We start from the raw sequence: 60948 nt of genomic DNA, 5'->3' as shown, positions 1-60948 counted from the left end.
TGAGTCTGTGTAGCCATTGACTCCTCTCCCTTGAGCTCCCATCATAAGCCCATTAATTATATATATGTTAAGAGGAGAGAGAGAGAGAGAGAGAAAGAAGAGCCATCTTTGAAGAAGGAGTGTTTCCAAGCTTTGGATGCTTTCAAGATATGAAATCTTTTATATGTGAAATGTCAACCTTGTGAAATCTAAAAGTCAATTGCTTTTCTTACCATTATCTCTCTCTTTTTTCTCTCTCTTGGATTCTTCTGAGCCAAGGGATGGAGGTGGGAAACACTCTCAATTGTCACCAAAAGGGGTGGTTGGTGCTGGTCGACCTTAACCAAAAAAGGTGAATTTTAAGGCCAGATTCTAGCTTTGAGGTTTAAAAGCTTGGTAGAATTTAAATATAAAGAAAATATAGATTCTACATAGTGAGGCAAGTAGTGCTTTAACAAAGAAAACATATTCTTAATCCAGTAAGACTGAACCCTAATATATCTTTTTTGCCACTTGGCACATAGAAAACGAAAAGCATGGGCAAGTTGAATTCATGATGACACTGCACATGAAATTATAGCATAATAGAGATTACTCTACTTTTAATTTGACCTATACAACTAATAAAAGTACTAGGTATTCATAAATGATCTATCAATGGTCAATCTTTCTTCCTCATCCATTAAGCCTTGCCACTTCCTGTTATTTTAATAGCCGTTTCTCAAAAGCCTATCTATAGGGGGTCAGGCCATGCCTCAACGATATGAGGAGCGAGATTGAGCGAATCATCGGATCCCTTATTTAGAAAGAAACGCCCTCATAGAGAATAATAGTTATCTCCATATTTATTGTATCTAACAACCTCCCATTGCATTTAATGTGATGGGATTGCTCCCCCCTCTTTGAAGTAGGTTAGAAAATTCAGCCGCCTAATTATACCTTGGATGTCACCAAATCGGGTGACATGCATCAAACTAACTAGAGAAATGAGGGCTTTGAGGCTTAATTCGGGAGAAAAAAGAGAGATGGCTATAAAAGATATATACCAACATGAAGAAGAAGGTGTGATTTTTATGTAATTTTAATAGTCCATTAGGATTGAGAGGAAAAGAAGGGGGTAGAAAAGAGTAAAGTAAAATTAGATAAAAATAGGCTAATTTTAGCCCAAATCTATTTTACTCTACGCTACTCCTCATCCCTCTTCTCAATCCAAACAGACAGTACTATTTCACAAATCTCAAACTCACTTTATCATTCAAGTGTCACCGATGAATCAGATAAACCAATTTTACAATGTTCATGTTTGAGAAGATAGTTGCTGACGATACATCTTGACTTTCATCAATTCCCAATTCCTAGAATCCCAACTCTCGCGTTGACTTCTTAGGTACATACTTGTCTCCTAAAAGGCTTTTGTGGTTGTCAAGGATGCATTAAATATTTAAAACTAAGGAGTCACAAAAAAATTTTACTTTTAATTTCTCCTGCTTGAAAGAAGAGGGAAATTGAAAATTAGAAATTGAAAATCATTAAAAATAATATTTTAATTATTAAGTGGCTTTAAATAGCTTAAAATTTTGTAATTATCCTAAAACAAATAAGAAATTCAAGCAAAACCCACCAAAAGTCAAGACACAAGTGTAGATTTGCACCTTGTCCAAAGACATGGGTGCCAATCGGCACCTATGCTATGATTGTCGCCAAATTTGAGTTTTGGTACACCTTTTCAGCTCAAACATAGTTTAAACATGCGTTAAGAAAAAAAAAGTTTAAAAACACTTAGAGGGACGGAAATAAAAGAAATTTGAACCCTCTAATCCATTCCCCTCTATAAAGAGAACCTCTCATCACTAAATTGGGAGATTCCAACTTTTTGTAGCTATGAAGCTTATTAAAATTTGAGAATAATTAGATGCTGCAGATATTTTGAGGGAACTAACTAAAATGAGGCATTACATATATCCAAACACTTAGTGAGCGTTTGGGCTCCGCGTTCGCTGCGTCTGCGTTTTCCAGTTCGCGTTTTCTCTTTTTTTTTTTTTTTTTTTTTTTTTTGGCCCGCTTTTGTTGACTTTGGGAGACAAATTTCACTATTATGAACAGTAAATGTACTGTTCACGTACTGTGCTGTTACTGTTCACATATAAAAAATATTAAAAATGGGTCCCACGGTACTATTTACACATTTAAAAATTATTTTGCTACAGTGTTTTCAGCAACAATTTTCAGTTTCAGCAACAATAAGCTGTATCCAAACGGACCCTTAAATTGTCTAAGTCAAGCAAGCTACAACATGCATCACAACATATTGCATTCATCAACACACACAACTCCCTCCATCAGTGACGAGGAAAATATGTGGATTAAGAGATCCAACAATTCAAAGAGACACATTTAGTTTTAAATCTACCATTAAGCCATTAGAAGGAGATAGAGCATGCAGGTATAAAATTTATAACCCGTTAATAACATATTGGGGAAATTAAATTTTTTGTCCCCATATTTTGGTCATACTTTCAATTTGGTCCTCATGTTGTATTTATGTTTACACATATGTTCAACATAATATTTGAATGAGTCATCTTCTTATTCAAAGGTAAAATATGTTATATTTGTACTCGTTATTGTTGCTAATACGTGTGAAATGTTTAAGATGGTACTTTTTTTTTTTTTGAGAAGAGTTTAAGATGGTACTTTAAATGGAATAATCCAATTTCAACAATAAATTCCTTTTTCTAAATTTCATTCCTTATAAATTTTGTATTTACTATATGAAAAAGGTAGATGTTTAAGAAACGAAATAAGGTATGGAAATAAAGTCTGCCTAAAATAATTGTTGTAGTTTATATGTTTATGAGCACATATGTGATTTTATATGTTTATAAATCTAACTTTAAGGTTTTTTCCCTTGTAAAATATTGGCATTACCTAATTATTCAACTTTTTCTTATAACGTAATAAATAATATAACATTACAAAACTCCAACAACTTGCATGGAATTTATATTTTACATAACATACTTCTTAACATCCACTAGAATATTATCTTGCCAATGATCTTTCGATTCTTACTGTTCTTGTTTAGTTTAACCCAACAAGTGATTTATAATCCACGTTATCATGAGCTATTAATGGTAATTAGAGAATATAAACTCTCTATAACACCATTATCATTGGTTCAAATAAAGCTCGAGTATATTGGACTTGAAGTTTCTCTTCCACCTTGCCCCAATAGTTGATGAAGATATTCCAGAATTATTGACTATTATATCTCTAGTTGGTTCATTGATTAGTATTGGGTTAATCTACAAGATTAGACGATTTGTAATCCTTATTTAGTCATTGACACTCCTCACTACACAGTTGACGATTTGTAATCCTTAATATAAAATTTATTATGATCAACATTATTATTGAATTTAGATTATCAATATTTGCAATATTTTCTATTTAGATTTCAATATTAAATATAACATAACAAATTATTTTATTTGTTTGATATAATAAATCACACCAAAACTAGTAATTTAAATAAATTAAAATAAATGTAAATATAAACATAAACATAAACATATATACAAACAACTATTGCTTGTATATTGTTTAAGATGGTACTTTAAATGGAATAATCCAATTTCAACTACAAATTCTTTTTTCTAAATTTCATTCCTTATAAATTTTTTATCTACCAAATAAGAAAGGGTGATGTTTATGAAACAAAATTAGGTATGGAAATAAAGTTTTCCTAAAATAATTGTTGTAGTTTATATGTTTATGAGCACGTTTATGATTTTATATGTTTATAAATCCAACTTTAAGGTTTTTTCCTTGTAAAATATTGGAATTACCTAATTATTAAACCTTTTCTTATAACATAATAAATAAGACAACATTTCAAAACTCCAACAACTTGCATGGAATTAATATTTTTCATAACATACTTCTTAACATCCACTATCATGTTTCTAAATCTTTTTTTTCCTTTCTTGTTAACCTTAAAATACATAAAAAAAAATTTGCTTAAATGTTTTTTTTTTTCAAGCGTAACTTAAGTATGCATCATGTGCAACAAATTTCTATTTAAGAATATAAGATAATTTAATAAACAAACCAAATTATATAATGTTGCGACATGAAAGTAATGTTGCAACTTCTAAATTATTGGCATTGCAATTGTAGCCCTGATGACTCTAAAATTGGACTGCATGATAGAACTTAGTGCTTTGAGAGGTTAAATGACTATCAAAGATACTTTTATCTTGTACCAAAAAATGTATCTTTGATAGCCATTTAACCTCTCAAAGCACTAAGTTCTATCATGCAGTCCAATTTTAGAGTCATCAGGGCTACAATTGCTATGCCAATAATTTAGAAGTTGCAACATTACTTTCATGTGGCAACATTACTAATAGTTAACACTTTTATAATAATTAAAGTGTTGTAAGTGCTGATTTTGCAACCACTTGCAAAAGTTGTTTAATTAAAATCAAGAGTTTAATTTCAATTAAAATAATGAAGTTTCATTTCAAATGAAAACGTTAAAATAATTTCTATCGTAGTTATATTTTCATTATTCTAATTGTATTTATGTCTAAATATATGTTCAATATAAGATTTGAAGAATGATCTTCTTATTTGAAAAGAAGTTTTATGATTTAGGAGATCTATAGGAAATTGAAAGCAAATTTTATTGTGTTTGTACTTGTTACTGTTGCATATATGTGTAAAAATATTTTCAAGATAGATAATACTTGAAGTGGAAAAGTCCAATTCAAATTCAGTTTTCTCAGCACCACTCATTATAATGTTGGATCGAACATTTAAAAAATTGTGATGTTTAAGAACCAAAATTTGGTATGGAAATAAAGTTTGCCAAAAATAAATATTGTTGCTTATATGTTATGAATATGTTTAGGATTCTATATATTTATAAATATTTTGTCCTTTTCAAATAACCATAGGACACTAAAAAATTTAGCCAAAGAATATTATTTGGCAAGCATAATCGATGTATGCCATATGTTTGACAAACTTTCTATCCAAAGATATAAGATAGTTTAATACTCAATTCTTATTTTTCTGTACAACTTCAGAAAATACATCTTACATAAACTAAACAAGTCAATTCTTCTATCCTAGTACAAATTTTCAAAGAGTTATCAACATAAGATGTTACTTTTTTGCCAGTCCATTAGCATCTTGTGAGGAACAATGAAAGCATTATTACCTAAATCCACATAAAATATAAACACAACATTGATAGGATGTACGAAGTATTTGAAGCAAAATTGTAAGACATGGATATGGCCTGAGCAATATCAGATGCATGTTCTGAAAAATCTAGGTTATCTCCCATCTCAATAGGTAAATTTTGAAAGAGTAATTTCAATGGTTGGTTTGAAATTGGCACATGAAACTTTGTATGTCAACCATTTTTAACGATAGAAAAATATGTTAAATCAACATGCCAGTTAGAGACTGAGCTGCATTTCATGGTTTCTAGTGAACTAACTTGCATGCGAGTTAAAACCTTTCTAGAAATAAATTTCATGTTTCAATGCAGAATTCTCATTGATGATCAAGAGGAAAATTAGATATCTAATCCTACCTAATTTTGATTGAACACCATTAATGAAGAAATCCCCAAAAATCCAATGTTATATGACACAAAAGGAGAATAATCAAATCCAAAAAAAAGCAAAATGGATAGAATAGAAGAAGGAAAATGATAAAGGTACTACAACTTTTATTACATAAAACTTACAAACTTATGTGGCAATGAGTCTAATTGGTGGGTTTCAACATCCTCATAATTGAATATTTGAATTGTCTCTTTATGATTTGTGACACATCCATTTGTAAGCTTAATGTAATAAAACAAGATAATTATAGCATTACTTTTATATAAACAAAGAACAACATAATAGGTTGGTAAAATATACGAGGCAAAGAAAGAGAATGAAACGATTCCTCAAAACTAGAAACGGAAAATTTGAATACTTAAGTTTACATGGACAAAAAACAAAGTGGAGAAAAATATAATAATAAATGAGTAAATGACATACCAATGATGATTACAACAGGTAATAATAATAAATTAATAAACATATAGTTGATACATGAATTGAATTAGAAAAAAGAAGCCACATAAAAAAAGAAAAAGAAAAAATCAAAGCCACAGGGGAAGAAAAAACCACAAAGGAAAGGGAAAACAGTCCAACACAACGGAAAAAAAAAAAACATAGAAAAAAAAAACCAAAACAAAACAAGATCCTTACATGCAATATGCACAAAAGGGACTAAAACCTTGAATGAGAGGGCTAGAGGAATTGCATGCTTTACAAGACAAAAACCAAATCAACCTATTTCTCTAAGTTCTAGCTCAGTCTATATATTTTTGGAACAACTTTACTACTTAAAGGGTAATATTGAAAAAAATAAAAATATACTATATACATCTTTTGTGTACCGGAGTTGTGCAACATTGAGTTCTTAGTCATAGCCCGAAGATATATTGCTCTTGATAGTTGTTATGCTACCCTAGGTCGATGTAGTTGGTTTTAATTTTGTAGCTCCAATAGAAGTGGTTAATTAAATCAATCACTTAGTTTCAGTTAAAAGAACAAAAGTTTTCATCAATATAGAATGTTAAAATTTGAATTTTAGAGTCTATTTAGGATCCTAAAAACTTTTTACTAAAAGTTCTATAAATAAAAGTATAAGTTAGCTAAAATAGTACATTGGGACCTATGAATAGTATTAAAAAGTACAGTGGGATCCATGAATAATAGTAAAAATAAATTGAATAGTAAAATAAACTGGCTTTTTAAGCTGAATAGTATTGTGGAAATTGCTACTAAAAAAGATCTATCATCATATTTTTTTTCAAATGATATAAGAACATGAACAATCATAATCTAAAAACCTTAGATTTAATGCATGTAGAGTATTAAGAATTTATGAAAATGAAGAGATGACTTTTTTTTTTTTTTTTTTTTTTGATGAACAATGAAGAGATGACTTTCCAATCATAAAGATGAAGAATTTTGATGAATTAAAATACCTCAAGGGCAATCTTGAACAACTGAGCAAAAAGTGTCAAGAGAGAATCAAAAGATGTGAAAGAAAAAAAAAATGCATAAAATGACTGGGAAACTAATGTAGTTTACTTAAATTTCTTGACTATCGAATGGTTGAACATCAGTCAAATTGAGTTTGACCAATCAATGATTGATCAAGAACATTGAGAGTTCAAAGAAATTCCCATAATTGTTTGATTGATTGAGAGAGAGTCAAAGATCCTGGGAGAAAGGGTGTTTGGTAAAGTATTTTAAATAATGGTTTTTATTGTTTAAACAACATTACACCTATTTTCACGCACTTTTCACCCACATGTATTTTTAAAAAAATACAAACAATGTTACTAGAACAACATTACAAAACGCCTCCTTACTTGAAAATAGCTTCTCAGTGTAGGGCCACGATTCTTTAGGCAGTATTTTATCATCTTTTTGGCATTTTAGTGAAGGCACTTAGTATAGGGGTGACCATATATTCATGTTCGCGTGTTGGATTCGTGTCGTGTCAATTCATAAGTATTCGACTATATGAGTTGACACTAACTATGTTTATTAAATGGGTCAAAATTCTTCAACTCTAATACCACATCTTTATTAAATAGGTCAGTCATGTTAACATGCTTATCTTATTTTATCAAAGTGAAAAAAAAAATTATATATATATATATATATAGTTTTAATTCAATTGATCTAAATTATGAAAAATCAAGCAATAGATTTTTTTAATAAAAAATTCAAAACTAATATAGTAACTACATAACAAATAATCATTAAAAAATAAAGCATATCTCAATATTACAAATAATTAATCAAAACTTGTCAAACAAATTAAATCTCAATAGCTAATGCTAAATCCTAGCAATCAATTTAAGGAAAATAGATAAAGGACAACAACAATGATGCGATGGTGGCAAAAATTTTAGAGATGAAAGTAAAGGACGACGTCAACTAAGGTTTTAAGTGATAGTGAGAATTGACAAACGAGGGCAAAGGTAGCTTGGAATTGTAGTGGCATAAGGGTAATGGTGGCTAAGAAAATAAAGTGAGGTTAGGTGAGTTTGAGGTATGAGTGCGAGAGGTGACCATGGGGCTTGAAAAAAATGAAATTTAGTCAAACAAGTCAAATGGGATCTGTGGTTGGACACGAACATGACATGTTTATTAAACAAGTTAGTTGTGTCAACCCAAATATGACACGAATTCATTAAACTTCAACCCATAACTTACTAACTTCTTATCATGTTGTGTTCACGAATCGCGTCAGATTTTGCCACACCTTAGTCAATATTGAGACGTAGTCGCATTCAGATTAGGTTACGTGTTGACCAAATTTGGTGAAGAGCATCCGTTAGCTATGATAAGTCACTATTGGATTGTAGAAACTTTGTTCTTAGTAATTCAACGAGCAAAAGGGCTAATCAACATTGACGAGAGCATTCGATTAAAACAAATCATTTCAAGCGCTCCTATAAAGAATCAGTCATGGCAGTTGACCATTTATCTATAAAATTAAGGCTCAAGGCATGGTCGAAGATTGTTTTAATTCATTGTTCGAGAATTGATCAAGTGATCATAGGAACGAGTTTAATCAACTGAAGGAATGTCAAAAGTCGATAAAATAATGCAGAAATATAATTCATTCAAGCAGAACTTGCAGAATTGATGCACAAAGCCTATTAAGAATAACAGTGGCAGTTCTAGGAATTTTGTTTAAGGGGGTTATTAAAAAACTTAAATTAATTTTTTTTAATAAAAATAGAACTTGAATATATCAAGTTATTGACAAAAAAAAAAAAAATGAAATTTTAAAATTTCCTTCTACAAGTTTTCAAATTTTGAATTGTTACATGATAGTTCATTATTAGTATTTATTACCAATGTGGGTAACTATGACCGTTTTATTTTGTTAAATTTGTCTAACATTTTTTATTTTTATGCAGTTGTTAATTATATATTAATTTGTCATTGTTTTTATAAAAATATTTTAAACTAAATGAATAAACTTAACTCATTGGCTCTGTATTAATTATTGGCGCACACAACCACACTCATTCATACATAAAATAATACACTACGTGTCTACTTAACCAATTAAATGCTTGAACAATTACTAACTATACAATTTTTCTTCTTAAATTTTTCTGACTTTATAACAAAAAGTTATTATAACATGATAACAATACACACACATGTAATAAACCCTCTCTATTTCCTTAAATTATGTAAAGTTATATTACATTTATACTGTACACACAAATATCCAAACACATCATTATTCACACAAATAACATTACAACAAAAAGTAATGCACATAATTAATATTAGACACATTCACACACATATAATATAAATTTATAATAAAGAGTGACACTTACAGTTTACAAACACTTACTCGTACTTTTAGAGTTGGAAATACTTGTAGTAAGGGTGCATAAGATTTAAGTTAGGGTGTGTAAAAATATTTTTAAGAATAAATTAAAATAGTAAACTAACAAAAAAAATATTATAAATATATATAAAATTTTTTTTTTTTTGGTAAGTCATGGGGTTGATTTGGACCCCTGAACAAAGGGTAGAGCCGCCCCTGAAGAATAAAGATGCCATGCAACCAATAGTTTATCAAAGTCACATTAGCTGTGCAATGTACCATATGTGATAAAACTTGCATGTCGTGTGTGAAAAAAGCCAGTGAAAAAGTTATAAAAAAAATTAAAAAAAAAAAGGTTTCAGAGGTGGCTATGGCTATACAAGAAATCAGGCATATGAACCTCACATCCTAGATCAATACGGCTTGACAAGCACTATCACTTGACTAGGTACATCCTTTAGCTCCCCCTTACTATATGCTTATTATTATTTTTTTTTCAAAAGTGTATCATGTTCACACCTTATCTTTTTTAAAATGGGCAAAATTTACATAGTTTTACCCATTTGTATGTGGTGCTTTTACCTATTTTATAAACACTAGTTCTTTTTTATTTTTGTTTTGTGATGAACACTAGTTCTTTCTATAAGTATGAGTGTAATTACAAAGTATAGAAACTAGCATATTGAGATCCTTATTTATGCATTTCTCATCAAAATTTGTTAATGTTTTGTCAAAACGACAGATCTGGACACAAAGGTCACATGACTGATTGCCTGCCAACACTCACACATGTCCACCAAACTTGACTCAAGTCACTCAACTAACTAGGTGTGTGTGTTTGGGTTTTGTTTAAATAATTTTGCCTTTTGTTTTAGTGTTTTTTTTTTTTTTTTTTTTTTTTGTGCAAATAATGTAACTTTTAGTTTTTTTTTAGTTTTTTATTTTATTTTATTTTTTATAAAATAAAGTAGCTTTTAGTTTTTGGGTAATGTTAACTGTGGGTGCCTGAGGATCGATGATGGATCTAAAGAGTTGCAGTATAATTGTGGGGATGTCACAGTCCATGAGCCCGAGGAGGAAAGCCGCCGGAGGAAAGGAATAGATGAGTCAAGGTACTCTAAGGCATTCCGAGAGAGAGAGAGTTAGTAGTCATAGGGGAAATTTATATTTTGGAGTAGCCTGTCACCTCTGCATTAAATGGTGGGTAACAGCTTTATTAGCTACATTGATAAGAAAGTGACTTGAACAGTGTAAGTCACAACTAAGTAAACTCGTTCCACCACCTTCTTCAGAGGTAGAAAGAGACAAGTGTCAATAGAGAAAGCTAGTTAGGTAGGGATGAATGGTTGAGATGAGAAGAAAGGAGAAGTATATAAGAAAGGAAGGGTTTACAGAAAAAGGGATGGAGAGAAGTGTCAAAAAGAAATAAGAAGAGTATTAAGAGAAGAGAGTGAACAGTGCAACTTTTTGTATAATTTTAGCCTCCTCGGCATGGATGTCAATACCGTACCGTACCGGCCGTACCGGCCGGAATATACCATACCGGCCAGCAATCCGATACACTCGACCCCCCTGTTTCGTACCGGAAAAAATACCGGCCGTACCGGCCTCGTACCGAGCGTACCGGCCAATTTCGGGCAATACCGGCCGGTACAGAAAAAAGTTTTTTTTTTTTTTTTTTTTTTTTTTTTTTTTTAAGTTTTGTAATTTTTGAATTTTTGTTAGGACAAAATGGTAACTTATTTGTATTAACTTATTAGTATTATTTGTTTTCTTAGTATGCAATGGTAACTTTTAAGCTTTCTATTTTATTTTTTTATTTTTTTTCCCTTTTAATTGATACTAAAGTCTAAAACCATGAATAACTAGTTCTAAATTGAGGAAATGTTTTATGGTAAACTTTTATATTTATTATAATATATATATACACAAACACATACATACATACATATATATATATATATATATATATTTATATTTATAAATATAAAAAATAGCGGTAAACCCGAAACGGTACACCGGTATTGACCGGAATCCGAAATATATCGTACCGGTAGCCAAACCGGTACGGCCTCCGGTACGGTATTGACATCCTTGCTCCTCGGGCAAGCTTGTGGAGGGATATATGCCCATCTATTCTATAACATTAGCTTTTTCTTCTTTATTTTCATCCTCGAGCAGTGTCCTCTCTTGTTGTTCGTTCCTCTTTCTTACAAATTTTATTGATTTGGGCTAAGGTTGAACTGTACAACTCACTATCATCCTAAGTGGGCTTGAGCCGCTAGATTTTTTGATCCTTACATTAAAGCTAACAGGTATCTTTAAGACAATTATTAATAAACTATTTTAGGAAAGTTTTTATAGCAATTTTAAGAGAAATTGAAAAAGCTGTTAAAATATTAATTGTTTTTCTTCTTTTCCTATAAAAATTTTCCTAAAATGGTTCATTAACAAATGCCCTTAGGGCATTCGTTAATTTTTCCCCTTAGTTTTTTGTTACACAATTAACATAAAAATTATATTTAATACAATTACCTAGTTATAACTAAAAGTAATTTGAAATCATTTTGAGAAAAATGAATACAATCTCTTGGAAAATCTAATACAATCTGACAATCATTCCTAAGCTCTCTTAGAGCATTCACATCCGGAATCTACAAAAAAATCTATTTTACCATCTCAAAAACTACTTTATCATTTATACCATACCATACCATTTTACAACACACCTAACATCCAAACTTTCATTTTACCATACTATACATTAAAATAATATAAAGTAAAATAAAAATAATATAAAAATATTCTCACTTCTCTCTCTTACAGAAAGCATGCTCATTCAACTACGACTTAGCAAACCCATAGATCAACCACAACTAACAGCAACTCACCGATCTCCACCACTGCAAGAATCTCATCAGACCACCACGTATGACCTCGCCACAACCCACGTCAATCTCCACAGCTACACGAATCCCATCGAAACGCATAACCACCAATCCCAAAACCTATTAAACCTGAAACCCATCAAACCTGAAACCTAGCTAAACCCATAAACAACCCATAACCAAACCCATCAACCACCGTGAGAGAGAGACCCATCAACCACGCCGATTGTTGATGTAGAAAAACCTCCACGCCACGCTATGCCATGCCACCATCAGACCCACGCCAAAAAAACCATCATCATGAGAGAGAGAGAGAGAGAGAGAGAGAGAGAGAGAGAGATATTTAAAGGTATGGAATAAAAAATATTAAATTGATTTGCAATTGTGCTACAATATCGTTGCGAATTTGCAAGGTACTGTAACACAATTGCAAATTTTTTTTACCATTACAATACTGGGTAACGTGCAATTTTGATGCTTAGATGCTAAATAATTGCAACATATACCATTTACATCACCGAGTGTGAATGTTCTTAGAAAACCAATTCAATCTGGTAGACTTTTCTATGCTCTCCAAGAAGAACGTTACAACTTGACCCATTCTAAAGACACCAAAACTAGATACAGAAGAGAAATCCTACCACATTGTAAAGACAATGGGGTTTAGCGCAAGAGGAAACCATTTATAGCTAGAGAATCCATGGAAATGTTTGAAGGTTTGGTGCTAAGGAACTCAAATCTAAATTGGTTCGAGTTATACATATACTAGAGACTCCCTCCAAGGGCTTTAGAAGGTGGCTTGATCGTCACCAGTAAAGGAGACCTAGTTGATTTAGGCCAGTTGGATACTCGCAATAAAGACAACAAAAAGTGATACTGAGTGCAGCAAGAGACCCATTAGTGGGCCCTATGTAAGGATTGAGGAGGGCTCACGTTGAGAATGACACTCACAACGAAGTCATTGAGGACTCATGATGCAGGGAGCATAAGCAACAAAAAGTAAAACATGTCTACCTTTAGAAAATAAGAAACAAAACAAGTTTTTTTTCTAAAAAATAATCTTGAATTCACGAGGCTACCTTGATTCCACAAGGAGGGATAATATGGAATCCACTAGAAAATAGAGAGACTAAAGTCTGAATTTTTATTGATTGAATATTTATTAAAAAAAGGTTTACAGATTTAGAGGTCCATTTAAAAGCTTTGTAAAACTTGATATACGAAATTGGGTCAGAGGTTATGCAAGGGCCCACGGAAACACCAGCAGCTCCTTAGCTGAGCTATGGGCTCTTCGAGATGGCCTTGAAATCGCCAAAGAGCTTGGGCTTGACAACTTGATTGTTGAGATGGATGCCTTGAGCATTGTCATGTTTATGAATAATAATAAGGCTAATCTTTTAATGGGACCTTTACTCTCTGATTGGAGGAGACTGTTAGCTACTATTCCCAACAAGAGGGTTGTGCACACATTTCGCGAAGCCAATCAATGCGCGGACACGCTGGCAAGATTTGGGGGAAGCGCCATTTCTAATTTTGTTATTTTTTTATGCCCACCGCCTGTGGTGGTTGACCTCCTTTTTGCTAATAAGGAGGCTTCTTTTTGTAATAGACTTGTTCCTGCTTAGTTTTAATGTTATGATCTTGATTTACCAAAAAAAAAAAAAAAAACTTGATATAAAAAAATATATTTTAAAATAAATCATAATTAATATCTAACCATTTTAGGAACCAAATTTGACTTAAAAATTAAAAGCACATAAATACAAGGAAATAAATACTCTAAACCTAAAATAATGAAAACTACATAAAAATACCAAAATGAATGAATTACAAAATTAAATTGTAAATTTTGTCCTATGTCAACTTAGGTGCACTTTAACCATGAAATAAATAAATAAAACCTTAGGTGCACTTTCGTACAGAGGTGTGAAGATGCCTTTGAGAGCCATTCTCTTTGTCTCTCTTTTTTGAGAGAGACTTCCAAAAATTCTTTATGGTAGTAAGTTTCAAAACTTTAGTTAATAAAAATAACTTGACCCAAACAATTTTTCAATTCAATTAAACATTGTTAATGTCATATTTTGTGTAATTAGCTAATTTTTTTGATAAAATACACTTTACTTCTAATTGGGTAGATGTAAGATGAGTTTAGTACTTCAAGAAACATATTATTCAAGTCAAGAATTAAAGATATGAAGATTGGTCCAAGAAACGAGTGAAGAAAAATTGTTCATTAAGTCTCGACAGATATCTCAACAAATGCGTGATATCGAAACTTAATGTGAAACTCAATAGATAGCTCGACAGCAGCTTGATCTATCGAGAATTACGATTTCAGAATGTAAGGTTGAATTTAATCAACCATTTTGTTGGTTTTATTCCGTGCCAAATTTGCTTGTATTTCAGTATTTAGTAACCCTGTATTTAGGTGGGTTTGTTGTAAGGGTAGTGAGTGAGATAGAGTGATTGAATGCTCAAGAGTGTGCAAGAAAACAGAGTTTTGCGGCTTGATCTCGCAGGTGACTCGCGGCTGCAAGCCGCCAGAAGCAGCACACGTGCCAAGCATGCCAGAAGTTGAAGCGTCATGCTAGCTGGAGCACTACAAGACAAAATAGGACAACTGGCCGTTCTGTTATCGCGCGGCTGGAACTTGCGACTCAGTTAAGCCGCGAACCATCTCTGTTTTGAAAAACCTAACGTTTCACATTCTTTTCTCACCCCAGTATAAATACCCCTTATACCCACAAAAGAAAAAGAGTTTCCAGAGAGAATTTTGAGAGAGAACCCCTAGAGTAAAATAAGATTGATTCATCTACAATCTTTACATAAGAGTCTCTTCAAATTCCTCAACTCTCTTCCTCTCCATTGTTAAACCCTTGAGAGGCATTCTACCAAAACCTGTTCTCACCATATCCATTACTGTGAGAAGGCTGTTTGGTGTTTTGGGAAGCAGTTAGGAAGGAACCAATTTACATTGGTTGATGCTATGGTCAAGTAGCAGAATCCGGGAAGTTAGAAAAGAAATAGGTTTGGCGCAACCTCGTTGGAGTAAGAAGTTTGGAGGACTTAGGTGCACTAGGTAGATTAGGCTTGGAGGGTCTATTACTGTCCATGTATCCCAACTACATTTTCTAGTGGATTGTTTACCGCTTGGAGGGCGGCGGAGAGGTTTTACGCCGAGGGCTTTGGTTTCCTCTTTGATAACACATCGCGTGTTGTCCTTATGTTTGCATCTTCCTTCCCTTTTATCTTTCCCTTTTATTATCTGTTGTGGGTTGTGATTTTAAATTGGCTTAGATTGTTTTCCAATTCTGTTTTATAGCTTTTGTTCATTTTCCGCACACTAGTTGTTTGACATAAATCTTAAATTGGTTAATTTGTAAATTGGGGGTCTAAACGTTCAAGGGTGTTTTTACACTATTTGAACTTTCACAGAATTTTCAGATTTAAAATTCAACTTAGCCTTGCATATTTGTTTGGAATTTCTTTTCTCACAACTCTAGACATATATAAGGCTTATTTTAAAGGCCGTCACACGTTAATACAAAGACTAAGAGACTTATCTTTTCTGTGTGAAGTTATTGCGTTTGTACGTCATAGAATTTTGTAACCAAGTGCTTTTAAATCTTCATCGTTGAGCCAACAACCTCTGTTCAAGTTACTGGAGTTAGTCACGTTCTTGGGATTCTTGCAAAAGGGTTAGTTACAAATTGAAGGTTTGCGCATTAAGGGAAAGAAGGTTGCTACAAGATCAAATCCAATTGGGTATTGGAGCAAAGGTTCAACTGTAGGTTGGTATTTTGAGAAAGGCTAGGGGTAGTTGATAATATTCCTTATATTTGTAACCGCTTGATTATTAATTAGTAGATTTTTAGGAATGGTGACCTTAAAGTTACCCGATAGGGTTTTATCTTGCGAGGTTTTTTTCATTTGTCAACAAATCACTATGTCAAATTTATTTTCCGTTACACTTAGTATTTTTGGTGATTTGTTGGTGCCTTTACAATTTGCATGCAATTAAACTTAATTAATCAATTTAAGTAATTGATTTAATTAACCGGGTCAAATTATCTTAACCTAACAAACATCATCCTAGAATTGTGAAGGTCCTCGTCTCATGTAAGGAAAAATAAGAAGTAACACTCTAGCATCCATTATGGACCATTTTCCAACCCTTCAACTCGGTTATTTGTAAAGCGTTAAGGATCCAGTTTCATTGAAGTTGTGTCATTGTTCTCTTAAAAAAAAAAATAGAAAAAAAAAGTTGTGTTATTGTGTTTGTGTACCATACATACAGGCATACAGCAAAGCAATTCTTGTCTATTTATACTAGTGATTTATGTTATGTTTTTTTGTTTTTCTTTTCCTCTAAAGAAAATTTCCTTTTACCGAGGTGTGGTCCATTGTCTCTGCGTTCACGCCTTCCATACATGCCCACAAGTCTGTCTCACATACCACAACATACATGCCCACCGTTTTGCACATATCATGCCTAACCATCCCCATAAGTATGATACATAATGTCCATGCATGTATAATCATCAAGAAAATGTTACTGTTTGCCTAAAGAGAGAGAAAGAGTGTAGCAATGGCAGGCTGTACTGTAGCTTTTTACTTTTTCCTAGACAGAGAAAGAGAGAGAGATACAATACATTACAAGCCAACCGCATTTGTCAAAAAACGTCTCTCTGAGGGTCTGGCAGTCCAAAATCAGCTCTCTGCATTTCTACTGTCCTCTCATTTATTCCTTTCCCTTCTCTTTCTTTCTCTCTTTTTATTTATTTATTTGTTTTTGTACTTTTCAATTTTCACATCACACAGTTACAGAGAAGTCAGAGGAAAATTAAAAAAAATAAAAAAGCCAATACTACCAATAGTTATAGCCATATAGCCAGGTGGGCTTTTTATTTGCCATTGGCTATATTTGTTTTTTCTGTTTACTTTCTCAGTCACATACACACAAAAACAAACACAGACAAAACACATTACACACACTCTCTCTTTCTGTGGGTTGGTTTTTTCAATCTCTCCCTTTCAAAAATTCTCGAGATTGGTGTCTAAGATAAAGACCACAGTCCCTTCTTCCCTGTTCAAGTTCAAGCTCTTTGCTTTCACAGAAAGAGAGAGAAAAACAAAAAAAAACCAAAGCCCACCAGCTGATGAAGGAGAAAGTAGGCTCTCTTGGAGGAGAGAGCCTGCCTGAGAACGCTTCCAGCACCACCAATAACAACAACAACAACAACAACAATAACAAAGAAGCTGATCAAGAAGCAGAACCAAAGCTACCACCTTTCTAAAATCCCATTTTCACAAGTGTGCTCAACAAGGCCTTAGAGACCCCAAAAACATCTTCTGGGTCTGTGTTAGTTTTGGCTTTTTATCTTTTTTATTGTTCATTTGGGTGGTTTTTTACTTTAAGCTTTTGGTGTTTATAGTATTGTATTGTTGTATGTATGGCGCTTTCTATGCACAAAGATTCAGTGAATAAGCAAATGGATTCAAGCAAGTACGTGAGGTATACGCCAGAGCAAGTGGAGGCGTTGGAGAGAGTGTACACAGAATGTCCAAAGCCTAGCTCTTTGAGAAGGCAGCAGCTCATTAGGGAGTGTCCTATACTTTCCAACATTGAGCCTAAACAGATCAAAGTCTGGTTTCAGAACCGCAGGTATAGAGAGGGAGTTGAATATTTGTACAAGATGAAAATTTTCTACTTTGTTGCTATTTAATTACTAATCTTGACTTCAATAAAAAAATGAAAGGTCTTTTTTTTTTCTTCTCTTTGTGGCTTGCACTTTATTTCTTTGGTTTGTTTGGGGAAAATGGGGAATGCAAAATGGTTTTTCTTTTTCATGTAATGTTAGATGTGGTATATGCCTTGCAAATAGGGGTGGGGTTTCCATTAAGTTTATGTTTGTGCTTTTTTAGTGAAGAAGTTAGAAGTGGTATAGGCTTTTGCTAATAGGGGTGGGGATTTCATCTAGTTCATGTTTTTGTGTTTTTTGGTCGCAATCAGTTCATTGTTGTGTCCAAATGGACTTATCTCTTTGATGATCCTCCATTTCTGTTTCATTTTTAGTTTTTTCTGTTTCTTTCTGTATGGACTAGGAAAAATAATGAGAAAGAATAGTTTTTTTATTTTTTTATTTTTAAATTTTTGGTGTGGGAGGGGGGTGGGGAGCAAGTGTGCTTTTGTTTAGTCTGCAATTAATGGATCTTTCTTGAAGAGAAAATGTGGTTTTATTTTGGATGATTTTTCACTAGTTCTCTTAGAAGTTGCAGAAGTTCTTAGAAAAAAGCTGTTTTCTTTTTCCATTTTTCCCCATGATTTTGTTTTGATTCTCTGTGGATTTGTTTTTTTGCTAACTCCTTTCTCACTCTTAAACCCTTTTCTTAAAATAGTGATATGATCTAATGCAAGTTTTGGCAGAGAATACAATCTTTTCTGGTTTGCATATTTAAAGCATATACCTCTCGTATTGTATTGGTAAAGAACTTGTCTTCTTGTAATGCATCAAATGGCTGTTTTCTGGGGATCCTGTTTGTTTCTCTCCTTCTGTCATTGGGGAGTTGAAAGAAAAACATTACGCATTTTGTTTTCTTTCCAAAACTTGTGAGAAAAGGGAAAAAATTAAATGGAAGATAATGACAGCTAATCAGTTTGCTTTTTTTATTTATGAAATATACTTTCTTTATTCCTCTCGTATTCTCTCTGCCTCATCATTTTGGATATTTTTAATTCAATATACAGCAGAAGAGGTTAAAAGTGGAACTTTTATATGATTCTTTTTTATTTTAGAAAATTTAGTAGTAGACAATAATGACATATGTTCTCCAAAAATGTGTTTTTGTTTGTTATGTTCTGCTTTTGGGTGTTCAAATTAAAAGAATGATATTGACAGTTAATCAATCTGCTTCTTGAAAACATTCTTTTGTTTTGTTTATTTATTGATTGTTTCTGTGTTCTCATCATTTCTGGGTATTATGATTTTCTCTTTCCCCTGCAGAAATTTTAAATAAATGAATATTTTTATTCTTCCTGTTGCTGAACCAGTTTAAGCATATAATTTAAAATATAATAATTTGAGATAAGATAAATTCTACTTTAAATTTGATGTCTTGTGACTTTAGTGTATATTTTGGCCTGGTAAACTAATGTCTGCACATCTGATATTACCAAGATTGGTCTTTAGACTGACCGCAATAATTGTGGAAGTTTATGATTCAAAAAAGAAATTGAGGAAGTTTAGGAAAAGTTATTTTTGGGGTTTTAGGTATTGTTTTGGTGTTTCCTGGGCTAAAATAATTACTTATACAAATTTGGAAATCTTACAGCAATAAAATATAATCATTCATAAAAATGTTATTCATTGATAGTCTCAAGGGAAAACTGAGGATTTAAATTGATTTCCATCCTTTTCCACGTGTCATATTTTTTTGTTCTTTTGACTTTTGCCTCTGCTTGTACCAAAATAAAAAAACAATAAACCAATTTGCTTTGTCTCCCTCATACTTCCACATGGGCATCTCTTTGTTACATTCATATTTGCTAATGTTGAGTTCTCTATCATTTTAGACTAAGTAAGCTTAAGTAAATTCGGGGAACTTAGTTGATATGGAATTCAATTGTTCTTTGTAGATGCCGTGAAAAACAAAGGAAGGAAGCTTCTCGTCTCCAGACAGTGAATAGAAAGCTGACCGCCATGAACAAGTTGTTGATGGAAGAGAATGACCGCTTACAGAAGCAGGTATCACACCTGGTCTATGAGAATGGATACATGCGACAGCAACTGCAGAGTGTAAGTTGCCTTGGCCTTTATCCACTAGCTGTTCTACTTTGTAAATAATCTCTAGCCAATTATTTTGAATTGCTTGAAGCTTCTTGTGCAGTGGCCATGGTTCTTGAATTCTTGTGTTGATGTGCTGTAATACATACTCAATGAAAGTGTAGTTTCCTTGTTAGATTAGCTATGCATGATTTGGTCTCTACATTGTGTCTCTTACATTCTTATCGGAACTCTTAATTATTATTGCATCATTTTTAATCTTAAAATCATTCTTTGGCGGATTCTAACCAGGCATCTGGAACGACCACAGACAACAGCTGTGAGTCTGTGGTCATGAGTGGTCAGCAACAACAACAGCAAAACCCAACACCTCAGCATCCCCAAAGGGATGCTAACAACCCAGCTGGGTAAGTAATGTCTCTTAAGTCCAATTTATTTTAAAACCCGCTAATTTGTTTTGGTTTAACCTTTTTTATTTGTGCCTTAGTCTTCTCGCAATTGCTGAGGAGACCCTGGCAGAGTTCCTTTCCAAGGCTACTGGAACTGCTGTCGACTGGGTCCAGATGATTGGGATGAAGGTAAGCCTCTTAAATCTTTCTTCAGAGATATGTAGCGAGTTTATGTGCATGTATGCATTGCTCTGCATAAATGTTACTCCTATTCAAAAATATAACATTTCTAGTGATAATATGTAGCCTGGTCCGGATTCTATTGGAATCGTTGCTGTTTCCCGCAACTGTAGTGGGGTAGCAGCACGAGCCTGCGGTCTTGTGAGTCTAGAGCCCACAAAGGTACTTTTTCTTCCTGCACTACTGGTTCCCTTCCACCCCCCCCCCCCCCCCCTCCCCTTTTTTTCCCTCAGGATGATCTCTCAATAATCATTTGCTGCTTTACTTGTATACAATGTATGATAAAATTCATTACAGGTCGCTGAAATCCTTAAAGAACGTCCATCGTGGTTTCGTGATTGTCGAAGCATTGATGTTTTGAGTGCAATCCCTACAGGAAATGGAGGAACAATTGAGCTGATATACATGCAGGTTGGTTTTCTATATAAGCTGGGTTTGACTTCTCAGTTTTTATCTTGCTTAGTTTTAAATCTTTCAATCTTGTTCTTTATTAGACTTATGCACCTACAACATTGGCTGCGGCACGCGACTTCTGGACGTTGAGATATACTACAAGTTTGGAAGATGGAAGTCTTGTGGTAATTCAAATAGTGCCTCCCACTAATTGTTTTCTGCTCTTGTTAAAGTTTGTTTCTAAAAATGCAAAAATGTCGCTTCGTACTGCATGGCAATAGTAATTGTCCCAAATTTATTAAGTATGTTGACTCTGCTCCCTAGGATGGTTTTTCATCTGATTGTAATGCATTTTATTGTCTCAAAATGATATTTGCAGATATGTGAGAGATCATTGACCTCTTCTACTGGTGGCCCAGCAGGGCCTCCCACTACTAGTTTTGTAAGAGCTGAAGTGCTTCCCAGTGGCTATCTAATACGGCCTTGTGAGGGTGGTGGCTCCATAATTCACATTGTTGATCACGTCGATTTAGATGTGAGGATAGGAGCTGATTGAATTCATTTCTCCTACAACTTTGTCTTTTTATTCATTTGCTTATTTGAGTTCTTGGTTGACCTAGGCATGGAGTGTTCCTGAAGTTCTCAGACCACTTTATGAATCATCAAAGATTCTTGCTCAGAAAATGACTGTCGCTGTAAGAACTACTGCAAGAGATATCTTTTTTCATTGATTTGGTCAATTTTGTTTTTTCACATTTTGTTCTTGTATTCTTGCTACACAGGCCTTGCGACACATACGACAAATTGCACAAGAGAGTAGTGGAGAAATTCAGTATGGTGGCGGCCGCCAGCCTGCTGTTTTAAGGACATTCAGTCAGAGACTTTGCAGGTAAGACTTCCATGCTTTAAATTTGGAAACCTGGGCATCAGAATCAAGTGCACATGGCCTTGACCAACCAATTATTTACTTTAAAACATAAAATCTGCAACAATTGTTTTCTCCCATTTTCTTGGACTATTCTGGATTGTTCATTGACTATAAAGTTTTTCAAAATGAACTTTAGGGGTTTCAATGATGCTGTTAATGGGTTTGCGGATGATGGTTGGTCACTAATGGGAAGTGATGGTGTGGAAGATGTGACCATCATGATAAACTCATCTCCAAACAAATTTCTTGGCTCCCAGTATAGCACATCAATGTTCTCAACTTTTGGAGGGGGGGTGCTGTGTGCCAAGGCATCAATGCTGCTGCAGGTTAGTCCATATGCTATTTAATCACATGGGGATGGTTATCTTCGGCTAGCTCATGGCCTCACTCTGGCATTTTTTATTTTATCCGCATCAACACCCCCCCCCCCTTCCCAAAGTATTGATTTTTTCTCAGTATCCCTATGGATTATCTAGACCTTAATCCTTATATTAAAAATTTGTTCATATTTGATTGTACATTAAAAAGTTTACAACTTTTCTTGGGGGTCTGCAGAATGTTCCCCCTGCCTTGCTTGTTCGTTTTCTAAGGGAGCACCGTTCTGAGTGGGCTGACTATGGGGTTGATGCCTACTCTGCTGCGTGTCTTAAAGCTAGCCCTTATGCCGTTCCTTGTGCAAGACCTGGTGGCTTCCCTGGTAGCCAGGTCATCTTACCTCTCGCCCATACTGTGGAGCATGAGGAGGTGACCATTATTTCTCTCTTTTCTCTGGGTTATATTTTTCCCCCATGTTTAAATACAATTTTGTCTAAAATTTTTCATTCATCTTAATGAAGTTCTTGGAGGTGGTTCGGCTGGAGGGTCATGCATTCTCCCCCGAAGATGTGGCATTGGCACGAGATATGTACCTGTTACAGGTTAGTCTAGTTATTGTATTATATGGTATAGATTTTGTTAGTATGTTCTTAAAAAGTCTTGTGTCATTACCGTGGATTGTTCTTATTAATGAATCTATTTGTTTTTATTGAAATCTATGGTGGCAGCTTTGCAGCGGGGTTGATGAAAATGCTGTTGGTGCCTGTGCTCAGCTTGTCTTTGCACCTATTGATGAATCCTTTGCTGATGATGCTCCTTTGTTGCCATCTGGATTTCGTGTGATACCGCTCGATCCTAAATCAGTTCAGTGATCTCTCATCTTACTTCTGTAGATTCTTATTTAATGGAATAATCACAGAACCATTCATAACTCTTAATTCGAAGTTTACTGTATTGTCAAAAGTGCATTTACCCTTGCCTTTTTCTATGATATTTGTATTGCAGGATGGGCCTGCTGCAACTCGAACATTGGATTTGGCTTCTACACTTGAAGTAGGAGCTGGTGGTGCTCGTCCAGCTGGTGAGGCTGATCTGAACGGTTACAACCTTAGATCAGTCCTGACTATTGCTTTCCAATTTACTTTTGAGAGCCACTTACGGGACAATGTGGCTGCCATGGCTCGCCAGTATGTTCGTAGTGTTGTGGGGTCTGTTCAGAGAGTTGCCATGGCTATTTCCCCCTCCCGGCTTAGCTCCCATATGGGGCCCAAACCCCTTCCTGGTTCACCTGAGGCTCTTACCTTGGCACGTTGGATTTGCCGGAGCTACAGGTTTGAATGTTCTTTCATATAATATCTAATCACATTTTCTTTTGGTTGCTATTGTTGTTAAAATATCCGTTTTATTGTGAAAGATTTGTATGTCCTGAGCTTAACTCAAAAGTATTATGACTAGTTTGGGCACCAAGTATGCTGAGGTTTTCATTTCTGATTGCTTACTTTGGTATGTTTCAGGATCCACACTGGGGGAGAGCTCTTTCGGGTGGAGTCCCAAGCTAGCGATGCCATCTTAAAGCAACTTTGGCTCCATTCTGATGCTATACTATGCTGCTCCGTGAAAACAAATGTAATCACCTTTTTCTGCTTCTTCGCCTGTTCCATAATTCAAAGTTATGCACAACCAATACATCATAGTGTAATGCACCCTAGATCTTATCAATTGGCATAAATGTGGTTGCAGGCATCTCCAGTGTTCACCTTTGCAAACCAGGCTGGGCTTGACATGTTAGAAACTACTCTTGTGGCCCTTCAAGATATAATGCTTGACAAGATTCTTGATGAAGCTGGCCGGAAGATTCTATGTTCTGAGTTCTCCAAGATCATGCAACAGGTATTACTGATTCTTTAGACAATTAGAAAAATAAAGTTCAAATATTAAAATGCTTTTGCGAGTACTTTAAACAAATAAGCCAGCTTATATGTCAGTCACGTTTCGTCTTTAATTAGTTAACACGCGTCTCCAATTAGTTAACACGCAAGACTGGTCTTCAGTATTCATTGCGAAGTGATTGATAACATCTAATGTGGGTGTTGAAATTTGCAGGGCTTTGCATATCTGCCAGCAGGAATATGCCTTTCCAGCATGGGAAGGCCAGTGTCTTATGATCAGGCCATTGCATGGAAAGTTCTTAATGACGACGATTCAAATCACTGCCTGGCCTTCATGTTTTTAAACTGGTCTTTTGTGTGATGGAGAAAGCAGATCCTCAAAACATAATATATATATTTATATATATATAGCTATTTATTATTAAGTTATATCTACTTTGCTTGTAGAAACTAAAAGACATTATGACATATTAGTCATGACAGGATCTCATGAAAACATTAAACATATCTATATATATGTACGGCTGTATGTTATTGTTAATGTTTGCTTAATGGGTTTGGTTCATCTGTCTATTTCATTCTAATCAGAATGTCTCTATGAATTTATCTGAAATTTCAACCAAAATAGATAATGTTAATGCTTGCTGGGAGCGTAGGTGGTAGCAGTGGGGGGACCACACCTCCTATCTAGTTTGTTGGCATAGTTTGGTTTTTCTTTTTGACACTTCCAAATTCCCAATCTCTATCATTGTTCACTAGCTTTTGGCCTTTTTGGGTGTCATATCTGGGAACAGATATAATAGTGAGTGTAATATTCCTGGTGGGTAGTCATGCTGAATTTGTTTTATTGTCATTGTCAAGGAAGTGTTATGTAGTCAAATTTATAAGCATGACTCGCTCTGGGATGTCATACAAATAATGTTATTTTCTTTAATTAGTCAATGTTAATCTGTATAGAACAACTGAGAAATCCCTGCAATTATATATAGGCCTATAATATAGGAAGCACAAACAAACATGGAACAGGTTTGACACGGTAATATGAGCAATTTTTGGAAAATTATAACATGACATGAGTGGGTAATGATTCGAGAGCAATTTATGAAAAACTATAACATGACATGAGTGGGTAATGATACGAAACCACTTGTATCTTGTTTACGATTTCTTAACTAATTGGAAATGTTTCTTTTTACCCCTAATTTTTTGATTTCTGGCCAATGGTTTTTATTGAGAGGATAAATTACACAATCTCCCTTGAGGATTAGTGTAGTGTACACTTAAATCAATGGTTATCTATTTTTCCCCATTTTTTTCACGAAGCTTCTCTTTTGGCTAGAATGTCTTACATTTTTACGGGTGGACATTTAGAGCACGTTTGATACACTGTAATGATTATTACATGGGAACTGTAATTGATTATTACATGGGAATAGGAATAAGTATTACAAGGAATACATTAAGTTGGAATGTAATAAATATTACTATTTATTAGTTTGGTGACCATTTAGGAATAAAATTCTGAATATGCATCCATAATTTAGTAGAGTATAAAAAGAATGTGTAATTAAATTATTTTTAAATCAAATTTCCTAAAATACACTTATTTTAGAGTGTTCAAAATGGAGCTAATTATTAACAATAAAGAAAATTTATTTTATTTCCTTTTGAAGATGTGGCAATTAATGGCTTTTTAGGAAATTTTAAAAAAAAGTTATTATATAACATGAAGGAATTTATATTCAGTACTTTTAATAAGGAATAGTTATTCCTCATTTTGAAGAATAGCTATTTATAAAGAATAACTATTCATTGTAATAAAAACATAACCAAACAACGGAATAGTTATACCATAGGAATAGCTATTACATTACAGTGTTTATTACAGTCTACCAAACGTGCCCTTATTTTTGTTACGTGAATAGAATTTTATGAGTTAAAAAAAAAAAAAAAAAAAAAAAAAAAAAAAAAACTTTAAAATAAAGGTACAAAGCCAATGAATTCTTGTTCTTAACGCATAGCTGTTCTCATTTTCTTCGTTTCCTTGTGCTTTACTCATGATCATAGATACCTTTTCCCATATGTCATGAGGATTATGTGAGTTGGAATCCATATCAAGCTAATCATCCTCGTATTGATCACAAGAATTACAATGCAAAAGGCAATTCATACAAATTCCACCACCTTGACTTGACACCTTGCACAAATATTGCTACATTCCCACCATGAATTCTCTTGTTTACATGTGCAATCATATCTAATTGTAATGTAAATGCACCATCGTACGTATATCTTTTTGCAACTACCTCCACTTCATAATGGTTTTAATTTGTTTTAGGATGAAAGCTTTGAATCATAATTATAGTATTTGCGTAATGCTCAAGTTTTTTATTTTCTTTTTGACCATGCACAATCACTAGCTATATATATGGCAATGATAATTCACCGCTTGCTTTACGCAATTACCGTCATGTATCCCTCTCTAGTTAATAGCGACTATTAAAAGAGCACAAAATGAACAAAAAAAAGCCACAAATCTCTACTTTTTTATTTACGGGTCCGGTTAGTTAGTGTCTTGAATGCTTAAGTTAAGAAAAGATAATATTCAATTATATGTTAAAATCTACACTTTTCAAAAAAAAAAAATATATATATCTTTATTTATAATTAATTCATTGATCCATTCAAAAATAATAATAATAATTCATTGATTTGCATTTTGCACCAACAAATCCATTGTAATTCTCTCTCTCTCTCTCTCTCTCTCTATATATATATATATTTGCACAATTTAATTTCATTTTTAAAATATATAAAATTGTTTATTTTATGGTGTAAAGTGAAAACCTATGAGACAGTTGGATCTAGTAAATCACTTGCAAGTTTTGTTTTTAATAACCATTTTCAAATTTTAACTTTCTCTACTATTTTTTTGTTTTGTTTTTTTTTTTGTTATCAAAGATTGAATGTTAATTTTTTAACTCTTGATCTCCACCACTAAAAAATATTGCACCTAAATCTCAATCCCAATTACACTTCTTAACAAAAAAAAAAAAAAAAAAGATCGGATTTAGATCTTCTAGATTTCCTAGGGTACTTTACCAAATAGATTTCCTTAAATCTTAACTATTCTTTAATGATTTAATGTTCTAGATTTTGCTATTACAGTATTTCACTAACAATAATCTTTAATTGTTTTGTTTGCAACATTATTTTATTATTTTAAGAGTATTATTAGTGGAATGCTGACATAGTAGAATCTAGACCCTTAAATCATAAAAGAATGGTTAGGATTTAAGGAAATCTATTGGTAGAATACCCTAGGAAATCTAGAAGATTTAAATTCAAAAAGATCCCACCTAAACTATCCCATCTATCCTCTTGAGGAGAAGTTTGGTCTTAAACCTTGATTCAAACAGGAGAAGTACGCCATGCTAATGTGCTTTGAATGATCCATATCTCAGGGTCAGGTGTTAATGAGTACATTGAACTATCCATGTGGCTTAGATCTCTCATAGCCTAGGCAAAACAATGCAATTATCAGAGGCTCTACCACTAATCTAATACCCACTGTGCAAGCCTTTGCACTAGGGCCTGCTATGCCTCTCTTTCCTTCTTTTTACGTTCTTGTGTCCCTCTCGTGAGGAACACCTTAGGATGACACAACTTTAAAATTAAAGGCGTGGTTTAAGCAAGGAAAAGCTTACGGTGTATACCTAGGCACCCAGACACAAGGAAGGGTGTAGTAAGCAATGAAATGCTTTGGAGAGTTAAAAATAAATGTAGATTCAGAGATTCTCGAATAGGTGAACCTTTCAAACTACTGCTAAATTTATGGACAGACAAGAGACAACCAAGCGAATTGAAACATCTTAGTAGCTAAAGGAAAAGAAAGCAAAAATGATTCCCATAGTAGCAGCGAGTAAAATGGGAGTAGCCTAAACTTTGGGAAAATTATAAAAAATCTTCTAGAAGCACATATTCTTCCAAGGGTGATTAGAGCGTTGATATAAAAATCTTTTTTACCCCATCAATAATTTGATTAATTTTCAGTTAGGTTTTGCTCTAACGTCTTTAATGGTTATTACTTCCTTGGTAGCTCAACATATTTACTCTTTACCTGCTTATGCTTTCATAGCACCAGGCTTTTACTACTTAAGTTTATAAATTGCAGGATTCATCATTTTTCTTATTTTTGGCCAAAATGGAGGATAGAAAGAAAAAATATGAAGTAAAAACTGAAAAGACTAAAAACTCATGAGCACAAGTCACGTAACGGATGTTGTGATACTGTGGTGATCATTAATTAATCCACGGCAGCAGGCCGTACCACGTGGCATAGTCAAAACCCATGCCCTGCTCACTCCTTTGACTTTGGTGATAAGCGGATCATTAATTAATCCACGGCAGCAGGCCGTACCACGTGGCATAGTCAAAACCCATGCACTGCTCACTCCTTTGACTTTGGTGATAAGATTAGATAAAACCATGGTGCAAACACTTTGCTTCCTTTGAATCATGAAGTTGAAATCGACGAATTAGCAAATTGACGTGTCTACTTTTGCTTTTTTGTCGCTGATGAGTCCATCATGAACATGCCAGGTCTCGAGTCTCTTTAACACCTATAGAAAAAAAAAAAAAAAAAAAAAGTCTAATAACACAAATTTTTCATAAAGTGACGTGATAGAATGTAATTGGTGAAGAAAAATTGTGAGTTCATTTATAAGTGATAATTAACTATTCATAGTCGGTCACGTCAAAGTTAAAAAAATTGTAAAATAATTTGTAATTTTAGAACTATTCAAAAAATTAAAGTCTCTTAGTACCTTGTATCTCTCTCTCTCCAATGATAGCTTTGATACGTGATAGTATCTATCCACATATTCTTGTTTTTACTATTTTATATTAGGGTAATGTTAACTTGTGGACAATTGTTATTAAAAAATTTTAGAAAAATTTTGACACAATTTTTATGAAAAATATAAAAAAAAATTGTCAAAAAATTAATTGTTTTTTTAAAAAATAAAAATTATTTTATGTAATTAAAAAGATTATTGATAGGATAAATACATTTATTTTTTATTAATTATTTTAAGTGGTGCATTAATTATTTAACTATAATGAAATTTTAATGTCAATTTTCTAAGGTTTATATGAGAAAAATTGATTTGAAATATGATATTCTTAGTCCAATTTGATTACCTTTGCAATAATTGAAACACCGTCCAACAAAGGAAGAAGAAAATTTTAATAACACAATTAGGAATGTATAAAAAAAATTGTTGAAAGATATTTACATTTTTATTTATCAAAACGAGATTTGCATTTTTGAGTAGGTATGAAACATGTTTATCTATATTAGTCACTATATTATGCAATTTTAAAAGTTGTAAATACATATAGTATGATCAAATTACTACATTAAAATGCACCACACATCGTGCAAAAATTTGGCCAGTATCATTAAGTTTAATATCTCCACCTCTTTCTTAAGTTGTTGATTGTCTTAGTTGTTGAAATAGAGTACACCAAAATAGAAAAAAACAAATTAGCAATCATTTTAGACATGCACTTAGGATAGTCAATGCAATGAATAATTGAACTCTAACACTGCCGGCCCAATCAAACACAATTTAACTTATCAATATCTCCACTGCTGCGGATGCGGATGGAGATTTAGAATTCTCTTTTAACATTAATTCCTTCACGAATGAGAGAATTCTAATTATCAAGAAACTCAAAGCTTTTTTAAATAGCCAATTTTTCGAACCTTCTTGATACTATATTTGATTTATCAGTAATTCAAGAATCTGCTAGCACCTTCGGAACTTTATAATTCTGATAATTATAATCACTTGAATTATGTACTCTAACATCTCCATCATCATTCTTTGTACAAGTTTCGCTGCATAATACAAGTTTAATAAAAAGTTAGAAATTTATTTTATTTTATTTTTAGAAAATAAATATTTGTGAGATATAATTATTTGGGTAAGATTTATTTTTAGACCGAAAGTCTCCAATTTTGTTCTAATTCTTAACAGGAAGTTTCCAATTTTGTCCTTATTCATAGTCTAAAAATAGATTCTAAGAGCACATATCTCAATGTATTAGACCTTTTCCATGAAGGTAGTTCAGACTTTCAACAATTTGGTGAAAATATTGCCAACCAGAAGGTAGTTCAGACTTTCAACAATTTGGTGAAAATATTGCCAACCAGTTTCTGTACTAATGCACTCTTCAAACAAATACTCCAAAATTTTTAGACAAAATTCCGTAAGTACATAAATGCAAGGCATATAAGGGAAAGTTTTTGAACAAAATTTCATAATAATTATATAAATGCAAGAGAAATGATATGTCTACAACATTTTTACAATATTTTTACAACAAATCCTAAGTGGCAGGTTGTTACTGGTTGTTATTGTTAGGACAAAAAAATAATCTTAGTGTTAGTTCCAAATTTGAACCAATAACAACTAACCACCTGTGATTTGTTATAAAAATATTGTAAAAATATTGTAGACTTAGCATCTTTCTAAATGCAAATCATGTAAGTTTTCTTTGCATTCAAATTTAAGTTGAATTCAAAATTTTCAAACTCATCACTGTCAAACGCTTGCCAAAAACAAAAAGCAAATTCTATTACATTCCAATAATTTGAATGTAAACAGTATTACCTTGCCCTATGGAGTTTTATTATTTATCAAAAGAAAAAAATATCTTACCCAATTTTTTTGTTAAAAAAAACCAAATTTGAACAAAAATCATTCACACAAAAAAGAAGCTTAAATTGAAATCCGAATATTATTCAAAGGATAAAACTTAGGTACAGTACCTTAGGTGCTATTTCTTAGATTTCTCTCTTAAGATTCAGCCATGTGCCTACTTAACTAAAAAATACACTTTTATTCTGTACAGGGCGCAACTCCCCCTCAGGCCCATTGTTCATTAAAATCCATTGCAATGATGCCATGTGTACAAGGCCTTAAACTTGTTGGGCCTTGGGCCTCGGGTGCGAGGTTGCATGTTCTATTGGGCCTACGACCTTAGCCCAGACAAGCCTTAATGCCCATCCTAAGCCCAAAGACCATAACAGAGCCATTATAACATGGATGGCAAAGGAGAAACACTACTAGTCAACTCTGGCCTGGTCGGGGATGTAACTTCCCGGGAAAGTGAGGCCTTAGATGCTCGGTATTGCCTTGGGGAGTATTGCTGCCGAGCAGATTTTCTAATGTGGGAATCAGTTCCAATGCCACTCTAACCACACCCACTTAAGAATAATGACATTGGACCTCCTTTCCCACTCAGAATCAAGAGCAATCATCACCCCTTCACTAATCTTGAGCTATAAATAAGAGAGGGGAATGAAGAAGAGGGGGAGGGTGGAAGGACTAAAAAGAAAAGATAGAGAAGAGAGCATAAGAAGAGTAGTAAGAGAGAAAGGAGAGGAATTCAAAGGGTGGCATTGTATTGTTGGGTCTCTAAGCTAAGAATCACCCAAAGTAGGAAATCCAAAGCCCATATCACAAATAGATTGTGAGCCCAAGTGAGGACCAGCCCCATAATCCTTATTTTTTGCGCACACACATTCCATAACAAAAAATCCACATGACAAAATCTTAAGAGGGAAACCTAAAGAACAGCACCTAAGTACTATTGCCCCCATTCAAATATTAATGCAACTACCACCAGTGAACCATCACTTCCCTTGTCAAATTCCAACATTATATCATTACAGACACTCTAGCCTCTAGGTGAGTTTAACCAAGGCATAAAGAATTACTCCGCAAGGGAGACGTAGAGTTACGAATTGACTCAAAAACAATGAACAAACAACAGGAGATATTTGGGAGGGCTTTAGATACGTAGCAAATCCACTAAGACAGGTATTGGAAGGCATGGAACAAGCATTTTTGTGATGGTACAGAGCCATTGAAAGTTGTTCACATGAAGAACAAATGTTCTAGGTTTGTAGAAATCTCAAAATACCGAATCAATGAGTTATGATCTAATATTTTGAGTCCTAGTAATACCCAATCTTGTAGACTTTATTGATTAATTCTCTTCCTGTTTGCTTGAAATTTTTAATCTTTTGTAATATCTTATACACAACATATGTTTATCACATGATTACATTTTTCAATCAAATATTATTATTTACTAAAAAGTGTAACAAATACTTGGAGAATTCTCGTATACTTCAATAATAATAATAACTAGTCCCTAACCTGTGTGATGCACAAGATTGTTTTAGAAAAAATTATATATATTTACTTGCTCAAATTAATAATCACTTGGAAAGAATAAGATTTCATCCTCTACATACTATGGCTCAAAGCGTACTATGAAAGTATTATTGTATTTGAAATGAAACTTAACAATTATTGCAAAAAAAAAAAATAGATTAATTGAATGAAATATATATATATATATATATATATTTTTTTTTTTTATATAAATGAATGAATGCTTACTTTATGATAGAACACAAACCTTGATAGGCAAATATATCATTTAACCATTTTTTGTTTATTCATTATTTTACTAATTAAAAAAATATATTCATTTTTTCTCAATAATCAAGAGCGTAGATGATACTCATAATTTACATTAGCACAAAAAAGTTAAAATATAAGAGCTTAGGGGAAAAAAATATCAAGAGAATACAATTTGTCTCAAAAATATAAAGGAAGAAACTCATGATAACACTAGGGATAATAATTCAATGATTTAACTACTTTTAGAGATAATTTTATTGCTAAATTCATCTAAATAAGTTATAAACACCCCCACTTTCACAAACTAAAGAAACTGTTATTCAAGTAGTTGGTAGTAAATAGAGATACAACAGCTACCAAAATGGCTTTCACTACAATATCTGAAAATTCTCAAGGAAATAAAGGCATGGGCTGCACCATTGCTTTCTCTGTTGGCCCCTTTGAAAGATATTATGCTATTTTCTCTTACTATTGCAATAAACAATGAAATGGTTTATTTTTATACATGATGATGGAACATAATTCTAAATGTACAACTCCTAATCTACACTTGAAAATATGTCTTTATACTTTTTCTTCATACATGTCTTATTTGTTCTTGATATGACATATTTTACTTCATAAATTATAGGATTGGAATAGGTTTAGATATTCTAACTCAAGCTTAAATACTACTAAAGATTTACTCTGGCATAGTTATACGAACACAAATTTTATGATCACATGACATAATGATTTTGACTTGAGGCTAAGGAATTTTACTCTTCAAGTCTTTGTTTAATAATTACACATATAATTGGAAAAGAAAAATTGACTAAATTTTAGGAAAAACTTATTAAATAAAAAAATTATAATATTTTTAATGGATTGAACTCAATATGATCCTTTATAGATCAAATTGGCAAAAGTAATTTCTAAGGCCAACCCCAAGTAATATGCTGAGTTTAATACATGATGATGATTCCTATTTTCGTCTTAAACCTAGGGTTGAATAAATAAGAGATGAGCTTATGAGAAGGCTGTTTAGTCTTGGAGTTCACAAAAATCTTGGTTAATAATTGACCCTCTGTTTTCTTGATTCATTCACAAAAATTATAACATGCCAAAAAGAATGCTCAATGTTTCAAGTTGGTATTAATTTTTGCAACAAGGCTGCTACAAATAGGATAGGAAAACAACTTAATAATGGAAATCAAGGTAAAATCCAAAGAAAATATATACATAATCCTATTTAGTGGATATGGGATATGCTTTGTTGCAAAATAATATTATGAGTTTTGAGTTTGACGGTAGAGAGTATAACTCAGACATTTCATCAAACACTTTGGGGATGATTGAGTTCTATGAACCAAACCTTTCCCCTTCACAACAAACCAATGCACCGAAAAGAAAACATCCTTTGACTGGCAATACTATCAACATGTGTCAATTCACACCATAATCCAATGCTTCCTTCATAAAGTTGCAGATAACTTAAGTGAATGAATTTATTCATGATAACAAAAGCCACCATCAATTAAAGACACTACTGATATTCTATTCACAACCCTAGAAACATAAATTAGAAAATTTTCCTCAATTCAAAGTCTTTAATGACCTTAACTCATGAAATTTCTAGAATTTGCTTGGGATTTGGATGAGAAGTGGTGAGAGAGATGATGGCTTTGGGACTTTTTTGGAACTTCATAGATGGTGAGAGTTGGAGATTTGGAGGTGGGGTTTACAATGAAACCACATACTGCAAAAGGATTTGTACCCATGAGATTTGTGTTTGGGTATGGGTTTGTAGTCATAAGGTCTGTATTTGGGTTTGCCATGGGAGAGAGAAAAACTCAACAGAAAGAGAGAGATAGGTTGTGCGTGAAGGAGAGAGAGGTTGGAGGTGAAGGTTGTGATGTTAGAGAACTATTGGGTTCTGAAGGTTGATATTACAAAACTATTTAGCTGAAATTTTTGGGTTAGAAATAGTTTTTTTATTTTTAATTTTTGATAATGTTGACATGAAAAATTGTGGAGCTTAGCAAAAAAGTCGGAGGCTTCGGTTTTATATATAAATATATGAGTTTGGTTCAAGTTACATCTGATGCAACTCTAAGCGATATTACACCACTTAATAACTTATTATTGGATGCAAATTTTGACAAATCTACCGTTAGATTATATTATATTCATATACTCTTCGTGCTTGCAAAATTTCACAGAGATCAAAGATCAATAGTCATGTTATCAATCAATTGTTTAAATTCAAGTTTTTGTAGTTTAAAATAATACGTAAAAGATGAGTTTATGGATCGCATGGTAAATAACATCTGATTAGCATGAAAATTGGCATGCATGTTAAGCACATATAGAACTTGTAATTCAACGGTGGGATTCTTAAAATATAAATTTAGTAACAAGTTATTGGATATTGTAACACTATTTAGAGTTACATTAAGTGTAACTTAAACCTAACTCTATATATATATATATAGATAATAATAATAATAACAACAACTAGTCTAAAACCTAATAAGATCTAATGAAATTTAGAAATACAAAATTGAGTTAATAATATGCATATTATAGACATTTTGCAAGATATCATTTAAAAAAATGAATGGTCATAATAAAATAAAATACAATGGGAAAAAAAAAATTAACTTCTATGTTTTTCTGTGATTTAGAAGTGTTGTCTAATATCGAACGTTATTGGGTTGCTAGGAAAGATTTTTATAAACTATTACTTAATACCAGACATGTGCTTATATTATCAACAACCCATTGCAGGTGCATAGTTAGCGAAACCTGCAAAGTAATTCACAATTCTTAAATTAATAAAGTAGAACTCCCAAAAGTTATACTCACACACACACTTAGAACTAATGTAGTTTGAACACATATATATTGTACAACCAAGTATTAATTTTCCTATCAACAACCTTTGAAAATATAAACCGCAAAGATATAAACAAAGACCATGACATGAGAAGGACACACCAAACTTCAAATTTGAGCAATAATATGATTTTCTTAGCCTTGCTTAGTTGTAGTAATAATAATATAGACAATTCAAGACATGGAACATGTTAGGTTCTAAAGACTTAGGATCTTATGTATTTAGAACTCTAATGTGTATTGTTGGCAAATCATGATCAAAACAAGATGTTTAGTCATGTTTAGACTTGCTCAAAGTTGGTTCATTTATGTAAAGTTGGAACAAGTTGATGCAGAAATTAATATTGCTTCTCGGCCTGGTTCGATTGATCGAAGCTTAGGCTCAATCAATCGAAAATCGGGTCAGATGCATTTTTCTGCAGAATTCCAATTCAGCCCTAGTTTATTTAAAATGTTTAGGGTTTTGTGTTTTTGCCCTAGGTATATAAGGCAAACCCTAGCCACGTTTTAGTGTTGCTCATATTGATGTTTGTGTAAATCTCTTGTGAGATCTGTAAGGAGCTTTCCTTTACACATGCTTGGGATTATCAAGAAGGAGAATTCTTCAAGAGCTTGATGATCATTCAGTTGTTGCCATAAGAACTTAAAGAAACACAAGCGGGTGTGCTTGTACTTGCTGGAGAATCCAAGAAAGAAGGAGTCTGTGGTCTTGGAGCTTGCATGTGGTTGTGTCAGTAAGTTTCTACTGGTGGGTAGTAATAGGATGTTAGTGGTCTAAGTTCTGTTGAACAACTTCGATTCTTTCACAGTGGATTCAGGTTTACCTTGAGGATAGCTAGGTTAAATCCTTCCCTGGTTTTTTACCGGTTTGGTTTTCCTGGGTTATCATATCGATGTGTTTTTTATTTTCCGCTGCTATACATTGATATGATATATTTGTGTTAACCTAGATTTGTTAATTTGACTAAGTAATCACTTGGCTAATTACCTAGGTTAATTTAATTTTGGTTTTAAGGGGTCAAAAAACTATCAGAACAAAATCAAAATTACAACACTTTATTCCATTATCTTTTATGTTGAATCCAATAATGGTAAGTGTGTGGGGCAAAAACCAAGAAACTTTGGGCTTTTGATTCAAGCCCAATACAATTTATTTTTCAAAGATGGGAATGCAAACCAACACAAAGTGAATCTGAATTTAATTAACAAAAAGAAGATTGAAGAAATCAATATTTCTTATTTCTTTGTTCCCTTGGGATGACCGAGGATCAATGATACAATTTTTGAGAGCTTTTTTAATTACTTTTATGGATTCTAGTCTCTATTTTTTCGATTCTTGTTCATTTGGGATTTTTCCCCTTTTATAGTTGGCTTGCTTCCATCCTAGCCCTACACTTGGAGGGCGGTTGTTTATCCTTTAGATACTTGTCCCATCATTGTCTTGTTGGTGGTGGTTGAATGAGATACAGGTCAGGCTGTTGTGAGCAATGTTCAGGTGTTATTCTGCAATAAATGTAGCAAGTTGGGTGCCTGTAGCATATTTAATGCAGAGATGATGGTTGCTTTATTAGGAAAGCTTCCCTTCCACATTGCCTGAATCAACCACTGTGGTCCTCTTCAACTCTTTGGTCCTCTATTCAGATGATTTCTCCGTTGTCTCTCTCGGGGCACCCCTTCTGGCACCTCCTCAGGCATAGTATGCTTCTTGGAGACATTGGGCGCTTCGGTCGGGCTTGGCTTGGTTTGTACGCAGATTAGGCCCATTGGTTCTTCGGCCCACAGGGGTACCATTCTTTGACTCCCTACAGTAAGGAATTCAATCATTTTACTTTAAGCGGTTGTAACAAAGTTGACTTTTGCCATTCTAGAGACTCTATAGCAATATGAACGTGTTTTATTTCCTCTACTTATCACCACTATTGCACTAAATATATTTATTATTGATGAAAAGAATAAAAAATTAGGCTCATCCCCTAAAATTTGCTCTCTTGTATGTTGCATGATATAGTAATTTATAACCAAGCTTTGATTGATGATATGTCTTACCTAAATATTTTCCTTTTAGTCAGGACAAATAGAATGGGACATGTGCTTCATGACCTTCAAAGCAAAAAATCTTTATTCTAGTCAAATCCCAAACCTGTTACCTATCATTTAAAAAAAAAAAAAAAAAAAAAAACCTCAGATTTATTAAAATTTCAGAGAAAAGGAAAATCTCATCAAGAAAACAAAACAAAATTAACTAATTCTACCAATTATTAGATGTAAGGTTGAATTTTATCAACCATCTTATTGGCTTTATTCCGTACCAAATTTGTTTGTATTTTAGCAATTAGTAACCCTATATTTAGGTGGGAATCATGTAAGGGCAGTGTGTGAAGAAATGCTTAAGATTGTGCAAAGAAGCAGGGACTCGTGACTGGATCTTGTGGGTAGCTCGCGGCTTGCAAGCGGCCAGAAGTTGCACACGTGCCAAGCATGCAGAGAAGTTGAACCATCATGCCAGCTGTAGCATTATAGGACAAAAAGTCTAGTTTAGCCATTCAGTTACCTCGCAGCTGGAACTCGCGACTCAATCAAGTCGCGAGGCCAAGCCGTTAGCTAGCTCTGTTTTGAAAAAACTGACTCTTCGCATTCCACTTTCACCTTAGTATATATACCCCTTATATCCACAAAATGAAGAGAGCTTTCAGAGTGAATTTTGAGAGAGAAACCCTAGAGAAAAACAAGATTGACTAATCCCCAATCTTCACATAGTGACTCTTCAAATTCCTCTACTCTCACCCTCTCCATTGTTACATCCTTGAGAGGTACATTACCAAAACCTTTTTCTCGCCATACCCACATCTATGAGAAGAACATTTGGTGTTTGGGAAGCAGTTAGAAAAGGACCAATTTCATATTAGTTGATGTTATAGGCTATAGTAGAATCCGGTAAGTTAAAGAAGAAATAGATTCGGCGCAACCTCGTTGGAGTAGGAGCTTGGAAGGCTTAGGTACACTAGGTAGATTAGGCTTGGAGGGTCTTCTGCTATTCAATTATCCCAACTACATTCTTTAGTGGATTATTTATTGCTTGGAGGGCGGCGGAGAGGTTTTATGCCGAGAGTTTAGGTTTCTTCTTCAATAACACATCGTTGTGTTGTCCTTGTGTTTGCATCTCTCTTCCCTTAATTTTTGCCATTTAATTTTTGCTGTGGATGTGATTTTATTTGGTTTAGATTGTTTATCAATTCTGTATTAAGCTTATGTTCATATTCCGCACATTAATTGTTTGATATTAAGCTTGAATTGGTAATTTGTTAATTGGGGGTCTAAACGTTCATAGTGTTTTATACGCTATTTGAACATTCAATTGGTATCAGAGAGAGTTCACTTATATTGGTTTTATTACCTTAGTGTGATCCTTGACCCCATATTGAGATGGATCAGTCTCAATCTTTAAATGTTCCACCATATTTTGATGGTAGCAACTATGCATTTTGGAAGGTGCGGATGAGAGCATTTTTGTGTTCAATAGATGAGGCTATTTGGGATGCCGTTGAAATAGGTTGGACAAAGCCGGGCAACCAAATCCACATGGGATAAGGCAGCCCTCGCGGCGTCAAATGCTAATAGCAAGGCACTTAACGCTATTTTTTGTGGCGTGTCTCTAGATGAGTTCCACCGGATTTCTCACATGACAATTGCCAAGAAGGCATGGCAAATATTGGAGACCACGTATGAGGGAACGAAGAAAGTTAAAGACACCAAGTTGCAAATGCTGACCATTCGGTTTGAGGAGCTGAGAATGAGTGAGGATGAGTCTTTTGACTCTTTCTATAGCAAGCTGAATGAAGTGGTCATCGGCAAGTTTAACTTGGGAGAGAAAATGAAGGACTCGAAAGTTGTACGAAAAATTCTTCGTTCATTGTCAGAGAGCTTTCGTGCAAAGGTGACTGCAATTGAGGAGAGTAAGGACCTTGATGAAATCAAAGTCCAAGAGGATTGGTTCTCTCCAAACGTATGAGCTTTCATTACCAAATCACTTGCTCTTAAGACGATAAATGAAAGGGTAGAAGCTCACGATTTATCGAATGAGGATGTAGTCGAAAAGGATGTTGCCTACCTTGCAAAGAATTTCCACAAATTTCTAAAGTTCAAGAATAGTGAGAAATTTGGTGATAAAGGGAAATTCATAAGCTCCGGAAATGAGAAGAAGGACTTCAAAAGGAGAGAAGGGAAGGAGTCCCAATCTACTCAAGGAGTCACTTGTTTTGAGTGTAATGGACATGACAATTTCAAAAAGGAATGTCCTAATTACTTGAGATCGAAGGACAAGGCGTATGCCACCACTCTCAGTGACTCAGATTCCTCCACCTCTGATTCGGAGGATAGCTGTGATGATGAAGGGAATTTCTTAGCATTTATGACTATTGCTTATGTTGAGTCTTCTGAGGACTTGAATTTGCTTGTGCAAGAACTTGGGGAGCATAGTGATGAGGAATTAATGGGAATTGTGGAAGAATCGGATGCTGGAGAAGATGAAGATACAGCCGGTCTTCAAGAGAATGACAACTTACTCCTTGAAAAGTCTGGAGAATATGCAAGGGTGGCCTAGGCAGTTGTGAAAAAGATGAAGAAAGCTGATGAGGACTATAGAAGTCTCCTAGTGAGATATAAGGAGGCCAAGTGTGAGATAGAGATGCTAAATGGTGAGCTAACCGAAGCTTACACCACGGTAAAATTCCTTGAGCATGGGTGGTTCAAGCAAATGCCAAGGTAGAGCGAGTATCCACAAAGAAGCTTGATGATGTCATTTCCTCTCAAAAGATCTTTTCCGACAAAACTAGATTAGGAAATACCGGAGAAAGTAGTTCAGCTGTGAACATCTCCAAAGAAGTGGAGTTTGTGAAGGCCAAAGAGCCGGTTGTAGTTGCCCCTACTGTGGAGAAGGCAAAGGTTGAGAAAAAGAAGAATGTGGCTGACTAGCGGATGTTAAACAAACCCTGCAATCAATCTGTGGTTAGGCCTGAAGCTAGAGAAAAATCTCTTCCACGATCGCAAAGATGTCCTAGAATGAACCATGTATGTTATCACTGCGGACTTCAAGGGCACACCCAACCCAATTGTCATAAGCTGAGAGCATTGAGGAATGCAAGTAATTAAAGGTCAAGAGGACCAAGAAATGACAAGAGGTCTTGGGAAGTTGAGCCATCAAGAGGTCGAAATGGTGATCCCGGAATGATGGACGTGATGAAGATGATTGGAGCATTCACTAACTGTTTGGAAAGCTTCACTAGAAGGTTTGAAAGTCCTAACTCTCGTATCCAATCCTATAGGGATATCACCTCAAACGCACATGACGTGTGGGTGAAGAAGGGTACTCATGCATAAGCATTACAACATGTCCATGCATTAATACTTCCTATGCTTTGTGACTTTGCTTGGGTGTGTGTTTTATGTTGAGTTGATAGCTTGTTTTGGAAAATTGTGTTTGTTTTTGTTTATTTTTTAAGTGTTTTTACATTGTTGTTTTTTATCAATCTTTTTCTTGCTTTTGTGTCAAAAATCCAAAAACACATAAAAAGTAGAAAATCCAAAAATTTGATCGACATTGTTGAGTTTTATCACAAGTATGTTTTGCCTTGTACCTTTGTGCTAATGACTTTGTGCATTTATAAGCATAGCTTGTTCCCTATGCACTTATATCATTGTGGGAGAACTCTTGACATTTATGTGACTGTTGTAAATAGATCTTCAAACTTGTCATGACTGATTAATGAATGGTTTTGTTGATCTTGAGACATGCATAGACTTGTGCTTATATATCTTCCCACTTATTTATTTTATTGTTTTTGCTTAAAAGAGTTCTCAAATGTAAATCTCCAAATAAAAAGAGATAATGAGCTGCAAAAGCCTATTGCACATACTAGTATTTGATTATGAAAAAGGGAAAGCGACTTTTGTGAAAATTTTTTATGCCCAAAAAGCCAAAGGCTATCTCATCAAATTGGAATATCAAAAATTTCAGGCATCGATCTCATAATGAGATGTATTGATTCAAAAAGATCAAATGATATGATGTATATAGAGCCAAATGAAAAGTTTCAAAGTTATGTAATCAAGTTATGTGGGAGGTCATATATGCATATTTCTATATTTGAGTTGGGTCACATTATCTAGTGCTAATTGTGTATGCCTTGATTGAATTGATCATTGAAGCTTCACATTAAACTAAGGACTATTCCATTTTTGATATCCACACACATCACACATGTCTATGTTCAATGAATGCCATATTCATTTGTGTGATTATACTTGATTAAATGTGTTTTCAAATGCTCAATCCTTGTTGATCAAATACAAAATTTTTTTTTGGAGTGTTTTAGTTGTTTTTGGAAAGTATTTTGTTTTTACAAAAATTGTCAAAATTTCAAAAACAGTATTGCCCTGTTTTGGCGACTCAGTCGTGGGTTGGTCCAGTCGCATGCCCCAGTCGCGAGCCCACTTAGAGATTTTTTGCAGCTCACTGGTAGGTCAATTTTCCAGTTGCGAAAAATACTTAGAATATTTTTCAAAATTTGGGATTTTAATCGTTTTCGCGGCTTAGTCTGGCGACTTGTTCGCGGGTGGAGGTTCTAGTCGCGAGGGTACTCAGAGATTTTTGCGACTTACCTCGCGACTCCCTCGCGAGTAGAACTTCCAATCGCGAAAAACACTTAGAATTTTTTTTCAAAATTTGTGTCTTGAGTGTTCTGGTGACTGGCCCTGGCGACTTTCTCGCGATTTAACCTAGTTGCGAAAATCACGTGTTTTGCGCAAATAGGTCAGTTTTTTAAACGTTTTCAGTTTTTCCCTCGAACTTTTGTGATTGTTCATTGTCTTCCCCATTTCTACTCTCTCTCAAACTCATCGTGTCACTCTCAAAAACCTCCATTTTTGCTTCATTTCAACTTCAAATTTTCAAGAAAAAGGTATGGGTTTTCTCTCTCTTACTACATATTTCATGTTTTGAGCTTTGTTTTCTTGGATTTGTGAGTCATTTTTGAGTTTTGTGATATCTGTGGTTTCGGATATGGGCTGGGTTCATGTTTGTTGAGTTTGGGTGTTTGGGCTTGGTTGATCTTGTTTCTAGGATGCTAAATATGGTTGTTATCATGTTTAATTTCATTGTTAGGGTTTGTAAACTGATCTATGCTGGTTGGTAAATCTCATACCCATGTTTATAGGTCTCATTGTCATATGCTATTTGTTTGGGTTTTTTTTTTTTTTTTTTTTTTTTTTTTTGTGATATACTATGTTTGTGAGTATAATTGGTTGAATATGGTTGAGTTCTGATGGTTGGGTTATAATGTTTTGACTTTTAGTTGCTATAGATTCTTGATATCATGTATGCTGCTTCTGCCTTGAGGATACTGTCTGCTCTGTGTTGGTTTGATCATATCATAATCATTAAGATATGTCTCATAGACATATACTTTCTTTTGGATAAATGTGGTATACACTGCTTCAATACAACTGAGTATTGCTTATTGAAGTTTGTGTTTGGGAATGTGCCTTAGAGTGTTATTGTCTGAGTTGTTGTGTTGATAGGTTGCTCTATACCTTTCTAATTTGAGCTTTCTCTTTCAACACTTGACTCTGAACTGTGTCTAGACTGATTGTTTTGGTGCAATATTTTTTTTGACACTAATATATTACTAATGTTCTGAGTGTCCATCTATTGTGCTTTGTTTTGTGGCATTTTTTGCTGTGTTTACAAATGGCTCCTTCTCCTACAAAGAAGAAGACTACTGCCAAAAAGAGTGATAAAAGGTTAAAAATGGACAACACCAAGTTTAGATCTCTTCAACATTTTGAAAGATATAGAGATTTCTACTTGAGGGCAACCATCATTTAGGAAAGGTTTGTAGACTTGATGGATTTGAAGGACACCTTCATTCCAAGTTATTTTGAGGGCAGAGGTTGGGAAAGGTTGCTGAGTGACTTGCCTGGAGTGTGTGAGCCTTTTATCAGAGGATTTTGTGCAAATGCTGTGCTGAGAGAAGATGAGTTAAACTGTTGGATTAGAGGAAAGGAATTCACTATAGATGCTGATGATATAGATAAAGTGCTGGGTTTTGAAGGACTAGATGAACATGACTTCACCAACTACAAGGACAGGATGCTATCCATAGAAACTGTCCAATCTCACATTGGTGGAGCAAGAGAGGGGAGATGCCTCAACATTACTGCCTTCCCAGCTAACATGAGGTGTCTAACCACCATCATGATGTCCAACTTGTACCCAGTTAGGAAGCTAACTACAATCAATAATGCCAGAGCTATATTTCTCATGGAGCTCAAGGAAAACACCTTCATTGACATCAACTATCACATCTTTGACACAATTGTGGATGAGACTAGACCAATCTCTAACGCCAAGCTGATTTTTCCTAACCTTCTTATGAGGCTTTTTAGACTAAAGGGAGTTGCCATCCCTCAAGATATCAGTCTCATGCCTACACCCAAGCCATCAACAAACTCACCATCACAAGGATACAAGTTCGTCTTTCAGGTGATGAAGAGGAAGAAGGTGACCAAGCTGAAGGTGAACCCATGGACACTGAGACAGAGGCTGCAGGACAAGCTTCAAGCTCAAGAGGCCGAGGCAAGAGGAGCAGAGCTTCATCTTCATCAGTTGTACCTCCAGATGTATTCCAAATCATCCTAGAGAGGATTGATGGACTCAGAGATGTCCAGAATGAGCATTTTGATAGGCTGGTTGCAATACAAGACCAGATGAACATTCTCTTAGCAAAGTTTGATAGCTTTTCCACTCATCAGTGACCCTTTGGCCATTCCGGTCAAAAAGGGGGAGAATTTTTGAAGGGCAGATCTTGAGGGGGAGTGCCTGTTTAAGGGGGAGCCTGCATAAAACTTACATTTAGCAATTTTTACCTTAGTTTTTACTTTATGTTTTTGTTGTTGGTGTTGGTTTAATGCTTTGGATAATGTTGTCTATATTATGAGTTTGCTACACTTTGGTTAATAGTTTGGTTTGAACTCATGGTTGTTTTAATTAAAACTTTTGAATCTTATGGAACTTGTTTATGGTACATTTTGTACCCTTGCTTATGTAGATTTTAATCTGTACCCATGTTGCTTTTGTAAGCTTTTAGGGTTTGGTTCCATGTGGTTTGTAGGCTTTTATGGTTTGTACCATGCTTATGTAGCCTTTTTGCTTTGTAGCCTAGTATTTCTAGCTAAATGTTATGCATTTTCTTTAAGTACTCTCACTCTTGTGCCCTAGTAGAATCTTGTTCCTAGATGCATATACTTTCTGTGTTGTGCATTGGTTGAGTGTTGGACATGCAAGTGATTTGCATTGAGCTTATTAGCTTGTATGTCCAGATGATCATTCCAAGTGTGAATGAGCATTGTGGTCACTATTTTATAGTGATTGCTTATATGGTCAAGCCATGATTTATTACTTTATTCCATTTTGCTTAATGGCATTGTGCTTGTCTCATATGCATTACAAGTTTTTCTACATACAATGATCATATTGTGTTGTTGTGTTTCAGGAGATACTTGGTCATATGATTCAAGAGCTACACAGATTCTAAAGTTAGGTATGAGTGAGTTTTGTTCAACTGTTCCCAACTCATATGTTAAGTCTAGAGTTTGTTTTAGAGTTTTGTCACGGAATAACCAAAGGGGGAGAGTGTAAGGTTGAATTTTATCAACCATATTGTTGGCTTTATTCCATGGCAAATTTGCTTGTATTTTAGCAATTAGTAATCCTGTATTTAGGTGGGAATTATGTAAGGGTAGTGTGTGAGAGAGTGTGAAGAAATACTCAAGATTGTGCAAAGAAGTAGGGACTTGCGATTGGATCTTGTAGGTAGCTTGCGACTTGCAAGCCGCCAGAAGTTGCACATGTGCCAAGCATGTAGAGAAGCTAAATCGTCATGCCAGCTGTAGTACTATAGGACAAAAAGTCTAGTCTGGCCATTCAGTTACCTCGCGGTTGGAACTCGTGGCTTAGTCAAGTCGCGAGGCCAAGCCACAAGCCACCAGCTAGCTCTGTTTTGAAAAAACTGACTCTTCGCATTCCACTTTCACCCTAGTATATATACCCATCATACCCACGAAATGAAGAGAACTTTCAAAGAGAATTTTGAGAGAGAAACTCTAGAGAAAAACAAGATTGACTCATCTCCAATCTTCACATAGTGACTCTTCAAATTCCTTTACTCTCACCCTCTCCATTGTTACATCCTTGAGAGGTACATTACTAAAACCTTTTCTCACCATACTCACATCTGTGAGAAGGCCATTTGGTGTTTGTGAAACAGTTAGGAAGGGATCAATTTCATATTGGTTGATGCTATGGGTTATAGCGGAATCCAATAAGCTAAAGAAGAAATAAGTTCGGCGCAACCTCATTGGAGTAGGAGCTTGGAGGGCTTAGGTACACTGGGTAGATTAGGATTGGAGGGTCTTCTGCTGTTCATGTATTCCAACTACATTCTTTAGTGGATTATTTACCGCTTGGAGGGCGGCGGAGAGGTTTTACGCCGAAGGCTTTGGTTTCTTCTTCGATAACACATCGTTGTGTTGTTCTTGTGTTCGCATCTCTCTTCCCTTAATATTTGCCATTTAATTTCTGTTGTGGATGTGATTTTATTTAGTTTAGATTGTTTATCAATTCTGTATTAAGCTTATGTTCATATTGTGCACATTAATTGTTTGATATTAAGCTTGAATTTGTAATTTGTTAATTGAGAGTCTAAACACGTTCATAGTGTTTTATACGCTATTTGAACATTCATTAGATAAAAAGAACTACTAGTTCTTTTGTTAGAAGGAGTAAGTTAAAAAGAAATTAATCAGTGAAAATTGTGGTGAAGGAAGAAAATATTTCGAAGTTGAACTTTCAAAGAACAAATAAAATATATATATATATATATATATATATAAACCCAAGGCCCAAAGGAATTTTACAAGAGATAGAAGGAAAGAAAAAAAAATCCCTTTTTTCGATTAACCCTCAGTTAAATTGACTTCATAACTTCAATTCAAGTTTTTTTTTTTTTTTTTTAATTCCTCTCAAAAAAAGTTTTTTGTTTAAAATTGTTTTTTTATAGTTAGTAAAATGAAGATAATAATAATATTTAAAGAGCTTACAAAAATGAAAATATTCTCTCTTGTTATTTCCGGGACCTGGCCCCACAATAAAATGAGGAGAATCGTTAATTCTGTTGGACAAAAATCTGTATGGGTCCACGGAATCCTCACCAATAAAAAAACCACATAGTCCTACAAATACTCAAAGGTTTTGACATCTTTACCCTTCATTACACAACCCCATCACTCTTTTACACCTCTAATTACTGCTTTCGAAAGGTGTGCCCAACCATTAATCCCACTCTGCATATACACACTCACTCTGTCGAAAGCAGATGCTGCAAATCTTAAAGACTACACGTACACCATGCTAGCCTCAGGCTACCACCATTAACATATGGCTTTCGGTAGTGTAAAGATTAGATAGTACACACAATTTCCTAAGCCGATGACTGCACTAACTTCCAATTCAAGCCCCTTGTTTTTTTTGGGTTCTCTTTTTAGTTTTTGAATTTAGTTTTTATTGGATTGGTACTTGCAACTTGCAGCTCATTCATTTCTCTCCTGTCCATCGAAATCTTTTTACATAGAGTGAATATATTTTACATTGCTCCGGTGACTACCGGTAGGATATAAGTCACCGGTAGGATTTGAATCTTATATGTATCTACACTATTAAAAATATTATGAATTGATGGTTGATTAGTTACAAAACTCGGAACATATTATTCAATAGTTGTACTAATAAAGAAGATGAGATTTAAAATTTAAACTCTTAAGATATCCATTATAAACGCTAAGATATATTAGTTGAATTACAAAACTCTTAGCAAAAAAATAATAAATTTAAAATGTTGTTAATATGTATTCAAACATATTATACTAAGTGACTGATCTTTTTTTATTTATTTATTTTTTATTATTTATGGCAACATTTTAACAATATTATGTATTTTCGCCAATAATGGACTAAAATACTACTTATATTATAAATTATATGAATTTGAATGATCTTTTATTGTGCTGCATGCATACACATGTACCTTTCGTATTAAGTTACTCATTGATTTTTAAGTGTTGCTAAACTTTCATAAGCAAACGAGTAATATATATGGATATATTTCTCAACAAGCAAAAGCCCAAAAGCCTCCAAAGTGAGAGCACTAAAAATATTTAAGACTATATTCCACCTTAAATAAGTACCATAATATTTTGTCTGATATATAAATTCGAATGGATAAAGAGTTAAAACCTATTTTTTTTAATGGATGCAGGCACTTATTTGAAAAATATTATGGAACAATATATGTAAAAATATATTGATATACACTCTATATAATAAGAGGAAGTTAGAAATAATAATAATAATAATGTCATAAACTAAAGTCTTGCACTCTTGCCATTGTTTTTGGTCAAGGGGTGTATGAGTCAAATTGGGTTTAGACTTAGAGGAATTTTTGTTTTTTTAACCTAATATGATTATGTCAAGGTGAAAATTCCTCAATTTAATTCAACCCATCACATGTGTAAAAATCAACCAAATCTATGTGGGTCAGTTCGAATCAACGAGATGTGCTTACATGTTTCATGTTATTGTAAAAAATGGCTTTCATTAAGTATTTAAAAACTTTATATAAATATATATTTTAAATTTGAAAATTATGTTATATGAATTGAAAAATTATTACCTCACTCAAACCGATGTTCAAAATAAATTTCCACAAAATTAAAAGACATTCAAACACTATCACATTAATTTGGGTTGGGTTTAGTTGGTTTAGGGTCGAGTTTAGTTGGTTTAGGGTCTGTTTGAGATTCACTTATTTTGTTGAAATTGAATTTTTTTTGCTAAAAGTATTGTAGATAAAAGTAAAAGTTAGCTGAAATAGTATTGACAAATTTCAACTTATTTTTGGTACTATTCATGATTTTCATTGTACTATTTTATTTTATTTTTTTAATTTCAACAAAAATAAGCGAATTTTAAACCCAAAATATTTGACATTTTTTTAAAACTCTGATGTGGATTTTAAGCAGACAACAAAAAAGCATATTCAGCTCACTTTACAATTTCAAGTCCAACCCATATGGTATATACAATAGTCAATAGTCAATAGAAATATACCAAGGGCACCAAGAAAAGAAAAGGAGAAAAGCCAAAATTTTTTTTTGGCCAAAAGCGCCAGCACTTTCTGACCAATCAGACCATCGGTACAACCCGGTGTGGAGAAATGTAGTTTCATGAGGGCCCCAGTAGCTCAGGCGTGCTCTTTTTATCTCACTCACACGTACATACAATACAATATATACGCCAGCACATGATGTGTATCATAAAAATAATATATGCCATGCATAGATGGCAATGAAACACCATATATATATGATTCATCACCATCATCATGATAAAAATTCACCATGGTTAATAAATGGGTCCACTGAGTTTTTAAGCTAGGCCGTAGGGATCGATAGGGGGATAGGATTTTCCTTTCCCTTTTCAGTGTTTGAAATCCGAGGCGTTTTTTTAAAGGTGAGTGCGAAAGGTACTGTATTTTCGAGCCTCGTGCCTTTTTTTTTTTTTTTTTACTTCAGTATTTTATTTTCTACTGATATATTACCTATTATAAAATAACAATAAATATTTATTATCTCACTCACTTCTATCTTTTGGTGCAGAGCGAATTTAAAGGGACTATTCATGCGTGGAGACCCTTTCGCTTTCCACTTTTGTCCACAGTTGAAGTATCATCTCATGCTCTCTCTCTCTCTCGTTAACAACAAGAAAGACAATTGATATTAGGGATACACTTATTTTCACATATAATTTTATAGTTTTTTTTTTTTAAATTTATACAATTATGAGTAATTGATCAAGAGTGATAACTTCATATAAACAAAAATAAACATAAAATATCTACTACACTACTCACATTGCACACGATAACCTGAAATTAGATATAAAATTATGTATAGCTAGAAGTATTTAAGGAGTTTTTTTTTTTTAGGTGAGAGATTCAGGATAAGCGTGCTTTTGGATGCTTTAACATAGTACAGGTGTTGGTTTCCTAAACAAATACCAATGAAAACACATTAAAGTGCAAAGATCTCTAGCTTTACAGGACCCGAGGAAAGTGAGGCTCTAGGGTTTTTGTTTTTATTTTTTATTTTTACCTAGGTTCTGCTTGGATATTGTGTGGAAGCAAGAAATCTTTGTGTTTGCAGGTTCTTAAAGATTCAGTAGGAGAGTATAAATGTATAATAGACTATCATGGGTCTGGGACTTCAGGGTGTCAATTAGTGGGGTTTGACTGAAGCTCAGAGACTTTAATTGCTTTGTGATTTGTTGGGCGTGATATTAAGGTTTCAACAGTTTTGGTGGATGGTTTGCAGGAGAGAAATGATTATATTGATGCATGAGTTTTTTTGGGTTGTGGCATTTTCTTGTTGTTGTTGTCGTTGTTGATGATAGGAATCTGGGAGAGTTTATGGGGTATTAGACTGCATGCATGCATGGAAGTCTAAAGGTTTGCAGGGTGGGTTTTGGGAAATTTTTGGGGTAGGGTTCATGATTGATGCCTTTTGTTTTTAGGATTTTGTGTTGGACCAAGGAGAGAGGAGGAGACTGATTTGTTTGAATTTTTGGGTTGTGGAACTTGGAAATGAAATGTGCAGTGAAAGGATTTGCTTTTCCTAGCTGTATCTATTTTATGCATTTGTACAAGGATCCTCGTTTGCACCTATGGAAAAAAATGGACGAAGTTTTTGACTAAAATTTTACCATTTTCAGCTGCTTATTCTTAACTTGGTTTCTATCTTTAACCTACAAAATTTGGTGCAAACTTATGACGTGTCATTGAATTTTTTACTTACCAACGCTGAATTAATTGAATGACCCCCAATAATGTTCTAAAATGACCTAAATTCTACATTATAATTAGTCATTTCAAATCTGGAATTATTGTTGTCGACCTGTTATGAATCCCAATATATATATATATATATATCATCTATACATGTACCGTTAAAAATGAAATAATATACTAAAAAAAAAATGTAAATTGCACTAACTTAACTATGCAAGGCGTAGTTATAATAATGTCCCTCTAATCAAAACTGAGCAAAATGTATCACATAATTAATGATAATAAGCATTTTTCCTGATATCGTTAGGAATCTATCAAAGTTAATGAAAAATTCAAATTTCGATTATGTATATTTAAAGAAAAAAAAATTGATCTTCAGTATAAAATCCTTATTTTTATTTTTTAATTTCGGATTTCATATATATAAAAAATAATGATATTTGTAATTTTTTTTTTTGTATAAATAGTTACAATATACTGCTTATTCTGCAACTTGAAACATTTCTCTTCTAACCATGGATGTCAATACCGTACCGTACCGGCCGGAATATACCGTACCGGCCAGCAATCCGGTACACTCGACCCCCCTGTTTCGTACCGGAAAAAATACCGGCCGTACCGGCCTCGTACCGGTCATACCGGCCAATTTCGGGCAATACCGGCCGGTACCGGGCGTACCGGCCGGTACAGAAAAAAGTTTTTTTTTTTTTTTTTTTTTTTTTTTTTTAAGTTTTGTAATTTTTGAATTTTTGTTAGGACAAAATGGTAACTTATTTATATTAACTTATTAGTATTATTTGTTTTTTTAGTATGCAATGGTAACTTTTAAGCTTTCTATTTTATTTTTTTATTTTTTTTCCCTTTTAATTGATACTAAAGTCTAAAACCATGAATAACTAGTTCTAAATTAAGGAAATGTTTTATGGTAAAATTTTATATTTATTATAATATATATATACACAAACACATACATACATATATATATATATATATATATTTATAAATATAAAAAATAGCGGTAAACCCGAAACGGTACACCGGTATTGACCGGTATCCGAAATATATCGTACCGGTGGCCAAACCGGTACGGCCTCCGGTACGGTATTGACATCCTTGCTTCTAACCCCTCAAACAATTTGTGCATGGAGAAGGTACCAACTAAGTTAAAAGAGTTTTTATCACCTGTTTTATATATCCTTGTACGTTGGAGCAATAATTAGAAATTTCTTAACTACTATTGTGAAACTAATATGAAATCACAACCAAAAGTATATATATCATATAAAATCGTGTTTCAATCAAACTCATTTTGGGACCCCCAAACATTTTGGGACCTTAGTGTGATTTTATTTTGATAGATATGATTGAAATTTAACTTATGACATCAACTTTACGATAATTGGTCTTTATCATTAATAAGTTAAGACATTAATTGGTTTTGGTTAGGAGGGGTTCGAATTTTGAACCCCGAAATTTCTTCTCTGACGACAAGAAACTTTACCAGTTAAGCTAATTAGAATCCATATGACATTTTTCTCAAAAAAAAAAAAAAAAAAAAAGAATCCACATGACCTTAACTTTAGTGTTATTTTTCCATATTTATCTAGAGGATATTATTTTATTATCTATTTTTTAAAGCTTTATTGTAATTACCCACCTTAAATTATAAAGGTATTTATAATGTGCATCTTAAATTACAAAATTATTCAATTAACCTTTGGATTTAAGATTAATTTATTATGTCCATCCTACCATTTAAATTATTGTTCAAATCAGCAAATGTTGACAACTTATTCTCGAAATAGGGTGTTGATATATATATATTCCTATTATTTAGGGAATATAATTGCTTACTAGACATTTATTTGAGCAATGGGGACAGGTATTATAAAATAAGCTCAAGTTAGGGTATCGATTGCATAATTCTACAACGTAAGATATAAATTAAAAATATTCCTATGTAAACTTTGGACTTCGAAGTGGATAATTGTCATAAAGATTTTTTTTAATCAAATTTAAAACTTTTAGGGATTTTACACAATTTACTCTTGAATTTTTATGTGAGTTGTCACTTGTCAGTTAAGTTCTTGCATTTTCAAATTGAACAATTAACGTATTGGATATATATTATGTTTATGACAAATAGAACGTTTTTGTCAGCATTCTGTTATATATCTATCTATCTATCTTACACATTACATGCACATGATTTTGTAAAAACAAAAAATGAAAAGAAAAATAGATGAGATGCTAGCCTACGAGATTAAGTCCAACGTTCACTAAATTGCTAAAGTGACACATACTTACGGGTGAATCACATAATACAAAAGAAATAAAAATTGAATTAAAAAAAAATACGAAATAACTTTCTAAATAGTGCTCCTGGTGGGATTTAGAAACCAAGTTGTACAATTAGTTGTCCAAATAGAAATGTATAGGCTAAATTGACCTTAACATTCATAAAGTGATATTTGTGAACCTCTTGTATTTGGACAGAACTTAAAAATCCTTAGGAATTTAAAAAAAAAATAATGAGTTTTAAATTAGTGAAAATTTCAATACTATCATTTTCAATTTTTTATTTTTAAGGTGGGGGGATAGGGGCAAATTTTCATTGTTGGGATGAGTATATCTATTTTTTTTTTTAAAATTTTAAATATTAGTATATCATAGTAGTTACAATGATTTGTTTTTTCTATGGTAAATATTTAAAAGAAAAAGCTCCAAGGGATCAAGTTCGGGCTCTCCCTTAATGCTAAGCAGTACAACTTACATCAATGATAAATAACATATGGCAAAACGGTGGCAATAGAGGTTCTTGGTCATGTTACGGTGTAAGTGAGGGCATCATGGTATCGTGGTTGAGGACTTCAGGCATAAAAGTGAAAATTTCAAAGATGTTGAATATCATGACAATCTTAAACTAAAAGTTTACTACAATCATCCAACCGAACCGTTGATTTCTCCGGGATGAATAAAGGTTTCACAATGGTTTTTTTTTTTGAAAGTATTTCACAGTGGTTTTTTCGCTACATCTTTCAAGCCTTTTACTCAAGTGTGTGTCGTGTGAGTGTGTGATGAGTCTTACATCGGACATATACTTGATTAATTTGCACTTTATTAACAACTACAAGGAGTTTCAATTCTTCTTAAAAGCAAGGAGTTTCAATTGTAATTAGTCATTTTGAGGTATAACATAAATGTCACTAGCATTTTTCCTTAGGTCATTACAATATATGACCAATGCAATATGAATTTTTTTACCCTAATGTCAGTGTATCATTCTTTTTTGGGTCCAAATCAATATTTTGGTTGAGAACTATAAGTTGTAAGTGATTCCTTTTACTAATACTTGTGGAGCCAAAACTAATGTGGTTATCAAGTCTCAGAAAGCCCAAAGTCAAGCTCATGTATTGTCCAAGCTGGGTCTTGTTAAATCCACCCAAATAAATAGCCTAACAACAGTCCAATATGAAAACCCATATAGTTAGTCCAAAGTTTCATTTCATTAACGTATCTTTGTGTGTGTCTGTGATCAGTAGTAGGTGGAGAATGGGAACATAAACATATACCTATGTTTTTTTAAAAAAAAACATAAACATATGTTTTTTTTAAAAAAAACATACACGTTTGTTTTTTGAGAAAAAAACATACACATATGTTATATATGTGTATGTGTGAAAACATATAGTATATAATATAAGCAATAACCAAACATTAATAACTGCTTTTAAAGAGGTCTGAAAGACTTTGATTGAACTCCATCATCAAGCTATTATACCCAACCAAAAAACATCACATTCATTTGGGCGAGTAGTATACAATGTATAATAGGGATGCCACTGTGGACATCCCCATACCCAACCCAAGTAAAGACTTCCTTGTAAGAAAGATTCATGGACCCTTAGTCGTTGATGCGATAATTGAGTCCATAAAATGGAATACGGTGGAAGATATGATGGTTATTTTACAGCCCAAATTGTTTGCTATAAGGGCTCCAAAAACACATCTTGAGTAAGCCCATTCATCTAGGCCTCAAATTGCATAATGACACCTGACAATACACCTAAGAAAAAAAAAGGATTAATAAATTTGCACTAACTAATTTTTCAATTTAAAATTAAAAGACATATATGTACCATACTCATATCCAACAAGTACCCCCCTATTCTAGCAATGAAAGCTAAAATAATATTATATGATGTCCATGTATTGTTAGCTCAATAATAAATTCCTTTAGGAATTCCTAGTTAGTTATTTTTTATCATATAGTTATTACGTAAAAGGATAATTGAAATTTTTATGTCTCTGTGCAACATTGGCACATCCCTCAACCATGGATCCATAGAAGAGTTTAAACCAAATGAATTGACAATAACTCCTAAGGTTTCATATAAAAAGTAATAGGGGGATAGAGAGAAGTAGTTATAGTACACACATAAATAAATATTAGTGTCCAAACGGTGTCTTTAATAATGGCCTTCTCTCCTTCACAATAGAGTAGAGTTCCCAAAACTAAAGCCTTGAATTATCTTGAACTCATAATTCCAATTACAAAATTTTTGTTTGTCATTTATATGCGTATCACATAGTAATAATTATAATTTGATTTAGTTGCCATAGAAATATATATTTCATATAATTTAGATGAATTATGAATATTGCATGTTAATCATCGTAAATGTTATTTAATGATCATAAAACTATATGTTTCATGAGACACACTCTTGTATACATATTTATAAACATAACTATATAAATATGTTTATGTGGTTCCATGAGTAACCTTCATAAATTGGAATTTTTATTTTTCAAAAATATTTTTTAGGATTTTAGTGTTGGATGATTCCATAATTTTGGTTCTAATCACAATTCAAGTTTTAATATAATTCATTCATTGTAAAAGATTGGAAAAAACTATCTTGAAATTGCTTTAAAAAAAAAAAAAACACATTTTGGAGAATTTTGCTCAAGCAAAAGTGAAACTTACTCAAGTGATCAAAAGACTCACTTAAGTGAAAGAGAACCTCACTTGCGCAAAACAAAAACCAACCCAAGACTTTGCATATCCCTCACTCTTGGTTCCTTCGAGTGAGGCTACTTGGATATATTTTCCTAATTCATTTTAACAAAGTTTTGTACAATTCTTTCTAAACCCTAATTGTGCACCTATATAATGCTTCCTTTGCCTGAAATTTTGAAAGAGAAGAGGTTGTGAAACCATGAGCTATTGAGAAATATTTGTGGCTCTTATCTATTGAGCAAAACCTTAATTTTTTACCCACTTTGTTTATGATCCCAAAGTGAGTGTATGATAGATTGAAACCATAGAGTTTATTTCCAATGAGGTTTATTACTATCAAATCTTCAAGAAGGGTCCTTGGAGTGTTATAGATTTTGGTTTCTACTGACGATGAGTTCATGGAAGAAGTTCATTGAGTAAGATTCCAAAGATTCCGGGTCTACTGTAATAGAATGGTAAAAGGCAAGTTGTTTGTAGATTTTGCAATAGAATCTATGTATACAAAAGTTTTGTAGTAGACTATTGTAACTATTTTTCCATAGTGAATTTTCTATAGGACTAGGTTACTATAATGATTTTTTTAATATATATATATATATATATATATATTTTATATTTATTGAAGTGGTTCTTTGTTTTTAACTTTATTATCAAATTTTGTTTTGTAGTAGACAAAATTTGATGGAAATTTATGAGATGTCATTGAATTTTTTACTTACCAACGCTGAATTAATTGAATGCCCCCCAATAATTATATTAATTAACCTAAATTCTACATTATAATTAGCCATTGCAAATCTAGAATCATTGCTATATATCAAACTATTATGAACAAGGAAGCAATAATGTATCAGGAAAATATACTGCACTGGCCATTGTTGAGGTCTAAAATATTACAAGTATTGAAATCCAAAACTAATGGGCCCTTAAAGATGAGGAGGGCCCAATCTGTGAGCCAATGCCCATTTAAAATGGGTAAAAGGAAGCCTAAGCTCATGAATGGGCAAGCCTAGGTCTTAGAAAAGGAAGAAAAGAGAGAGGAAGCTTGCCCTTGCCTCTATGGGAAGAATTCTCAAAGAGCCTAGAAAGAGACAGGACCGGGATACCTAGGAGTTGCCAGAACTAGGGAAGGAGATCCTCGGGAAGTGCAGGAAAGAATCAGTTGGGAGTTGGATAGCTCAGGGAAGCATGTTCATGGACACAAGGAACGAAGAAAAACATGTCTCATCAACTGCCTACAACTCAAAAGAAAAGGCTTTGGGAACAGATGATGACTTAGGAACTAGCACTTGATGAAGGGAAGCTTGGTACCTCGGGAAGAGCAGAAAGGTAGATCATGAATGAAGGTGGCTGGGGATCTTTCGGCCTGATAGAGAGGAATCTGCCTATTTAGAGAAAAAAGACAAAGGGTGAGGCAACCAAAAAGGGGTTCTGAAAAAGTCTCTCTAGAAGCCTTAGAAAAAGAGATTATAAGTTAGCCCCCAAGACCCCCCAAAAGAGGAAGGTCAGTTGGGAACATTTTTGGGGGAAACCTCATAAGAAGAATATAGTGAGAAAATGAAGAAAGAACTAGCCACAAAAGTTGTTAACACAACATTAGTTCTGGTACTCAGGGCAGCAAATGGATGAAATCAATGGCACACCAAAAATCGTAGGAAGGAACTATAAAAGGGGGATTAAGCCATCAACAAGATTCAAGGAGAAACAATTAATAAGAGCAAAAAGAGCCTTAAAGAGACTCATTAAACCTCGTAAAATAGAGAAAAAAGGGAAACACTGTGAGGGATCCTGAGATAAGTGCTGAAAGATACACTTGGATTCAAGGGGATTCAAACCTCACAAGTCTTGAAAGTCTACAAAGAGCTATCTAAATTTGTGACTTTTGAACTTATTTGAACCTTGTGGCATATCCTAGTAAGAAATAGGGCCCAATGTACTAAAAACTCAAAATAATGATATATCACCTTATTTTCTGAGGATCCCTGACATCTTTACTCGCTTTTTCTCTATTTCTTTACTGTTTCTCAGCCATTTATTTTACAATATGTATATATTTGCATGTATGAATATGTATGTGTTGTAGGACCCTTGTTTTGTGCATCACTTGGTTTGTAATCAGTCCAATATAGTTGTGGTAAACCAAGCCCAATCCACCAAATATCAAGTATAAAACTCTTTGGAGGCTCAGGATCATTGTTTCCACTTGGGTTTGGGTACTGTCCAAAATAAGAACCCACAGCCATTAAATCGTTACCAGTACTTCTCCAAAACATACTGGAAAAAATACCGAGTTGTACCGGCCTATTTTGGCAGTACTGGCTAGTATTGGCGTTTCGGCCGGTACAATTAAAAAAAAATTATTAACAAACATTTTATTTAATCTAATATATTGGTAATGTACTTAAGCTAATATGTAGGCTTAAAAAATATGTGGATTTTAAATTTTATGTCGATAAACATAAAAGTTCGTAAATTCATTATTTATGTATAGAAATATATAAATAGCGGTAAACTCGAAACGATATACCGGTACTGAAATATTTCATTCCCCTGATCAAACCAAAACAGCCTCCGGTACTAAATTGACTCATTTAATTATGAATCTCAATAAATATATATATATATATATATACTGTTAAAAATGGAATAAAATACTATATAAAATATGTAAATTGCACTATCTTATCTATGTAAGATGGATTTATAATATCCCTCTAAAATTCAAAACTGAGAAAATGTGTCACATTATTAATTAGAATAAGCAATTTTCCTAATATTGTTAGGAATTCTATCAAATTTAATGAAAATTTTGAATTTCTATTGTGTGTGTATATATATATATAGTTTAAACGAAATTGATTTTCCATTAAATTTGATAAAAAAAAATTATAACCAAAGGACTTGAATTTGATCTTCTGCATTAATTTTTTAAAAAAATTTCGGACTTTCATATATAAAATTATGATATTCGTCACCTATTGTTTGTATATCCTTAGTACATACAATAATTAGAAATTTCTGAAGTACTATTGTGAAACTAAATATGAAACCACAACCAAGAATATATATATCATATAAATCGTGTTTCAGTCAACCTCAATTTTCAATCAAACCAAATTATCTTCAAAATTGGAATTTAGGAGAGAAGTTTAGAAATTGTTTTGTATTTTTTTTTTTTTTGAGAAAGCGAAATTGTTTTGTAGTTGAAACTTGAAGAACAATTAACAATTAATTGAGAGCATGGAACTAAATTAACTACTTATTACGAGTATATGGCAAAAATGGGGGTAAATTATTTTTCTTTTTAAAAATTAGGTTTGGCTTACTTCTAGTACATTTTTAATTGGATATATCTTTTTATTTTAAATATATAATGACAAATGTTAGTGGATTTTATTCCCCACATTTTATTTAGTTAGTGAGTGATGTGACAATTTCTCATTAAAATAAAAGAAGATTCCTTTTAAAAAAGTATTGGAGGGAAGCCAAATCTTAAAAATTTTCCCAATGTTAATGACAAGTGTAGAATTGAATTTTGGGTATATATGTCAAAATAATTATTAATACTTTTATTAGGATATGATTACCTGGTGAATTTAGAAGGTAGGGAAATGGATATGAAAACAAATTTCAATCCAAATATTTGTTAAAGTTTGTTTTGGGACCTTAGTGTGATTTTTATTTTGATAGATGTGATTGAATTTAAATTATGATATCCATTTCATGATGAATGATCTTTACCATTAGGCTAAGGTATCAATTATTTTTGTGTAGGCGAGGTTCCAAATATTGAATTTCGAACCTCAAATCTATTCTTCGACAACAAAATATTTTACCAATTCAATTAACTAGAATTTACAAGAATTTAGTGTGGATATTCCATATTTATCTATAGGCTATTATTTTATTCTCTAATTTTTAAAGCTTTATTGTAATTACCCACCTTAAATTATAAAGGTATTTGTAATGTACATCTTAAATCACAAAATTATTCAATTAATCTTTTAATTTGAGATTAATTTATTATGTCCATTCTACCATTTAAATTAGAGAAATGCTACGTCCACAATATTTTTACAAAAAATCTTAGTTGGCAGGTTGTTATAGGTTTTTAATTTGAATCCACTATTGAAATAACTTTATTGCCACTAGCAACAACAAGTAACAACTCATTACATAGGATTTGTTGTGAAAGTGTTGTGAAAATGTTATGGATATAACATTTTTTTTAAAAAAAAATTATTGTTTCAATCAACAAATGTTGACAACTTATTTGCGAAATAGGGTGTTTATTATTATTATTACTAGTCGCTAACCCGTGCGATGCATGAAATAGTTAAATAAATATTTAATTAATCAACCTCACATTAAAAGAAAAAGCTAGTTAAATAAATATTTAGTTAATCAACCTCACATTAAAAGAAAAAGCTAAAAGAATCAAGGAAAGATTGATTTGCCCACCAAGAAAAAGCTAAAAAGGAAAGAAAAAAAAAAGACATTGAAAAAGAAAGAAAGAAAAAACTATTTTTTATTTTTTTTTTATAGAAAATAATGTTGAAAACTAAAGCAACATTAAGATAATGGGAAATCTATTTGCAAAGGATTGCAACCTTTGTATGTTTACTTGGCTCAAGGTCAAAATCCAAATTCAATTTTGAAACAATGAAAACACACTTCATATTAATTGTAAATCAGTCTCACTACATAAATTCACTTTTCGCTCTAATGTATTTTGTAGATCAAATATTGTCAAAAGAATTCCAATAAACACTATTGCCACATCTATATTTGTTGTAGGCATTTAATTTACATGGAAGCTAATAGCAACTGCAATAGCTATCATGGTTGCTCAATGCTATGACAATCTAGATCCAAACATTCTCCTTCTAGAATCTCATCTCTTTTCTTTAAACCTACACATCAAGCTTTGTGAACATGCATTCCCCTCATCTTCATGGAAGAACAAAAGAAAATGACATCAATTACAGATCTGAAAATAACATGTATACATATACCATATAAGAGGTTAATACTTACTGATAATTGTCCACAAAACTGCATAATAATAATAAAATAAAATAAAAACAACAACAACAACAACAAAATACACTTTACAAATTAATGCCAAGTGCATGTTCTTCCCAAATGATCTCTTAGGCAACCCCTTTTATGTTGACTATAGACTAACCCAATTCAACAACAAAAAAATGATCAAATCAGAATCAAGCAGATCAGTAATTGAACAAAATTTACAAAACCCTAGTTAAATTTCTAGTCTACTAAAAATCCATACAGATTTTACTCAAAACAACAAATAGTTTTACAGATCCGAACACAC

General features: G+C 33.2%; 1 protein-coding gene across 3 annotated transcripts; it reads left to right on the top strand.

Annotated features, from left to right (window-relative positions):
• Nucleotides 1-17249: 17249 nt before the first annotated feature.
• On the top strand, nucleotides 17250-24793 carry LOC126726665 (homeobox-leucine zipper protein ATHB-14-like). Of its 3 annotated transcripts, none has more exons than XM_050431984.1 (19): nucleotides 17250-17670; nucleotides 17796-17979; nucleotides 19951-20110; nucleotides 20390-20505; nucleotides 20586-20676; nucleotides 20794-20889; nucleotides 21025-21138; nucleotides 21222-21305; nucleotides 21500-21655; nucleotides 21741-21815; nucleotides 21903-22009; nucleotides 22185-22374; nucleotides 22604-22792; nucleotides 22885-22965; nucleotides 23092-23226; nucleotides 23369-23694; nucleotides 23878-23989; nucleotides 24104-24253; nucleotides 24467-24793. In XM_050431984.1, exons 2-19 carry the CDS (start codon nucleotides 17807-17809, stop codon nucleotides 24611-24613), a joined length of 2502 nt encoding a protein of 833 aa, XP_050287941.1. In that variant the 5' UTR covers nucleotides 17250-17670; nucleotides 17796-17806; the 3' UTR covers nucleotides 24614-24793. The 3 variants fall into 3 exon arrangements, with proteins under 3 accessions (XP_050287941.1, XP_050287939.1, XP_050287940.1); XM_050431982.1 differs by having other exon boundaries at nucleotides 17750-17979; XM_050431983.1 differs by having other exon boundaries at nucleotides 17251-17670; nucleotides 17790-17979.
• The last annotated feature ends 36155 nt before the right edge of the window (nucleotides 24794-60948 follow it).

Source organism: Quercus robur, chromosome 5 (assembly GCF_932294415.1).
Source record: "Quercus robur chromosome 5, dhQueRobu3.1, whole genome shotgun sequence".
NCBI lineage: Eukaryota > Viridiplantae > Streptophyta > Magnoliopsida > Fagales > Fagaceae > Quercus > Quercus robur.
This window is presented reverse-complemented; position numbering and strand designations above follow the sequence as displayed.

What these genes read in the sequence shown, in the direction of transcription:
- LOC126726665 (XM_050431982.1), top strand. Translation starts at nt 17,768, where the DNA reads ATGGCGCTTTCTATGCACAAAGATTCAGTGAATAAGCAAATGGATTCA. An exon ending in TTCAGTCAGAGACTTTGCAG is followed by an intron (nt 22,010 to 22,184) that starts GTAAGACTTCCA and finishes AATGAACTTTAG; the next exon opens with GGGTTTCAATGATGCTGTTA. An exon ending in TACCGCTCGATCCTAAATCA is followed by an intron (nt 23,227 to 23,368) that starts GTTCAGTGATCT and finishes TTTGTATTGCAG; the next exon opens with GATGGGCCTGCTGCAACTCG.